General features: G+C 44.4%; 1 protein-coding gene across 3 annotated transcripts; it reads right to left on the reverse strand.

Moving 5' to 3' along the window:
- Positions 1 to 2,333: 2,333 nt before the first annotated feature.
- Positions 2,334 to 59,335, reverse strand: ADAMTS13 (ADAM metallopeptidase with thrombospondin type 1 motif 13). 3 transcript variants are annotated; one of them, XM_030207708.1, is made up of 33 exons: positions 59,041 to 59,335; positions 57,452 to 57,518; positions 54,938 to 55,203; positions 54,483 to 54,621; positions 52,265 to 52,413; positions 49,654 to 49,737; positions 49,401 to 49,525; positions 46,431 to 46,577; positions 46,042 to 46,176; positions 45,467 to 45,617; positions 43,457 to 43,561; positions 42,103 to 42,254; positions 40,845 to 40,908; positions 40,493 to 40,619; positions 39,591 to 39,739; positions 39,225 to 39,345; positions 39,024 to 39,104; positions 38,275 to 38,456; positions 37,750 to 37,885; positions 36,636 to 36,765; positions 36,373 to 36,555; positions 33,843 to 34,022; positions 30,701 to 30,890; positions 23,601 to 23,727; positions 22,433 to 22,562; positions 20,367 to 20,546; positions 14,769 to 14,954; positions 13,969 to 14,173; positions 11,764 to 12,088; positions 11,397 to 11,543; positions 9,794 to 9,970; positions 6,044 to 6,228; positions 2,334 to 4,668 (listed from the first exon to the last, which is right to left on the reverse strand). In XM_030207708.1, exons 1-33 carry the CDS (start codon positions 59,116 to 59,118, stop codon positions 4,492 to 4,494), a joined length of 4,980 nt encoding a protein of 1,659 aa, XP_030063568.1. In that variant the 5' UTR covers positions 59,119 to 59,335; the 3' UTR covers positions 2,334 to 4,491. The 3 variants fall into 3 exon arrangements, with proteins under 3 accessions (XP_030063568.1, XP_030063567.1, XP_030063569.1); XM_030207707.1 differs by having other exon boundaries at positions 11,749 to 12,088; XM_030207709.1 differs by lacking the exon at positions 33,843 to 34,022 and having other exon boundaries at positions 11,749 to 12,088.
- Positions 59,336 to 60,948: the final 1,613 nt, after the last annotated feature.

The following is a 60,948-nucleotide window of genomic DNA, read 5'->3' on the forward strand; positions in this document are numbered from 1 at the left end:
GCCCTGCCCCCTCTACCCGCTCTCCCCTGCCCCCCTCCAGGCACCCATGTCCAGCGACCCTCCTCTCTCCCCTGCCCCCCCTCCAGCCACCCATGTCCAGCGACCCTCCTTTCCCCCTGCCCCCTCCAGCCACCCATGTCCAGCGACCCTCCTCTCTCCCCTGCCCTCCTCCAGCCACCCATGTCCAGCGACTCTCCTCTCTACCCTGCCCCCCTCCAGCCACCCATGTCCAGCGACCCTCCTCTCTCCCCTGCCCCCCTCCAGCCACCCATGTCCAGCGACCCTCCTCTCCCCCTGCCCCCTCCTGCCACCCATGTCCAGCGACCCTCCTCTCTCCACTGCCCCCTCCAGCCACCCATGTCCAGCGATTCTCCTCTCTCCCCTGCCCTCCTCCAGCCACCCATGTCCAGCGATTCTCCTCTCTCCCCTGCCCTCCTCCAGCTACCCATGTCCAGTGACCCTCCTCTCCCCCTGCCCCCCCAGCCACCCATGTCCAGCAACTCTCTCCCCTGCCCCCCCTCTAGCCACTCATGTCCAGCGACACTCCTCTCTCCCCTCCTGCCACCCAGGGTTTCCAGCAAATGCTTCGGGGCAGGCAGGAAAGATCCCCAGTGTTGCCTGCCTGCCCACTGCCAGCGCTGACCCTCCCTCGTTGCCAGATCGCTCTTCAAAATGGCTGCCAAGACTACCAGTGGCGGCCTCTCGAGACTTCTGCTGAAGTCTCGGCAGCCATTTTGAAGAGCGATCTGGCAGCGGGGGAGGTTCAGCGCCGGCAGCGGGCAGGCAGGCAGGCAAGACTGGGGATCTTTCCTGCCTGCCCCGAAGAATTCGCTGGACAATCTGGGTGGCTGAAGGGGGGCAGGGGAGAGAGGCGGCCTTGGGGGGGGTGTGGAGCGATACATAGGCATTATGGTATTTTTGGTCTTATTCACCATCCCTTTCCTAATAATTCCCCATCTGTTTCCTGCTGGAAGCAGAAGAAGGTGCAGCTTAGTAGTGGGCTTTGGGTTCACCTCTGAAATTTCTGATCTGGACCCAGTCATGTCTAACACATACTCTGGAAGATGCATATTCCAAATCTGACATATTTTAATCACATAATAGAAGGTACAATTATTTTTTTCTACCTTTTGATGTCTGGTCATTTTATTTTTCTAATCATGTTGGTCCCAGTCTCTGGTTTCTGCTTTCCTCTTTCTTCTCTTAATTCTTTTGCATCAGGGTCCGTTTTTACTGTTTCAAATGGATCCAGGAAGACACATTTTGACCAGTATTGATAGAGTTGTTAGGTTTGCACCAACTGGTTCCTAATGCCCCTGACGCAGCCTGTACCCTTGGCAAAACATGGCCACATCAGGCATCTGTTTGTGAACCCTGGGAACATCAATACTATTCATTAAAGACTGTATTTTCTTCAACAAGGTCTGCTTCTTTTCTTTGTTCCATGGTGGATATTGTAGACCGATTGTCTTCTTGATTCATTACCTAAATACAACAGTTACATGTGCAGGTAACACTACTCTGTATGTTGCCCAAGCTCCTCCCCTGTGAACGCACCTCAAACAGTTGTGTGCCATGCCATTTGAGTGTGTAATTACAGAATACCGATCAGTTTTGATTTACACGTAAAAGTGTACATTACCTGCATGGATGGCAAAATTCTATACATTTGCACACACAATCAGTGTGTAAATGTAAGCAACCTATAAGGAATGAGGAAGTATACCTATAGATTATACATATAAGCACTGAATAGTGGGAGAAAGCCAGGCCCGGCGCAAAAAATGTTAAGGGCCCTGCTGCCCCAGCTCCTCCCCCCCTGGTCCTCTACTTGCCTAGAGTCCTTGGCAGGCAACAGCAATCAAGAGAGACTACTCTGACAGTGACGGGTCCTTCTTCCTGTCGCATCCCACCTCCTGTGAAGTAACTTCCTGTTACAGCAGAGGTGGGATGCAGTGGAAAGAAGGATCCATGGCTGGCAGAGAAGTCTCTGTTGATCGCTGCTGCCTGCCTTTCAATGACTCCAGGCAAGTAGAGGATGGTGGGTGGGGGGGAGGTTGGAAGGATGGGAAAGACGCTGGATCTCACCTGGGATGCTGGTGCTAGGCCCCCTTGGAGGCTAGGCATGGGGGAATCTTGCCCCCTATCCCCCCTCTCAGTGGCCCTGCATTGCAATAGTCTAGTCAGGATGTGAAAAGCAAAAGAATGAGGGAATGGAAGGTATCATGACTGACACATCACCTAGCTGAGCATAGCTGCATTTCTCTAACAACTCACCAAAAACAGGTTCCATTTATTTTAAACATATTTCTAATTGTTGACTTTTGTAATGGTCATGGTTTTTATATACATTTTGTTGGTCTTTCAATAATTTCAGTGACTACACAGTTACAGCTACACAATTGTCACATTTTTATTAGATAAATACATCTGGTGTGCTTCTCTGATTATGTTTGTATACAAACTGTGTCACTCTCTGTGAGCACTTGAAGTTGCCTATGGATTTGTATTTTATGAATGATTTTATGTATTCTACCTTGAGCCTATTGGCAAAATATGCAACAAATGGAATAAAGACACTTGCAATATTTAGGACTGTGCTGGTACTGTAAAATTATTCAGTATTTGTATTTGTTGAAAAGACTTTTTGAGTGGTACAAAACAGACTAATAGAGGAAAACATGGAAAGAATTTTAAGAAAATATCACTACAGCTCATTATAAATGCCAGGACTGATTATGTGTTCTTGCAAATTCTGTCTGTGCCAAAATCCATGAGCAGAAAGCCAGCATCTTGGATAGCTGATTTCATGTTATCTTAGATCCAGAAAGCTGGGAGGTTTCTTACAATAAAGTCAGCTGCTTCTATGGGTTGTTCAGGAACTCAGCCCCCACCTTCGCCACACAGTAAGACAGTAATAGAGTAGACAAGGGAAGATACAGACCAATTCACCCATTTACAATGCCCAGTTATTCCTGTCTACACTAGGAGGATATAGAAGCTTGACCACTTATAGGACTCACTTTTCATCCAAGTCAGTTTTTGTGGTCTTCCTCTTTGGTTTCTCTACCATCCCATTCCTGAACCATCATCCAGCTTCCTACCTCCAGGGCCAGTGATAGAGGGGATCAATTTTGATGTGTCCCTATGTGATAATTCCTAAGCCTTCCTAACACTGAAGGAGATAGAACTTGCTGGTGGGCTTTGGGCAGCCTCTCCTAAATTTCTGCCCTGGCCCTAGCATATCTAACACTGGTCCCTTGTACCTCCACCCTTCCATAAACCTTTACATTAATGCAAGTAGTGATCAAATCTTGCGAGGCTGTTCCTTGAACTGCTGGCCATCTAGGTCTTGTAATTTTGTAGGAGTTATAGCCCGCTGCTTCCAACCAGTTACCCTGTGGCCTGTAATTTCACTATGTCATAGTCTCAAGGGACTGAGTGAAGGTAGATTGCTTACATTATGCAAAGCTTCATACCTTCTACCACTGTCCTCTATGCCTGTCACAGAACCGGTTTGCACTACCTGTTCTGTTAGATTATTCCTGGCATCCAGCACTTTCTCAGCCCTGCACAGATGCCAATGAAGAAGAAGAACATTTAAACAATGGATTCACTCTTTCTAGAGATGATCCATCTCACCAAAACTAAGAGTTTCTAACAATACAGCTACAATCTGTTGTAACAGAGGTGATGCACAGGACTTTGAGGGGAGGGAATATATGTGACCAGAAAAGGGTGTTACCCCTACCCCCACAGCCCATAGTAGACTTTTTTTCAAATCCAAAATTCTCAAATGGGTGTTCTAGAGATTACGGTAATAGTGTGGGGACCAGTGGACCTAAGTTCAGATCCTAGGCTTACCGCTAACACTTGCTGTGATCTTGAAAAGTCACTCTATCTCACACTGCTTTTGGTACACACTTAGGGGTCTGCTTACTAAGCTGCGCTAGCAGCTTCCGCGCGGCATTGCCGACACAGTCCGTTCAAAGTGAACGGGCTGTGTCGGCACTAGCGCACAGTCAGCAGCGCTAGCAGCTTAGTAAACCCTAGCGTTAGATTGTAAGCAGCTTTCTGGGCTACGAACTGTGATTTGTTGTAAAGGGCCTTGCTTTAGACACTGTGTAAATATCATATAATAACAGTCCTAACAGTTGTAATGGCAATATTGCTCCTGCTCTCTCCCATTTGTCCATGCGCAGAAATATGTTGTACTCCCTTTCATTCTAGAGGTGGCTGTGCCTCTGTTTCTGAAAAATTATTATATTACTCAGCAGGCTCTTCGTAACGTTCAGTCTCAGGCCCAAGTGGATGGCTACAGTTGGCCTTACAAGCTGCACAGAGTAGGAATGGCCACATGGTGTCACCAATGGATTATGTGTAACTTCTGCTTGGTGAGCTGGCAGTGAAAGGACTGTGAGTGGAATACTCTTTCACCAGGCAGCGTGAACTGTGTCACATAGAACTTTCCACAGTTGAGCCTAAGGAACATCACCCCAGCTGAGCATTGTTCCTGGGCTTGGTGACCCAGTACTGAGCCCTGAAACTAATGCGATCTTGCGAGAAATCTCCATGAAACTCCAGCTCTGCCCGGCTTCCTGTTGCTTCCCAGTAGAATAAATTGTTCCCATGAAAGGCAGTGGTTTTTAAGGTACGCATGTCACGTATCTGATGGGAAAAGAACACAATGAGGTGGAATGAGAGGGTGCATGTCATAGTGTGAGTGGTCTGTCCATGCCATCATCCCCTCCATCACCAGACATCTTCTCACTTCACTATCACCCCCATCACCAGGCATTTTCCCACATCACAACCCCAACTTTGGAAAATGCATTGTATATTTCTTGTCCAGGTTGCAAACATCACAGACATAAAACTAATTACAAATGATGAAGAAGAAATGAGGGAAAGAACGATCCTGTAAGAGAAATCCACTCTTTAAGCATTTTAGTTAAAATAAATAATTTGGAATTTTAGCTCACTTTTACAAACAATGTGTAAGACCATTTACAGCACTTTTATCAATGTTATGAGCGAGTAGGAGCCACAGGAACCTCATACCTACAGTCACTGGAGTGGAGGAATGGCCTAATGCTTAGTGTAGTGGGCTGAGATCCTGGCAAACCAAGTTCAAGCCCTACTGCAGCTCCTTGTGACTCTGGGCAAGTCATTTAACCCTCTATTGCCCCAGGTACAAAACTTAGATTGTGAGCCCACTAGGGACAGAGAAAGTACCTGCATATAATGTTGTTATGTGGGTGAATCTCTTCATAAAGGTAGTTAATAAATCCCAATAAATAAATTATGTGTGCACAGCACTACATGCACCTATTTTAGTGCTATAGAAATGATAAGTGTTAGTAGTTATTTTCCTTCAAGAGCCCACAAGGGCCCCACCCTTACAGTCACTTTCCTGTAGGAGCCACTAGGGATCCCACACCTGCAGAAACCAACAGGGGCCTGTAGGAGCCACCAGGGATCTTACACCTGCAGGAAGGGGCCTGTAGAAGCTAACAGTGACCCCAGACCTGCAGGAACCAACAGGGGCCTGTAGAAGCTACCAGGGACCCCATACCTGCAGGAACCAACAGGGGCCTCATGTCTGCAGTCGCTTTCCTGCAGGAGCTCATAAGAGTTGCATTCCTGTAGCCACTGAAAGGTCTTAGAAGCCTAATTTATACAACTCTAGCAGAAGTTCAAGTGGCATTTAAATGCCATTTTTTAGTGTTTGTGACTAGAAAGGTGGGTACAAAACTAAATAGAAAGAGAGTTCAAAATCTAAGAAAAAGTATGAAACAGATAGGAAGAATGATGGAAACAACAGGTTGAATGACTGAAAGCTGAAAGATGACAGAGGCAGGCAGACTCTGTACTCATCATTCTGAGTGCATGCCCTCTGGTTGCTTACACTTAAAATTTCCCCTTGAAGCCCTCCAGCTCAGGCTGTACTGCACACATTAAATTCCCTCTCTGAGCATAGCATTTAGCTTTCAGCCTCCCACATATCAGAGCATTCCTTGGATCCCACTTTCCACCCACTCACCAGAATATAATTGGGTTGAGTTTGGTTGACCTCTGTTTGCAGATCCATGTACAGGGCATGGATGTTGATATGATACTTAGGAGCCACGTCAATAAAGATTCGGCAAGTCAAGGAGCTGTCTGAATCCTGAGACCAGATAGGGTTCACTATCATCCCATGGAGTCTGAACAGCTGCACATCACAATCTACACACAAAGCAAAGCACCAGGAAATGTGCAAGAAAACCTCAAACCCCACTTCCCCTATCTCTCTCTCTCTCTCTCCCTCTCTATCTCAATGCACAGACACTGAAACACACTCCACCACTCATCTATACATATAGAGAGGCGCGCACTCACACACACACACACACACACACACACACAAAGAAACATGCTCCACTACCCCCACATACTGATATACACACACAGAGGCACACACTCTCTCACACACACACACATAGAAACACACTCCACTACTTCCAAATACTCATATACACACACATACAGAGGCACACTCACCCCCTCACACTCACACACATACACACACAGAAACAAACTCTACTATCCCCACATATAGACACACACACAGAGGAACACTCTCCCACCCCTGTACATATGCACATTAGGGTTACCATATTTTGTCCCCCAAAAAGGAGGACACATGCCCTGCCCCCACCACACACCCCGCCCTGGCCCATTTCACACCCACCCCGCCCCTTTCACGCCATCGCTCCGCCCCCTGTCACATTTCCCCTCCCCCTGTCACATACCCCGTCACCCCCTCTCCCCGTCACCCCCCTCCCCTTACCTTATTACTGCCCTGGTGGTCTAGTGACCTCTTCGGGGCAGGAAAGAGCCCCCTCTTTCTTCCCGCCTGGATTGCTGCCCTGCATGCATCCTTCCTGTTGATTTCAGCGCTGATTCAAAATTGCCACCGAGAGTTGAAGTCTCGCAAGGTCACTTCAACTCTCGTTGGCCATTCTGAATCGGCGCCGAGATCAGCAACAGGAAGGATGCATGCAGGGCAGCCCTCCGGGCAGGAAAGAGGGGGTTCTTTCATGCCCCAAAGGCGGAAGAGCAGGGGCGTAGCTACGGGTGGGCCCAGGCCCATCTAATCTTGGCTCAGGCCTGCCCACCCAAGCGCACCCACTGCAGCAGCCTTTTTCCACTGTGTGAGTCATCGCGGCAGACGGCACCCACTCAGCTGATCTCCAGAGTCCAGCCCAACTACCTTTCGGGCTTGCAGAGAGGCAGATTCGGGTCGGCACAGCACGCAGTGGCAGCGGCAGCGGCACTGAAATGCAGGTTGTGTCGCGATGCTCATTGTTCCATCCTACATGGTATGACGTGGCTGTGCATGGCGGCGTGCTCAGCCTCAGCTCAGTCTCGCTCTTGCTCCGCTCGCTCTTGGCATCAGGACAGGCTAAACAATAGCTGCACACAGTGCTCGATGTCGCTTACAGGGTTGAGCACTGAGCTAGTGTGAGCCTGGCCCTGGAAACGTGGGAAAAGTTCTTCGAGACGAGTTCCAAGCAGCTGCCAGCCCAGCCCAGCACTGCAGGTAATACATTTTTAAATGCTTTTGTTTTACATCATAATTTTAACATAGTGTAATTTTTTAAAAATTAAACTAGCTGGGGCCTGGGCACCATTAAAATTTATTGTTGTGGAATTTCTGGGTGGGGTAAGCACTTCAATATATATATATACATACATATATATATATATATATATATATATATATACAGTGGTGGAAATAAGTATTTGATCCCTTGCTGATTCTGTAAGTTTGCCCACTGACAAAGACATGAGCAGCCCATAATTGAAGGGTAGGTTATTGGTAACAGTGAGAGATAGCACATCACAAATTAAATCCGGAAAATCACATTGTGGAAAGTATATGAATTTATTTGCATTCTGCAGAGGGAAATAAGTATTTAATCCCTCTGGCAAACAAGACCTAATACTTGGTGGCAAAACCCTTGTTGGCAAGCACAGCGGTCAGACGTCTTCTGTAGTTGATGATGAGGTTTGCACACATGTCAGGAGGAATTTTGGTCCACTCCTCTTTGCAGATCATCTCTAAATCATTAAGAGTTCTGGGCTGTCGCTTGGCAACTCGCAGCTTCAGCTCCCTCCATAAGTTTTCAATGGGATTAAGGTCTGGTGACTGGCTAGGCCACTCCATGACCCTAATGTGCTTCTTCCTGAGCCACTCCTTTGTTGCCTTGGCTGTATGTTTTGGGTCATTGTCGTGCTGGAAGACCCAGCCACGACCCATTTTTAAGGCCCTGGCGGAGGGAAGGAGGTTGTCACTCAGAATTGTACGGTACATGGCCCCATCCATTCTCCCATTGATGCGGTGAAGTAGTCCTGTGCCCTTAGCAGAGAAACACCCCCAAAACATAACATTTCCACCTCCATGCTTGACAGTGGGGACGGTGTTCTTTGGGTCATAGGCAGCATTTCTCTTCCTCCAAACACGGCGAGTTGAGTTCATGCCAAAGAGCTCAATTTTTGTCTCATCTGACCACAGCACCTTCTCCCAATCACTCTCGGCATCATCCAGGTGTTCACTGGCAAACTTCAGACGGGCCGTCACATGTGCCTTCCGGAGCAGGGGGACCTTGCGGGCACTGCAGGATTGCAATCCGTTATGTCGTAATGTGTTACCAATGGTTTTCGTGGTGACAGTGGTCCCAGCTGCCTTGAGATCATTGACAAGTTCCCCCCTTGTAGTTGTAGGCTGATTTCTAACCTTCCTCATGATCAAGGATACCCCACGAGGTGAGATTTTGCGTGGAGCCCCAGATCTTTGTCGATTGACAGTCATTTTGTACTTCTTCCATTTTCTTACTATGGCACCAACAGTTGTCTCCTTCTCGCCCAGCGTCTTACTGATGGTTTTGTAGCCCATTCCAGCCTTGTGCAGGTGTATGATCTTGTCCCTGACATCCTTAGACAGCTCCTTGCTCTTGGCCATTTTGTAGAGGTTAGAGTCTGACTGATTCACTGAGTCTGTGGACAGGTGTCTTTCATACAGGTGACCATTGCCGACAGCTGTCTGTCATGCAGGTAACGAGTTGATTTGGAGCATCTACCTGGTCTGTAGGGGCCAGATCTCTTACTGGTTGGTGGGGGATCAAATACTTATTTCCCTCTGCAGAATGCAAATAAATTCATATACTTTCCACAATGTGATTTTCCGGATTTAATTTGTGATGTGCTATCTCTCACTGTTACCAATAACCTACCCTTCAATTATGGGCTGCTCATGTCTTTGTCAGTGGGCAAACTTACAAAATCAGCAAGGGATCAAATACTTATTTCCACCACTGTATATAGTGCACCACTGCGGAAGAGGTCACTAGACCATCAGGACAGTAGTAAGTAAGGGGAGGGGAGGCTAGCAATCTGCTCGTTTGTCCAGAAATCCAGACAAACGGGCAGATTGGCAAAACCCGCCCAGTTGCCCGGACATGTCCTCAAAAAGAGGACATGTCCTGGTAAATCCGGACATATGGTAACCCTAATGCACATACACAAACACACACACGCATATAAACACTCTCCCATGTCTGTACAAACACACACAAAATTACAATCCTCATCTGCCCTGCATTCACACACATTACTCCGCTATCTGTCTATGCAGCAGTGTCGTTCCTCTCTAGTTTGTCTGCTTTTGCCCCACAACCCCAATGCGATTCAGAATTACTGCTCCTCCCCTCTTACAGTATCCAAGTAATACCAGGCTCTGAGGACATACCTTGGTGATACTTGTCTATAGCTGCTTTGCTCCAGTACTGCAGTACCAGCCCATTCCCTGGCAGCAACTGCCGCTGTCTCACCATCAAAATGTTTTTCCTGGAGCTCAGGGTCTCCCCAGAAAGCTTTGTACATTTCTTTCGCCACATGGTCCGCCCATAAAATAGCACCAGCTCACCTAGAAAGGTGAAGGAAGATTAGTGAGACAGAAAACGCCAAGCTCTGGACAGCAGTGACAAATGGCAGTCCCCATTATCACCTGTGGCAATGTTCAGAGATGGTGTGGAGCAATTTCTACAGAAGGCAGAAATCATCTTTTACATGTCATGTGAAAAAATGTAGAACATAATGTTAAATAAAGATCATACAACCTATCCAATCCACCCGTCCACATCAACTGCTCAGCTCCGTACTTAGGAGCCAGCTCTTGGGTGCCAGTGGGTGCTGAGCAAGCTCCTTCACTGTCTCCAGGGAGAGGTACTTTGTGTTGTGTTTGGCACCCTCAGTCATTTTGAAATGTTGGTGCCTATGACTCTACAATCCCTTCCTTTCCTTCAGATATCTTCTGCATTGTCTTATGTTTTCTTGAATTCAGATACTGTTCTCATCTCCACTACCTCCACTGGGAGACTGCTCCATGCACCACCACCCTTTCTGTAAAGGAGCATTTCCTTAACTATTCCTGAGTCTGCCTCCTTTCACCCTCATTTTGTAACAGAATTTCTTTCAATTGAAAGAGTCCCTCTTCCTGTGTATTTATAACTTGCAGGTGTTTAAATGTCTCTGTCTTATCGCCCCTATCCCTCCTCTCATCCAGGGTATACATGTTTAGATATTTAAGACTGTCCCCATGTGTCTTATGGTGAAGACAGTTGAATATTTTAGTAGCTGCTCATTGAACCAGTTCCAATTAGTCTATATCCTTTCAAAGAAGTGACCAGAAGCTCCTGCACATCATCCACTGTTCATATGGCTTGGACCCTGCAATGAATTCCATTTTTTTCAGGACCAACATAATTACAAGAATCTAGTGCTAATGACAAGAAGGTACAAGAGGCCCCATTTGGAGTACTGCGTGCAGTTCTGGAGACCGCACCTACGGGAAGAAATAAGCAGGATGGAGTCAGTCCAGAGGGCGGCTACAAAATTAGTAAGCAGTCTTGAACTCAAAAATTATAGGGACAGGCTTATGAACCTCAACATGTATACGCTGAAAGAGAGGAGGGAGAGAGGAGACATGATAGAGACGTTTAAATATCTCAAGGGCATTTATGTTCAGGAAGAGAGCCTTTTTCAAATGAAGGAGAGCTCTGGAATGAGGGGGGCATATGACATAGTTAAGAGGGAATAGGCTTAGGAGTAACCTAAGGAAGTACTATTTCACAGAAAGGGTGGTGGAGGCGTGGAATGGCCTCCCAGTGGAGGTTGTAGAGTCGAGGACTGTTCCAGAATTTAAAAAGGCGTGGGATAAGCATGTGGGATCGCTTAGGAACAGGAAGAATTAGGGGTTACAGAGGATGGGCAGACTTGATGGGTCACATGGCCTTTATCTGCCCTCATGTTTCTATGTGAGCTCAAAGGTTCCTTCATTCACTAGAGCTCACCTGCGCTGCAGTTGAGTGAGCTGGACAACACTTTAACTGTGATGACCTCTCCCAGGGGACGCCCTATAGAAAAGGTACAGTCTTTGACCAGCAGGTCCATTGTGCTGATCACCCCAGTCGCATTAACCAAGAGCCTTCCACAGACACCTGTAAGGCAGAACCAAAAATAAGAACAAGTTGTGTTGGCGCAGGATGGTGTGGATAGAGAAGGAAGATGGGGGAGAGGAGCTTGAATTAAAATGAGCATTGAACCATGAGATGATTGAGCCACATGTATTCAGAATTACAGCCAATCCAGCAAGTTGTAGAGCTCATTATTTAATAAAAATAAATTATTTAATCAACTCGTAACTGCTATCTACGTTGCCTTCTTCATCATCAAGGGACGTGTCATGGCGCTGGTTTGCAGAAACAGGATCTGGATTCAGCAGAGGTCTATAGTGGGGTGTTTTGGGATGACTGCTTGTTGGTGAAGCTGTCCAGCTTGTGAAGGGAGTTGGCAGCTGTGGTGCTTGCAAGACAGACGTTCCATTCAGTGCTGTGTCTTGTTCGCAAGGGCCTGTGAAGCAACCACGCACTGTGAAAGGCTTTGGGGAGTGCATGCAGAAGATGGGGCTCACTGGCTGCCGTGTCCTGAGATTTATACAGAGATCTTGTCTGCTCTGAACCCCATGTCCACAGGACACTGAACACTGTAATGAAGAAGAAACCCAACATCTCAGATAAGGGTGATTTGACATATTAACATTGGAACACAAAATGTGTTAGCTGTTGGCACATATGAACCTCTCTACTTGCCAGTCACCTCAGTTTTCCCTGTCGACTGTGTCATCGCAGACCCTGTGCAATTTCCAAGCATCCTTACAGGTTTTTAAATACAAGGATTCTATGCACTAAGCAGTTTGCCCATAGATTTTAGTGCCTGATGCCCATAATCTCCAGGTTGAACAACAAATCGATACTCTCATGGTTTTGGAAATCACAACAATACCACTACAGTTTTTAATATAAAATACATTTTGGAAGCCAATTTCATTGCCCCTTCATTAATGTTAATATTACTAAAATACATCTATCCCCCTAAAATATACTAGATGGAGGAGGTGTTTTAGGTTGCCCCTTGCAGTTTATGGGGGCAATTTTGAAATGCCCACCTTGGTTCAATGTCTGCAACTACTTTCCAGGGATGTGCACAGGGAAAAAATTGGTTTCATTTTCAGTTTGTCTTTTTTTTTTTTTACCTGATTTTCAGACTCTTCAGTTTGAGTCACACTGAGTTTGAGCGTGACCATAAATTCAGCTTTTTTCAATGATTTCATTTTCTGGCCATGCACTCTTAGCATTAGCACATAGCCACTGAAAAGAAATGAACACAGGAGCCCTTACTGCTTCATATTTAGGAGGTGCTAAAGGCTCCCATGTTAAGTCAACGGTTTTCAGTCAGCATGTGCTAAAGCACATCCACGTCCATTTTCTGCCCCAACACACCCTCTCCCACAAAATTTTAAAAAATAAATACCGTGCGATTAACGTATGCAAATGGCAAAACTAACGCAAAATGCTTTGCTGCGTCCTGCATTAGGCCATTCTTCTCGCTTTAAGCGCACATTAGCATTTAAAGCAGTCTAGTAAAAGAGCCCCAAAATGTTTTAATGTGCTCAAATAAATTTTTGCGCACCAGTTCTTAGGCTAATACACATTAAATTGCTCTTGAAGGCACCAAGGGGTCCTTTTAGGAAGCTGCACTAAAAAGTGGCCTGTGTGGGTTTCCCCATTCGCTGAGGCCACTTTTAGCGCAGCTGTAAAATAGATGCATTTTCCATTTCTTCAATTAATGGCCACGTGCTAATTTCCCAATTAGCACGTGGCCATTAGCACAGGAGTCTTCACCGACACCTATTTACTAGGCGGTAAGGGCTCTTGTACTACCAATAAATGCTGGGCATGCCTACTCTCCACCTTCCAAACATGCGCACATCCCAAAACTATCGTGAGATGCCTGAGTGTGCCCCATAGTAATGCATTTTCCTGCATATTAAGCACGCATTTGTGCTTACCACAGCTTAGTAAAAGGGCCACAAAGGTACGTTAATGAATGCATACCCTTGGTGCCTGTATTTCTATGAGTATGAAGCACCCTGACATTTACACCTGCTTGTTGCGTGAGTGGATTTGTTCAGAAAAAAAACATTGAGCAGACTGGATGGACCTTACAGGTCTTTATCTGCCATCATCTAATATGTTAATCTAAATACAGCTAGAGTACATGTGTTGTTTCATGATGTATGTACTGTTAACCATATTGGGAATGGGACTTGATATACCAGCTTTCTGTTTGTAGCTGGGGCAATGGAGGGTTAAGTGACTTGCCCGGAGTCACAAGACACTGCAGTGGGAATTGAGCCCAGTTCCCAAGGCTCAAAGTCCACTGCACTAACCACTAAGCTACTCCTCCACTTCAGGAAAGCTCAGTTTCAGATGGCCAATTTACATGCACACATCATTGTTTACCCGCATAAATGCTTTGGAAATTGTTCTCTTCATGCATAGTACATACAGGTCTATGGGCTACCTCTGTCCATTTGCTGATGTCCCATCCATAGAAGCACCTGCTGACAATGCAGGGAATGGTGGACAGGGGCTTCTCTGCTGCTGGACAGAGCCCTATGTCCACTTCAGTTTCCACACCGCTTCGGAACTGTACACAAGCGATCTGCTGCTTGGCAATGCCATAACCACAAGCTAAGGAGCACTCACCAGTCTCTGTAACTGTCCACCTGGTCCCAGGACAGGAAAGGAGGAAATCAGTCAAGGGTACTCAAGATCTAAATCCACCCCCCCCCCCCCCCCCCCCCCCCCGCCCAACACACACACACACACCTCTCACACAGAATGACGTCTGAGTCTGCATCATGAAGCATATCGGAATGCTATTAAATTAGGAGGAATCAAACTTCTGATTTCCTATGGAAATTTTCCATTAAATGAATGTAATGTAATAGTATTCCGGAATGCCAATGTATTTCTTCTTGAGATACTCTGTGGATTGAAGACTGGCTAATTTTGCAGTGCACCCAGTCCTCGAGACTACTCAGCCAGTCTAACTTTCAGAATATCCACAATGAATATGCAGGAGAAAGATTTGCATGTACTGCCTCCATTGTATATAAATGTATCTCATACATATTAATGATAGATATCCTAAACTCCCAATTGATTGGGTGTGTCCTGAGGACTGGGTTGAGAACCACTGCACTAAAGGAATATTTTCTAATCTAAGTTGCACTATTGATTTTTTTCTTTTTCTTTTTTTGGTATAACATTCATAAGGTACCACAGCTGTCAGCAAATGGTCTGCCCCATCATTCTGACCTGGGAGGGCAGGGTTGCGCATTGCAAGATTCTTGTCCCTCAGGGGAAGGAAGGTCTTGGCACTCAGCGTCTGGTAAAATCTCCTCCTTCTTCTCCTGGTTCCCAGTGTTCCTGGCACAATACAAGATTCTCCGCATCACCCCGCCACCACAGCTCATGCTGCATGAGTCCGTCTTATAATGCCACCTATACTAAAGAACAAGATCCATCTCAGCCCAAGTACAACAGTTTGGCCCTTCCCAAACCAGGTACAGCACCCTGCCCTCTCCAGCTTCAGAACGCACCTATTCTAGTTCCATTTTGTTTTTTAATTATTTGCGTTTTATTCATCTTTGCAACCGCAATACAACATTGGTTCAAGGTCTTGTACAAGAACAAAGTCAATACAATTAATCCATTTTAAAGTACGTTAAACAGTTTGAAACCTATACTGCCCCCCCCCCCCCCCCCCCCCCAGGAAACAGAGATAGAGACAGATACCTACTAAAGACAAGCATGAAAAGGGGCAGGCTATCATCTTAGAGTATGGTCAAGCAGCAAAATTATTAAATAACATCAATCACTACAATACATCCATCCATCAGTTTCACCATACAATATTAGCTCATTTGTTTTCAAATTGCTGCTTGTGACCCTTCAGTGCCACAGCAATGTTTTCATATTTTCTCAGTTCTGCACATATCTAAAGCTATTGATTGATTGAAAGCCCTCCAGGATCCCTTCATACTCTTGCAAAGGCTATTTTTGTGGCTAGTTATAAGGATAACATCACTGAGAGAGAATGAAGATGCCATACCACCCCACTCTATAGTTGGATCTGACTCCATTTAGCCTTCCAAAAGGCTCTTTTGACATTTCCACCACAAATGTTCCTAACTACTCACTTTTTCATAGTTCCTCCAATAAAATCAAACTCTAGTATTGGGTCTGGGTTGAGCTTTGTTGGGGTGCTAGTACAACCTCAACATATATTGCAGCTGCTGATAATCGGGCACCATTGAGCAATGGCTGGAATAGCTATATATTTTTAATCAAAGGTCTGAACCAAGAGCTTTATGCAATCTTCCCAAGTCTTTTCATGTGTTTTTTCTTGTGGGGCTGCCATTACCAAAATAGCTTTATAAATTCAAGATACCAGTTTCTTATTGGAAGTGGATTTGAACAATATAACTTCCAATTCTTTTGGTTTCCTATCTAAATTAGAACAGACTCCCTTTCTGTGAAGAAGGCTTTGCAGATGAAATTTAATGTGGACAAATGCAAGGTGATGCATATTGGAAAGAATAATCTGAATCATATTTACCTGACGCTAGGTAAATATGATTCAGGTAAGCACTGGTGTTACAAAAATATAAAATATTTTTGTCGCACCGGAAATGGTGTGCACTGGGGGTGGGAAATACCACCGGGCTCCTGTGGTAGCCTGGTGGTAGTTCCAGACTGGCATGCACCAACTCTTTAGTAAAAGGACCCCTATGTGTTAGCCGGCTCTGAAAAAACAGATATTTATTTATTTATCTATTAGGATTTATTTACTGCCTTTTTGAAGGAATTCACTCAAAGCGGTGTATAGTAAGAATAAATCAAACATGAGCAATAGACAATTACAGCATTAAAAATATTCAAATAACAATATGAAGTATGGAATAGTATACTACTTACAATGTCAACACAATATGTAATAGAACATTTTAATTGACAGTGTAGGGTATAAGCAAAGATGGAACATATAGATAGGTAACAGCGTAAGTGGAGTTAGAAAATAAGGTGACTAATTTAAAGAAAGTTGCACATGAGGTCAGAGAGATGGTTAAATATTATCTCAGCTAGGTAGGAGTAGATAAGCATGTCCTACTGCAGTATGTGCAGCCCGTGTCACTCCTTGTGTATGTGAGTGAGACTAACAAGTTAGTTACTTTTTCCATTAAAGGCCTGGTTGAAGAGCCAAGCTTTAACCTGCTTCCTGAAGTACAGATAGTCTTGTGTTAAGCGGAGCCTTTCAAGGAGTACATTTCAGAGTGTGGGGGCTACTCCGGAAAAGGCTCGCTTGTCGGTATCACATTGTGTAATGTATTTTGGAGAGGGTGTGGTAGTGATAGTCCTTGAGAGGACCTTAGTGTCCTTGAAGGTGTGTAGAGGATTCTTCAGGTACTCGGGGCCAAGGCCTTGAAGATCAGACATAGAGATTTAAATTTAGCCCTGTATTGTACTGGTAGCCAATGAAGTTTTTGCAAAAATGGTGTGATGTGGTCACGTCGCTTGCAACCATCTTGCTGCAGCATTCTGAATCAATTGGAGCTGGTGCAGGCCCTTTGTAGAATGCCCACTGAAGTGGAGAAACCAAATCTGCTACAGAAGACCAATGTAGAAGCAAAGAATTAGCGTGATCAACAGGACTCTTCCAAAAAACTAAGGAGATGTGATGAGGAAGTAGTATCTTTATTCAATATTGAAAATGGACTCGACACAGCACTGTGTTTTGGCAAAGGACCTGCATCAGGAGTCTGTATATTGTATGGGGAAACTGTGATGATATTTAAATGAAGGTTGAACAGGAAACGAATCTCTGTGAGAATGGAGTTGTCCGAAGACGCCGAGCGCAAGTGGCAAAAAAAATACCATCACAGTTTTCTCATACAATATACAGACTTCCGATGCAGGCACTTTGCCAAAACACGGTGCCGTGTCGAGTCCATTTTCAATATTGAACAAAGATACTACTTCCTCATCATGTCTCCTTGGTTTTTTGGAAGAGTCCTGTTGATCACGCTACTTTTCTGCTTCTACGCTGGCCCTTTGTAGTCAGAACATTGTAGAGTGCATTACAATAATCCACTCTTGATGTTATCATGGCATGTACAACTGGGATAAGATTTACCTTCTCAATGTAAGCAGCGTAGATGTTGCAAATAGTAAACGCAGCTCTTGAAGGTTGCTTGGATTTGAGGAGTCAGAGTAACTGTTGATTCTAACTGTATTTGTGATTTGAGGGGGAGTTCGTACTTCCCAAAAGAGATTTTGAAGTCAGGTATGTATCCACTTGTGTTAGGGACCCAGAGAAACTCGGTTTTACTTGGGTTCAGGCAAAGTTTGTTTGGTTTAGCCCATTCTTGAATTGATGTTAAACAGGTAATCAGTTTATTCGGGGCTCAATGAGTCAGGTTCAATGAGTATGAGTAGCTGCACATCATCTGTGTAGATGTAGAACTGAGTATCCATTGACCAAATTAGCTCAACTAGTGGCTTGAGGTAGATATTGAACAGAATAGGTGACAGTATCGATCCTTGTGGTAGCTCGCAGGTCAGTGCCCATGGTGGCAATGAGTTGCTGCCAAACATTATGGATTGTTGCCTGTCTGATAGATAGCATTTAACTAGGCAAGTACTGTTCCATTGATACCTGTTTCTGTCAGTCGTGCTAGCATGATATCATGATCCAAAGTGTTAAAAACTGCTGAGAAATCTAGCAGTACTAACAACAAGGCGAATCCCCTGTCTTGGTTTCTGTGAAGATTAGCTAGTAGGGGTATGAGGACCGTTTCTGTTCCATAACTGGGTCTGAATCCAGATTGACATGAATCTAGCCAGTTTCTCTCTTCTAGCCAATCACTGAGTTGAACACAGACTGTTTGTTCTATAAGTTTCCCTAGAAATGAGATGTTGGATACTGGCTGGTAACTTTCAAGTTTGTCCTGGTCAAGGTTTTTCTTTAGCAAAGGGCGAACCACTGCCCTTTTTAATGCTGTTGGTAGTTGTTCATTAGAAAGAGAGGAGTTCACAGTTTTTGTGGCGTCTTCTATGAGGCCCATACTTGCCTGCTACATTATCTTTAATGGACAGGGGTCGAGGGAGCAGGTAGCTGGTCAAAGGTCTCTTAGGATTTTGTCAAGGTTCTCCTCTGTCATTGGGTTAAAAGTGTCCCATCTGTCTCTGTCAGAAGGGGGTGGGATTGCCTGTATATCCTGGCAGATATTCAATGCCAAAGCCTGGACAAGGCCCGGCATTGAGTACATGGGAATAATGCTGGTCAGTAAAATGCTGAGCACCACTGGCTGAATATTGACCTTCAGGTCTTTAGTTACTGTCGAAACCTTAAATAATTTATTTTGCGTTTCAGCTCTAAAGATAAAGAATTCCACATAGCAGGAAATGTGGCGTCAAAAGGCTTCTTTCACATCAAAACAAGCTTAGTAAATGTTGCAGATGGAAATTCAAACTTATTTCTATGAATAGTTCTTCTTGACCTTCCTGAAGAGGATCATATAGGGCAGGCTATGAACAAACAGTAATTTAAAAGCAAAGCATAAAATCTTAGGAGTAGAATGATATTCAGCTGGCAGAAATCAGAGGTTTTTGGCTGCCGCCAGCATTATCCCCTGATTCTGTAAAGGTCGCCAAAAATTGTGTGTACAAATTTAGGCATGATCCTGATTTGCTCATGCAATTTAATTGAATAACAAGCCAATTAGTGCCAACAATTAGCTTTTTAACAAACAATTATTGGCACCAATTAGATTTAATTGGAACCAATGTGCATAAAGTTAGATGCAGGATCTATGCCTAAACGTTCCCAAAAAGCGGGTGCAGAAATGTTAAGAGTCATGTGCACTTTAGGGCAGAACGGAGGCATGGCTTCAAGTTACATGCGTAATTACAGAATGTTGGTGCTCCGCAAGTAAATTTCAGGGTGGGCATTTGCACCACATTTTCGTTGGTACAAATGGCTGCACTTACATTTACGTGTGATTCTCCACTTAAGTGTGTATTCTATAAACCATGCCAAACTTTAGGTGCGGCTTATAGAATACTTCTTAAGTGTTTTTTCTTCTGCACCGATTTTTTAGGCGTCATTTATAGAATTTACCCCATGCCCAGATATTCCATGCCAGGCCATGTCCAGGCACAAGCATTGAATATCTAGGTGTATGCGGCCGACTATCTCTTATGTGATTGAGTGCGATACGCGTCACTTAACTGCCTAAGCAACACCGCATAAAGATATGACTGTGCTTTATGCGGTCCGATGCCTCTTAACTCGGATGGTTAAGTGTTGAATATCGGCACTTAACTGCATAAGTGCCAACTTCGTCCCTGGGAGCACCCACAAAATAGCCAGCTTTCACTTTACCGGTCTATGGTGATATTAGCGATACTAACCAGTTAAGTGCCACTGAATATCAGCTGATTGCCTCACACAGGTGATTTAAGCAGCCAGGAGCCTCTCCTGGTACTTAAATCACTTTGAATATTGACCCCTTAAATTCCACTCGCACTTCTACAAGCAACCAGTGCAGAGTCTTCAAAAGTGGTGTTGTACTATCAACGTTAGATTTCCTTAAAATTATCCTTGCTATTGTATTTTGAAGAAGTTGCAGTCTGGCTGTGAGGGTTTTTGAATTACCCAAATAAAAAGAGTTCCAATAGTCCAAGCCCATTAAAATAAAAGCAGACAGCTAAGAGAGTGCATACTGACAGGAAGCTCCAACACTGACCTGATTCTTGGTTATTAACAGGACAATGAAAAAGAAAAGGAGTTTGTAGGACGGGAAACCTCCGGCATTTCTTTACTCAAGTCACTCCTTCCAAAATGGACATTACCTTGCAGGGCAGGGTTCAGCACCACAGGTCTTACTGGATTCTGGCCTGGGGATCTGGTTGCATTTTGACTGGGGGAGAGGAAGGGTCAATCCCCTGTCCTTCCTCACACAGTGGACAGCTAGCGGGATCACCCCTCCTCCGCAGGTCACAGTACAAGGAGTCAGCTCCTTAACCTCCCAACTGCAGAAACAAAAGCATTAAACAGAAGGCACCTCACAACAAGATGAAGGAGTCACAAACTAAAATTTCACTGCAGTACAAAGACAAAACCAGCACTAAATCCCAGCCTCTGCTACCACAATACCTTGTGTCTGTGCAGGGCAATGATGATATGCACATGTACAATGCAGTCAACAATGGCTTTGGGTGTGTCAACGCAAAGCACTCTGCTATGCCCTGCCCTCCATTGGCTGCTTAAGGTTTTTCTATCACCTTGAAATTAATGTACAATTAACTATTCTCTAAAAATAACTGACTACAGATTTGCAGTCTGTGTCCTGCAAATGGAAAAAAACAGATAATGATTTGGCAACTCCAGTAGCTGGGAACTAAGGCCAGTGCTGGGCAGACTCTATGGTCTGTGTCCCACAAATGACAAAAGACAGATGAAGATCAAGTCTGCGTACTGTATATCTCTTTATCATGTGCTATGAGAGAGGGTGCTTTACATCTCAAGGGGGAGGAGATGATATCTTAATGTTGAAATTAGCAAGTTAATACCATTAGCAAAACTTTTGGTTTTATCATATATTATTTCAAGACCGCTTCATATTTAACCATCTCTATGTGGATGGCATGATGGCAAACTGCCAACCAGTGTTTAAACATGAATGACTATGACCTACACCGAGTGGTGGGTGTGGCTCTGGCCACCTTGTTAGGCAGACTGGATGGACCATGCAGCTCTTTATCTGTCTTCATTTAGGGCCAGATTCTGTAAATGGTGTATAAAAAATAGCGCTTAGTGCTATTCTATAAACTGCGCCTAAAGCTAGGTACAGTTTATAGAATAACACATAGGGCCGGGGATTTAGGTGCAGGCATTTACGCCACTGAAAACCTGGTGTAAATACCCGCACCTAAATTTGGCACGGTTCCCCCTAATTCTATAATCATGCATGTAAATTTGAAGAACGCCCTGACAAGCCCACACCTCTCCCATGGCCATGCCCCTTTTTCAGCTATGCACGTTAGAATTTATGCGCACGTAAATTCCAATTAGTGCTGATAATTGGTTATTAGCCAATTATCACTGCTGATGGGCTCGTTACTCAATTAAGTTGCACACATAAATTGGGCGGGCGCCCAATTTAACACACGCAACTCACTGCGCCTTATATAGAATCCAGGGCTTTCTGGGTTTCTCTGTTACTATTACATGTTATTAGACCATCCAAACCAATGACTGGCAATCAAGACTGCTGTCATTTTCTCTAAAGGAAGAAGGTGAATATTCAGAGTTGGTTCTTCAGAGGACCGTGTCATGAAGGCCCAGTGAGGAAAACGACATGAGAAAGTGTTCTCCCCTCCCTCCCCCCCCCCCCCCCCCCTCCATCACTACCATCACCAAAAAAATATCTAAGCTGGCAGGAAAACGCTTCTTTCCACCTTGGCAGTCTGCAAAGGCATTCGCTGAAAACTGAGCATGTGCAGGTTCCGGTATCGTTGAGAGTAGCGTTTTTGTTACCATTAGGCGGAAGTCTTCAGCTGGCGGAGCTTGGGATCTCCACCAGCTACCGCTAAACTTGTGCTACTGTTGGGTGGGCCTAAGCCCTAAGTAGGCGGGCCCTGGCCCACCCAGGCCCACCTGTGGCTACGCCACTGATTTAAGGTCAGATCACCATTCCTCTTCCCCTCCTTTCCAAATGAGCAACTTAGAATTCTCCACTGAATTGGGGAGTGCTATGTTGTGTTTTCTTCTGTTAATATCCTGCCTTATCATTCGCAGTGGATTACCCAAGCAATTTACAACAAATTCATGAGCTAATGCATAAACAATATAAAATTCAATAAACTAGAAACAAATCAGTCAATATAGTCAAACACTGTGTCTTGACTTCCTTTACCTGGGGGGACAGGGCTCTGTATTACAGTCTTCAGGTCTTGTGTCTGGCTTGGGCACCTGATCGCAATGCTCCTCCAGAGTCTCTGCCCTGCTGTCAAAATCCACACACACATAGTGTACCTCTGCTGCCCCTGGAAATGAAGAAAATGTGAGATAGCTTAGAGGAGAAAGGTATATGTGTGTAAACCCCAGCTTTCCTGATATAATAACTCTATTCTTCTTTCATGCCTTCCCATAAAACACACCTTGAGTCCCAGGGAAGATGGTTAATAAATTGAACATAATTAATTAAATAGTGTTCAAGGTTGTAGAATAATACACTCCAATAAACAAAAATATAACATATTGAAATAATATTCAATAAAATAATGCAATCAAGTCAATCAATACAATTATATAACAATAACATCAGTACATATCAACAAAAATCATGCATAGCTCATGAAATGATAAATAATAATCAGATATCCTCATATATAGGACCTCACTCATAAGCGTAATGACCCATGTTCAAACATACTCAGTGATAACATACATAATATGGAACCCTTTGTACTAGTTAATACTAAGTCAGACTCTCTGCAATATCTTTCTTCTCACACCCATATCAATTAACCCAAAGTTGACCTTTTCTTTGAACAAACATATCAGAATTCAATCAAGACTACAAGGTTTATATCTACAACCAAGTCCTGAGGGCTCAGCAGAAAGCAACATCACCTGAAAGCAACCTCAGCTCTTTCAGCAATGTATTCCAAATAACAACACCATCAGCTCCTCCCAATGTGTTCAACATAACATTAACTCCATCAACCCACAGAACAAAAGGGTATCCCTGAAAATCCAAGAGTTAACAGCAGAAAAGTACATTCACAGCAAAAGTCAGGAAGTGAGGAAGAGCGGGACTAAGCAGATGGGCAAGAAAGAGAAAGACATGGGCAGGACAAGGACAGTGAAGGAAGGCTAGAAGAAAGCAGAGCGAGATGTGGCATGCTTAGCCTCACATTGGAGTGGGAACTAGTGACATCGTCTGTACAAGGAGGACTGTGGGAAGAAATGCATAAGCTTTGTATCAGCTAGAAGAAAGTACACGTAGTCGAGAAAAGACTAGCTAGAAACTGCTTTCTCTGCAGAAGATCTGAATCGAACTTATAGCTTTTGTGACTCACCTGTGCCACAGGTAACCGAGCACTCTCCTATCAAAGGGCTCCACACATACAAACGCGTTTTCTTCCATGCATCATTACGGAGGACATCACGGTCTTTTGGATACTCTAGTGCAGATGTGTCATTCAGCTATCGTTGAATAAAGCACTCAGTCATTTGGTGGGTAATTTTATAAACCATTCTGACGTATAAATGGGTGATTATAAAGTTAGTGACATCATGCCTAAAAGTACACATGCTGCAAGCTGATGCACATCTATACAGTAACTCTCAGATTCTGTAAATGGCATGCAAATGTACACGCCCTATTAAATTGGCTAATAAGTCAACTATTTATTTTTATTTTATTTGTACCCCGCACTTTCCCACTCATGGCAGGCTCAATGCGGCTTAGGTACTTATTTGTACCTGGGGCAATGGAGGGTTAAGTGACTTGCCCAGAGTCACAAGGAGCTGCCTGTGCCTGCAGTGGGAATTGAACCCAGTTCCCCAGGACCAAAGTCCACCACTCTAACCACTAGGCCACTCCTCCTACTTAATTGGGTGTTAACAATCAATTATTGGCATTAATTGGCAACAATTTGGATTTGCATGAGCATCTTGCTAAGCGCTATTCTATAAAGACCCATGCAGAAATCTTATAGCTCATAACTAAAAAAGGGCGCCATGGGAGGGGCCTTTATTAAAGATGAACACACAGTATTAGTGAATACTGGGGATTCACAAGTAACTTATGCACCAGGTTTCAGTTGGTGTAAATCCTTGTGCCCAAAGTTTAGTGTGGAAATCGGCTCTAAGCACTATTCTATAAATGGCATGCAACTCAGAGCACCGTTTACAGAACAGCACTCCAAGCAGATTTTTTTGGCACTGCTTTTTCAGCACCATTTACTGAATCTAGTCCTAAGTGTGCAAAGGTAGAGTTTATACTATACTATACTACAGGAATTTTCTATACCACTATTGTTCCTAATGGATTTAAAGCAGTTTACATTCTTTTAGAGAATACTCCAATAATGGAGAATAAGAATAACAAACATAAGAACATTTAAACAATAAGCCAAAACAAATTTAAAATCCAAACAGATCTATAAAATGAAAACAAAATTATTGTTCAAATAGATAAGTTTTCAACATTTTCCTAAACGAAAAGGGAAGTTTATTCCATATTCTAGTCCCTGCTAATGGAAGACGCCTCAAAGACAGATTTGAACAGGATATCCTTTAGAGAAAAAAAAACCCAGCTTCAAAGTTCTTGAAAAACCCAAAGTTCTCACTGCTCATAAAGTATGTGTTACTATTGTCATCAGGGTCGCCAAGAGACACAGACAGACCCGGGGCAGAATCAGACCGCCGCGCACCATCCTGCCCCATTCGCATCGCTGCTCACTCCCACCCGCCCCCTTAACTTTCTGTCTCTGCCTCCAAGGGAGAGCTCGGGCCTGGCACTGGCAAGCCTCTTCCTGCCTGCCTGCTCCCACGGTCTTTCCTTTCCTGCTCCTGTATCCGTGCTGGAAGTCAGGACCTGGATGATTGCATTAACATGATATTGTGCTAATGCAATCATCTGGTTTCTGGGTGGCACATGGGATCAGGAGAGGACAGACCCATAAGCAGACAAGCAAGAAGAAGGTTGGTGGCACCAGGCCGGCCCCCCCCCCCCCCCCTGGAGGCTGGGGAATTTTGCTCCCCCCTCTCGGTGGCCCTGATTGTCGTCTTCAATCTAGGTGCAAGTTCTGCTGGATTTGTACTAATCTAATATAATAAAACGCACCGTGAACGTTCTAATGAGGACAACGTTCTGAAGCCATCTGACGTCACTCCCTGAGTCCCTGGCTGTAGGGTTCGTGGCGTTCGTGGTGTGAAGCCACCCAGCCGTCTCTGCCCCGCCCTCGCGTCTAAACAAACAAATCCGGAAGCGAAGCGTCAGGGAAGGAGGCGGCGCTCCCGACGTCTAGCCTTCCCTTCGCTGTGTTCCGCCTTCAAAAAAAGGCGGAACACAGCGAAGGGAAAGCTAGACGTCGGGAGCGCCGCCTCCTTCCCTGACGCTTCGCTGCCGGAAACGCCACGGAGGTAAAGTTAAAAAGAATAAAAAAAACAAAAAAGGGATGCATGGATGCGAAGGGGGGGGGAGAAGAGGGCGGGCCAGGCTGGGACATGGGAGAGAGAGGAGCATGGATGCGAGGGGGGGCCATGGAAGGGAGAGAGGGGACTTGCTGGAAAAGGATGAATGGAGGCAGCAGGGGACAGAGGAGCATGGATTGGGAGGGCAGGGCTCAGGGAAAGAGGGAAATTGCTGAAAAGGGATGAATGGAGGGGGCAAGGGACAGAGGAGCATGGATGGGCATGGATTGGGAGGGCAGGACTCAGGGAGAGAGGGAAATTACTACTACTACTACTACTACTATTTAGCATTTCTATAGCGCTACAAGGCATACGCAGCGCTGCACAAACATAGAAGAAAGACAGTCCCTGCTCAAAGAGCTTACAATCTAATAGACAAAAAATAAATAAAGTAAGCAAATCAAATCAATTAATGTGAACGGGAAGGAAGAGAGGAGGGTAGGTGGAGGCGAGTGGTTACAAGTGGTTACGAGTCAAAGGCAATGTTAAAGAGGTGGGCTTTCAGTCTAGATTTAAAGGTGGCCAAGGATGGGGCAAGACGTAGGGGCTCAGGAAGTTTATTCCAGGCGTAGGGTGCAGCGAGACAGAAGGCGCGAAGTCTGGAGTTGGCAGTAGTGGAGAAGGGAACAGATAAGAAGGATTTATCCATGGAGCGGAGTGCACGGGAAGGGGTGTAGGGAAGGACGAGTGTGGAGAGATACTGGGGAGCAGCAGAGTGAATACATTTATAGGTTAGTAGAAGAAGTTTGAACAGGATGCGAAAACGGATAGGGAGCCAGTGAAGGTTCTTGAGGAGAGGGGTAGTATGAGTAAAGCGACCCTGGCGGAAGATGAGATGGGCAGCAGAGTTTTGAACCGACTGGAGAGGGGAGAGGTGACTAAGTGGGAGGCCAGCAAGAAGCAGATTGCAGTAGTCTAAACGAGAGGTGACAAGGGTGTGGATGAGGGTTTTGGTAGAGTGCTCGGAAAGAAAGGGGCGGATTTTACGGATGTTGTAAAGAAAGAAACGACAGGTCTTGGCGGTCTGCTGGATATGAGCAGAGAAGGAGAGAGAAGAGTCAAAGATGACCCCAAGGTTTCGAGCTGAGGAGACAGGGAGAATGAGAGAGCCATCAACAGAAATAGAAAACGGGGGGAGCGAGGAGGTGGGTTTGGGGGGGAAAATGAGAAGCTCGGTTTTTGGTCATATTTAATTTCAGGTGGCGTTGAGACATCCAGGCAGCAATGTCAGACAAGCACGCTGAAACTTTGGTTTGGATGCAAGGTGAGATATCAGGGGTAGAAAGGTAGATTTGGGAGTCATCAGCATAGAGATGGTAGGAAAAGCCATGGGATGAGATTAATGAACCAAGGGAAGAAGTGTAGATAGAAAAGAGGAGGGGACCAAGAACAGAACCCTGAGGTACGCCGACAGGCAGAGGGATAGAAGTAGAAGAGGATCCACCAGAGTGAACACTAAAGGTGCGGAGGGAGAGGTAGGAAGAGAACCAGGAAAGGACAGAGCCCTGGAATCCAAGTGAGGACAGGGTATCGAGAAGTATGCTGTGATCGACAGTGTCAAAAGCAGCGGAAAGATCAAGAAGAATGAGGATGGAATATTGACCTCTGGATTTAGCCAGTAATAGGTCATTGGAGACTTTAGTAAGCGCAGTTTCGGTTGAGTGGAGAGGGCGAAAACCAGATTGTAATGGGTCAAGAATAGCATGTGAGGAGAGAAAATCAAGGCAGCGGCGGTGAACAGCACGCTCAAGTAATTTGGAGAGAAAAGGAAGGAGGGAGATGGGTCGGTAATTAGAGGGACAAGTAGGGTCAAGTGAAGGCTTCTTAAGGAGAGGTGTGACCACAGCTCTGAATAGGGATGAATAGAGGGGACAGATGGGCATGGATGGATATGGATTGCAGGGCAGGCCTCAGGCAGAGAGGGCAATTGCTGGATAGGGATGAATGGAGGGGCCAGGTGACAGAGGAGCATGGATGGGCATGGATTGGAAGGGCAGGACTCAGGGAGAGGGGACTTGCTGGATAGGGATGAATGGAGGGGACAGATGGGCATGGATGGATATGGATTGCAGGGCAGGCCTCAGGCAGAGAGGGGAAATGCTGGATAGGGATGAATGGAGGGGGCAGTGCCCATGGAGAGAGGGGAATTGCTGGAAATGGATGAATGGAGGGGGCAGGGGACAGAGGAGCATGGATGGGCATGGATTGGGAGGGCAGGACTCAGGGAGAGAGGGAAATTGCTGGATAGGGATGAATAAAGGGGACAGATGGGCATGGATGGATATGGATTGCAGGGCAGGCCTCAGGCAGAGAGGGGAAATGCTGGATAGGGATGAATGGAGGGGGCAGTGCCCATGGAGAGAGGGGAATTGCTGGAAATGGATGAATGGAGGGGGCAGGGGACAGAGGAGCATGGATGGGCATGGATTGGGAGGGCAGGACTCAGGGAGAGAGGGAAATTGCTGGATAGGGATGAATAGAGGGGACAGATGGGCATGGATGGATATGAATTGTAGGGCAGGCCTAAGGGAGAGAGGGCAATTGCTGGATAGTGATGAATGGAGGGGCCAGGTGACAGAGGAGCATGGATGGGCATGGATTGGAAGGGCAGGACTCAGGGAGAGGGGAATTGCTGGATAGGGATGAATAGAGGGGACAGATGGGCATGGATGGATATGGATTGCAGGGCAGGCCTCAGGCAGAGAGGGGAAATGCAGGATAGGGATGAATGGAGGGGGCAGGTGACAGAGAAACATGGATGGCCATGGATTGGGAGGGCAGGGCTCAGGGAGAGACTCACTCTCTCTCTCACACACTCACACTTTCACTCTGACTCTCAAACAGTCACTCTCACATACACTCTCCCAAACATACACACTCCGAGGAAAACCTTGCTAGCGCCCGTTTCATTTGTGTCAGAAACGGGCCTTTTTTACTAGTATTTTATAAAGATCATGTGTGACTCTGTATCTTTATACAATAACATTTCCTGCCCTCTTATGAAATCATCCTATTGGTGTACTGCTGGGCTATAATCTTTTGCATGCATCAAATATTGGGGCACCAATAAAACCAAAGACTGCCTAGAAATTCCTGCCAGCTTAATACTGACCAGTAAATATCCTATTTCTTCTAAGAACAGAAAATGCAATGAGTCCGATATTCAACCAGCAGCAATCAACATTTTGCTGACCGCTGCCGGCATTATACCCAGAATTTCAATACCAGGCCATGTCTGGACTCCGGCATTGAATTTCTGGATATATGGAGCTGGCAAAAACATAGGATGGGAAACAAAGCAGATCAGTATATGAAAAAAAACAAGATTTAATAGAAAATTGCTGAATAAAATTATCAATAGAAATCAAACAAAATAAAACGTGGAAAAGAAAATAAGATGATACCTTTTTTATTGGACATAACTTAATACATTTCTTGATTAGCTTTTGAAGGTTGCCCTTCTTCATCAGAAAATTAGAAAGCCCGACACAGGTTGTGTTTCACCCAACTGGGCTGCATCAGGGGCTACAAAACAAACAATTGTATAACAAAAACAATTAGAAAAACAAATTAAATATGTAATAATATTTTTAAAAAAACAATTAAAAGACAATCATAATTTAAAACATATAATCATGATCAAAGGCTAGGCTGATATCACGAAACACCATGGTAATATAATCCAACATAGAAATAAAACATCATAATAATAAAACATCATAATGAAAAAATTATAAACATATGAATTGAATATTAAAATATTAAAATATAACCATACAGGCTGATAACGTAGCACACCAAAAACAGGAATGTGACAGTATGTATATCATAAATATAAATGTCTAACGTTCATATAAAATACATATTACAATCCAAAATAATAATAATAATAATAAATATTGAGTAAACGAAGTATATGCTGCAATATGACCAAACATATAACCCTAAGATAGAAAATGAAAATTGATTTACATATATTTATAATAAAGTGGACACATACCTACATGTTTGGTCATATTGCAGCATGTACTTCATTTATTCAATATTATTATTATTATTTTGGATTTTAATATGTATTTTATATGTACGTTATACATTTATATTTATATTTATGATATACATACTATCACATTCCTGTTTTTGGTGAGCTACGTTATCAGCCTGTATGGTTATATTTTAATATTTTAATACTCAATTCATATGTTTATAATTTTTTCATTATGATGTTTTATTTCTATATTGGATTATATTACCATGGTGTTTTGTGATATCAGCCTAGCCTTTGATCATGATTATATGTTTTAAATTATGATTGTCTTTTAATTGTTTTTTTTATTATTATTACATATTTAATTTGTTTTTCTAATTGTTATACAATTGTTTGTTTTGTAGCTCCTGATGCAGCCCAGTTGGGCGAAACACAGTCTGTGTCGACCTTTCTAATTTTATTCAACAATTTTCTACTAAACCTTGTTTTTTTCATATACTGATCTGCTTTGTTTGTTTCCTATCTTGGAGTTTGTGGATTGGTTACCCTGTTGTTTTCTTGGCTGGCAAAAACATAGCAATGAAGAACTGTATAATGATAGGATTGAGTTTTATGCGGTACTATTTATATGGTTATCTTAGCCAGTTAAGTGCTAAAAATTGGCACTTAACCAGCTAAGTGCTGACTCTGCCCCGAAATGCCCCCAAAGTAGCTGGTTTCAACTTGAGTGCTAACCGAGCATTTTTAACTATCTGTTTAAGTGCTGCTAAAAATGACTGGTTAGCCCCGTACAGGGAATTTAAATGGCCAGGAGCCTCTCCTGGCCATTTGAATCATTTTGAATATCAGGTGCATTTTGAATATCAGTTCACTAATGTCTGTGGGACATATTCTAAAAGATGTCCAGTGATGTTACCACCCAAGTGCCCCTGAAAGAAGAGCAGGCCAGATCACTGTGAGAAGAGAAAATAAACAAGACAGGTCACTTACCACATGCCACCCCAAGGGGCAGATGTTCACTAGACACTGTATCAGGCTTGGTGGCTTTTCTTCCTCTGTGCACAGCTCATCCCCCAGCACAGTCTCCAGCCCAGCATGACTCTCAACACAAATTACAGTCCGCTGAGCAACCCCAAATCCACACACAGCAGAGCAAGCTCCTGGATCAGAGAGCTTCCACCTACACAAGGCATAGGGCACATTTATCAGCAGCTCACAAAGGCATACAAAACAGCCTCTCAATGTGTAGACAGAGGCAAAACCCACATCTACTTTAAGAAAGTATGGAACAAGCACAGAGGAGCCCTGGTGGAAGAGAAGAGGGGATAAGGCCAGATCCCAAGCAAGATATGTGGCAGAAATGACACAGGCCACCCATCCCACTCAGAAACATGTGACCAACCTCTACAAGACCAACCTCATCCACCAGATAATACAAACATTCATCATTGTAATTCTAGGATTTTATTTTTGATTATGCATGCTTTAGTTGTACATTTTTGTAAACCACTTTGCATCCCTCAGGAAGAAGAGGATCATAAATTGGATAGATAGATAAATAAATATGACAATGAACACCTGAGGTGATTCTGCAGTAGCAAAGGAAAAATGAGCAGATGGTGCTCAGCACACAACCAGCACCGCTCATTACTGGGGTTTCTCAGCACATGCATCATTTGCTGTCACGATTGTGCCCATGTTTCATGCTCTCATTCATTTTGCCACCTGGTGGTCAGACCTGGTGGCTGTGATGGACTGTCTGCTTGCTGTTTCCCATGTTCCAGAAATCATTCCGGTCTGGTCCGGATCTTCCAGCCTTCCAGACTGTCTTAGGATTTTTGGAATTAAGCAGCACCCTAACCTGGTGACCTCCCTGGTATTTTGCCTTTATTAACCACCTGGAACCTTTCTAGTTTGCCTTTGCAACAGAGGTCCTCAGAAAAGTTTTCATCTGTGAGAGTTTGTTGCAGTGCTAACCTTGCTACTTTCAGTTTCAGCTAGACCCGGCTTGTTTCCTGGTTTATTCTACCGTCTGCTGCCAGTTATCGGTAGTGGCCCAAGGGCTCACTTTTCCTGACCAGTGTGACAGAGTGTGACATTTGCTTGTTTAGTGCATATTTAGGGGTCCTTTTACTAAGGTGCACTAACAAATTTAACGTGCGCTAACAATTAATTGCATTTTATCATTTAGCACATGCTAACAATTAGCACGCACTAAGGGGTTCTTTTACAAAGATGTGTTAGCATTTTTAGTGTGCACTAATGATTAGTGCGCACTAAACACTAGAGATGGGTGGCAGAGCCAGTGGGGGGGAGGCAGGGCTAGTGCTGGGCAGACTTCTACAATCTGTGCCCTGAAAATGGCAGATACAAATCAAGGTAAGGTATATACAAAAAGTAGCACATATGAGTTTATCTTGTTGGGCAGGCTGGATGGTCTTTTTCTGCCGTCATCTACTATGTTATGCTATGTTAGCTGCCCATAGAAATATATGGGTGTCTCTAACGTTTAGCGCGTGCTTATTTTTAGCACGCCTTTGTAAAAGGATCCCTAAATCTGTTAGCGCACCTTAGCAAAAGGAGTAGAGGAGTAGTCTAATGGTTAGTGCAGCAGGCGTTGATCGTGGTGACTTCGGTTCAATTCCCACTGCAGCTCCTTGTGATCTTGGGCAAGTCAATTAAACCTCCATTACCCCAGGTACAAAAAAAAAAATCTTAATTGTGAGCCCTCTAGGGACAGAGAAAGTACAGGCATATAATCTGCACTGCACACATCTAGTAGCACTATGGAAATGATTAGTAGTAGTAGTAGACCCCTTAGACATGGCTGCCCTTTGCAACAAAAAGTACATCTCAGATTCAGGACATCCAGATTTCACAGCCTACAATGAGTGTCTCCACAGAAAATACAAAGCTTCTACTTCATGCTTCCTCAACACAGACTCTCCTAGTTACTTTTTGAAAAGAGAGTAATAAAATGAAGGTGCTAAAATTATTTTTTAAGTTTAAAGATTTGTTATATTGTGGTCAAAAGATACAAGTTTTTCCTGATGTTGCAAGGGCCACCCAACCCAGATGAAAATCCTTTTGGGTTTTGAGAGAAAGAGGTTTGGCAAAATGTGGCATGTTTTACCTCAGATTTACATATAGTAACATAGTCTATGATGGCAGATAAATGTATGGTCCGCCAGTCTGCCCAACAAGATAAACTCATTTTACATGGTATTTATTTATTTATTTGTAACATTTGTACCCCGCACTTTCCCACTCAATGGCAGGCTCAATATGGCCATACGGTACGATACTTTATATGTATACCCAAGTTTGATTTGTCCTTGCCATTTTCAGGGCACAGACTGTAGAAGTCTTGGCCACCACGAGGCATTTCCAGGTTGTCTCAAATACGGGATGGCGAAGCCTCCTTTTGGAAGGCAGCACCATGCACTGGAAGGGCATATCAGACCCAGGAAGACAGTAGCAGGCATCACAGGACTAGTAGAGTTAGTACCCTCATTTTATCATCCCCACCTTAGTAATTCCCTTATCTCTTATTTGTCCTGTTTGTTCTAATTAGATTCTAATTAGATTGTAAGCTCTGTCTAGCAGGGAACGTCTCTTCATGTTCAAGTGTACAGCGCTGCATACGTCTAGTAGCGCTATAGAAATGATAAGTAGTAGTAGTAGAAGTCTGCCCAGCACTGTACTAAAATTTCTGAAGCTAACATCAAAGCCCCTTAAATTACATTTCTATGTAAATGCCTTATTTCTTTGAATAGTATCAGTATGTGTTTTTGGAACCTACTCGGAGAATTTACTTAGATCTTAGAGATGGAGAAAGGAAGTAGGCATTAATTAGTCTATCCATGATATTATGTTTATATTTCATAAACTTAATTCTTGATACAATTGTCTTTTTTGTATATTTCTCTCCTCCCATAAAGTGGGTTACAGTATCATATCATAGATGGTAAAGATGTAGGAACCTTTCTTTTCTTGATGTTATATGTATAATTGGATACTTTTCCTATTCCTTGTGTTGGAATGTAATATTTATAAAATGTTCAAAAAAAAAAAAGCTTCTGCCTGACCAGGACATCCTCACCATCCTCCCCCCAGCTGTGTGCAGCCTTACCTTGGAGGACAAGGCTGCTGATTGCACTTTATCAAACTTTCAGGTCTCAGGAGCTCACCACACGCCTGGTCTGGTAGGATTTCCTCCTCCTTCAGATGCTCCCGAATGCAATGGACAGTTCTGAGAAGGACTCCTTCTCCACAGGATGTGGTGCAGGGGGTGCTCACACTGGCTTTCCATCTGCCATTGGTAAAGGGAGAACTGTCTGACCTAGGGTTGCCAAGTAGCTGATTCTGAGCTAGCCTGGCTGGTTTTTCAATGGCCAGGCCGACTACCAGCAGACCCCCAAAAAACAGCACTACAAAAGCCATTTTTTAAAATCACTGACCTCTCTCTCCTTCCCAGGTCCAGTCATTTTATATCCTTCTCTCTACCCCTATGTTCCCAAGTTCAGTGTTTCTATCTCTTTATCCTTCTCTCTCCCCATATGCTCTCAAGTTCAGCATTTCTATCTGTACAACCCCCCACTAGTGTTTCTATCCCTCCTCTTGCATGTATCAGCAGCAGTGACTAAGGCACTCTGCCCCCAATGTCCTGCCTCCTCTGATACAATTTCCTGTTTCCACAAGGGCAGGACATTGGAGAGGAATGGGCCTGAGCCTGGCCGGAGGCAGAGTGCCTTAATGGCTGCAGCTGATGCATGCAAATTTGGAGGACCCAGGTGGGAAGTGAAGTAGAAACGATGGATCCGTGGGAGGTGGGGGAGGGAGAGGAAGCTGGAGATGTGCTGACCTAGGTGGGGGCAGGGGGAGAGAGGGAGAGGCAAATATACTGGATGGGAAGGGGGAGGGAAGTTGAAACTTGGATGATGATGTGCTGGGCCCAGTTTTTTTTTTTGGGGGGGGGAGTGGAGGAGATGGTGGAGTGAAGGTGTAGCCTAGTGGTTAGTGCAATGGCCTGAGAACCTGGGGAACTGGGTTTGATTCCCTCTGCAGCTCCTTGTGACTCTGGGCAAGTCACTTAACCCTCCATTGCCCCAGGTACAAAAACAGGTTGTGAGCCCTCTAGGACAGAAAAAGTACCTGCATATAGAGTGCACAGTGCTGCATACATCTAGTAGTGCTATAGAAATATTTACTAGTAGTAGAAGAAGAGGAGGAGATGGAAATATGCTGGACCTGGGATTGGTGGGAAGGGAGGTATACTGGACTTGGGCTTATGGGAGGGAATGGAGATATGCTGGACTTGGGATGGGGGGGGGGGGATAATGGAGATATGCTGGACCTGGGATGGAGGGAGGGAGATGGAGATATGCAGGACCTGAGATTGGGAGGGATGGAGATAGTGGGGGTTGGGGGGGGGAGATGGAGATATGCTAGACTAGTTTGCGGGGTTGGGAGGGAAGAGATGGAGATATGTAGGATCTGGGAATGGGAGGGATGGAGATATGCTGGACCCAGTTTGGGGGGGGAGATGGACCCGGTTTGGGGAAGGAGATATGCTGGACCAGGTTTTGGGAGAGGAAAATGAAGATATGCAGGACCTAGGAGGGGGGGAATGGAGATATGCTGGTCCTGGGATTGGGGGGGGGGGGGGGGGCTGGAGTTATGCAGAACCTGGAATGAGGGAGGAGTAATGAAGTTATTCTGAATCTGGACTGGGGGGAAATGGGTTACATTAACATAGAGATAGGGACACAGAGGGGAGAACTTAATATAAGGGGAGGACTGGAACAGGGACACAGAGGAGAGATGCTGGATAGGACAAATAAGAATGCAGACAGAAGATGGGAAATGTGCATCTCTGATATCTTCCACTTCAGTTTCTCTGTCTTTAGTATTGCTGTATAGCAAGTCTAACTTCTTGAGGGTTCCAGGTCAGTTTTTTGCCTTATCTCTATTACTGATGTGTGGTCTCTTGTTTCATATTTGCTGAGTGTCTGTCTGTGTTTTGCATGTGTGATCAAGGTGTGGTATTCTGAATGTACTGGTGTTTTAGAGCTGCCTTTCATGGATAAAGTTGTTGCTTTTTGAGTCCTGGAGGTTAGTGCTATTACAGTATGGTAAGTTGTCTCTACATAGTGTTTTTCAGTGGAGGAATTGTGTGTTGGCCTTACTGAAGGGACATCAAAACTTTAATATAACTGTAGTTTGTCGTAACATCAGAGTTTGCGAAATAATATGTATCATTTTTTCTTCTGAGATGGCAACCCTAGTACGGACGGTTGGGTGTAAAGGGGGGAGAACAGGATAAGGTGCAACAGTAGGTGAGGCAAGGGACTTGGGATGGGGCATGAGGTGGGACAAGGGAGGGGCATGAATCAAGACAGGTGTCAGGCTTTTCCTCTATCAAAGGTTGGCAACCCTAGTCTGATCATGTCAACATGTCCCAAAACTGCTGAAGAAGGTATTTAGTTCCTTGATAAAAGTTTTATAATAGACACAAAGACAAAGAGAAGGAGAAAGACAAGGAAGGAGATAGAGGTAGAAGCACAGAGAAAAGGAAGAAAGATGAAAAGGTTTACAGAAAGAATTAGTTAGAAGAGAAGATAAAGGAAGGCTGGCCCTGATCTCAGCATCTCTCTCAGTACCTCGCAGGGCAGGGACCGGGACTGCACTTCTCTGTGAATGCAGGTTTTAGGGCAGAGTCTCCACAGTGTGAGTCAGGGAGAGTCAGAAGGGAACCTCGTTCTTCCTTCACACAACGTACAATGCGTTCCTTTGTGCCGCTCCCACATGTGACGCTGCATGGGCCAAAGTCTCCCATCTTCCAGCTGAGGAGAATTATAGGAAAGTGAATTACCCAAGAAACTGACCATCTGTACTGGGCATAAACAGGCTTAGCAGTACTCACATGGGAGGGCAGGGTGCCATGACACAAGGCTCTATCCTCGTGGGAGGCTGCACAGAATCAGAGCAGAATTCACTGTCTGTTGGACCATTCATAACTTGGTCCAGACAGGTGTAATCTACCACCCGTACTCCTGATACAAAGAACAGAAAGAGAGAGGGAGAAAACAGGAAAGATGTGTCATTCTTTGCATCCTGCAATCAGCTTCTTTCCCTGTGAATAAAATGGGTCTCCTCCCCCTCCCCTTCTTTGGATAATCACATTCAGTTTTCCAAGGCTCCATCATGCTAAGAGGTAGGAGAGAAACTTCTTGTGAACTGAATGCTCAAGCAATACTATGACTGCTTTGGGGTGACCCAGCAATATGCTGTGGTCCAAAAAGGTACCACAGTGGTAATAATAGATTTACAGGTTTCCACATAGAATTATGGCTTCAGTTAAAAGCAAATTGTACAAGTCTGGGCATGACAAAATGTATCCTGACCAAAGGAAGGTCATTTGAGCTCCCAAAAGCTGGTCAAAAATGTATTAAATATTGCTTTATTTCTATACATTCAAATGGACTAACAGGGTAATCACTCTATTTTAAACCAAGGTCAAAATTCTCTGAATGCGCGTTTGATAAACTTTGCAATTCAGCAGAAGAAACTCAAAATGCCTAGACACAGATTCCAAGATGTTGGTGGATACTATGGATGCACAAGACCTCCTGGTAAAATCTTGTCATTCTATGTTTATTTTAATAACACATTCAGCATGCTTTTTACAACTTGAAGCTGACAGCTCAGCTTGCACATGTAGGTTTATCCAGCTATGTCCTTTATTTATCTAATTATTAGGATTTATTTCCTTGCTTTATGTAGAAATTCACCCAAGCTGGTGTACAGCAAGACTAAGCTGAACATAGGCAATGATGATTATAACAGTAAACATAGTCCAATGACAATACACATTATGGTATAGTATGCTAATTACAATGTTAACACAATACACATTAAAATATCTTAATAGACAGCATAGGTGTAAGTGGAGATGGAAGTAGTCAGAAAATATAGAGTAACAGATGTTAGACAGAAATAAGGCCAATCAATATTCAGCTGGCGGTGGTCATTCTCACCTTCTCCACAGCTCACAGAGCAGGTCCTGGGTAGAGGTGCCCAGATGTAAGTCTGTCTTTCCTCTGGGGTGAAAAGGCTGAAGGTGATGTCAGGATTGGTGATATCCCCATATTCTCTTCCATACTTCCTGTAGACCTTGGAGGAAGGAGAGGGGAAGTGAGAAGCAGGAAGATTCTGGTATGGTTAAAGTATCAGAGGAACGACCTCAAGACCAACAGGTATGTTTTGTTCAATTGTCTATGATCTCATAACAACTTGAGGCATGGAGTAAGATGCAGATAACAAGCAGTGCATAAAAGCAAGCAATACCCACAAATTCTAGCCAGAGGGATTTCAAAACATGTCAATTTAACACTCAGGTGTAGAAAGACACTGTTCTGTATATCATCTGAGCACTTAGCTTAGCCACACCAATTCTATCCTTTCATGTCATTGACATCTTTTTGATCTCTTAACCATTCTGTCCTCTAAATCTAGCGTGTTTTCAATCTCTTCACCATACCCATTCAGTCTCCCTACCTTACCTGTATCTCTGTCTCCTCTAAAGTTGGCCCATTGATGTGAATCTCCTCCATCTCAGGCAAGTTATCCTTGGTTAGAAAGACTCTGTACTCAATCCGCATATCCTCCAAGATGGAGGGATGTGTGGTGTTCAAGGAAATGCTTCCCTTCCCAGCTACCACATACAGGCCTTGTTCCTTCACCGCTGGGAGAAGTCAGGAAAGGATGGAGAGAGAGAGGTTAATCATGTGACTTTTACTACTGACTGCCAGGTGTCTCAGCACAATGAGAAGTACTCTGGTCTCTTTCTCCTGTCGATACTGCCACTCTCACTCTCAGTTCCACATACAACTGCTGCTCTTCCCTGACATGCCCCCTGTGTGTAGTGAAGGCTGAAGGATCAGGTAGCAATGACTGAACCCACAGATGATTTGTAATCTCTCAGAACTAGAATGTCCATGAATTATGACTCCTAGATGATGTGATATCACTTAGAGAACTTATTTTAAATCCAGACCCCTTGGCTTCCAGTAATTTATTTATTTCACAACTTTTGATACCATCAATCGCCTTAGTTTCTAAGAGGTTTATTTCCCCCATCTCTGGACGCAACATGAGCCCAACCTGCCAGCAAGCTACTAAGCCCTGCTGGGTATTTGAATGTCCTTGCCCAATTCTTGCAAACCTTAGTATACCACCTATGTAAGGTGAGTGACCACTCACTGAGAAAGGTCTTGTGGGAAATACACTGGTGAAGTTCCCTAACACTCACCCAGGTGTGTGAAGAGAGGTTTCCGGTTGGTGACATAAACAGTGGTGGCACCAGGAGGGATAGTTAGGAAAGTCTCATACTCTGGAAGAAGAAGAAGACAGAAATTAGGTTCAGTGAGGGTCTTGTAAGGCATAATGAGGTTACCTCATGCTAGAACCAGTCTGAAGGAGAGAACACAGCAGGCAGAAGTTTGGAACTTACCTCTGGCAGTTCCCTCTGTGAAAGAACCAGTTTTCAGGGCACAAGTTTTGTTGTCTCCCCCACAGACCATGCACTGGTCCATTACCTTTTCAGAATGCATCCTGCCATCACATCCAAACTCCTATAAGAGAGAACACTAAAGCTGAACAGTAGGGATAGCACTGTATGCAGATGTTGACAGTACAGGTGATGCCCTGTCCCTTCCCATACCAGTTCCACTAGTGGCATGAAGCACAATGTAGGCTGCTTAGTGCCAGGGTAAGAGATGCCCTTTCCTCTTTCAACCTAGTCCCACTATCAATGTAGACCCCAGCATAGGATACACTGACCCAAATGCCAGGCTGCCTTGTGACATGCCAGGCTCACCTGGCATCTTCCGGCAATGCAGAGACTGAAAGTAGTATCTTTGCCTTCCTGGTCCTGCTGGCACCTTGTACCATCCATAAAGCTGTCTCCTCGGCTCACCATGAAGTTCTTGCCCTTAGCTCGACACAAGTATCTACACATGGCATCCCCTGGAGCAGAAAAAGGAGGACACAGAAGATAGTGATTACTCTTCCAAGACCATGACCTTATCCCAGAAGCGAGCACACCGTAACACTAATGACCTTTCAGGATATCTGCAGTACAAACATATACAGGCACAGCTGAAGGTTATTTCTATTTTATTTTTTAATTTATTTAACAAATTTCTACCCTGCATTATCTATAAAATCTAAGTGGGTTACAGCAAGCATTCATAAGCTTCAACCAACAAAAATCAACCTTAACCAACAAAAATCTCAAAACCATATAAAACAAAGGTAAACTTGAAGCACAAAATTTAACAAATCAACTCAAAAGTATAGCTACGAATTTTGTGATAGCTGCCTCTGGGTTCCATAGATATTCTGAGCCATCCACTTGCATCCCAAAGGCAATTAGTTAAACATACTCACTGCCTCAAGCACTATCACCACTAGTTTAAATATTTCAACATTGTTTAGAAAGCACTGCATGCATGGGAAGAATTAATGGCCTTTTACTGTTACTTAATGCCTGCTGTCCCCAGATGCTGACCTTCCACTTTCTAAATAAATGCAACACAAAGCACACATACAAAATGCCACTGCAACAATGACACATTATGGCAGATTACTGTCCCACATCTTCCATCCCTGGTCAGAATTATGTTGACAGTTAGTGGCTGGTACTGCCCAAGGGAAGGTGACAGGAGTGTCCCAGGAAGGTGGATCTGCTACTAAATGTCTCTTATGCTGTCTGCTTACCACTGGTGTACATGGCAGCAGAGGTCCACTGATAGAAGGACAGTACACCTGTGCCTAAGGACAGTGGCTGGCTGTCAGTAGCTGCACATTGCTCCGTCATGAAATCTGCCTGTGTTGTTGAACAAGCCTTAAGGAAAGACAGACGAACAGATAGGAATGGAGACATTTATGTATTGTATTACAGTCACTGTAAGATCAGTATTGCAAGAGTCACTCTCAAAGAGTCCTCAATTCCTCCAAATATTATGTACTCTTTTGTCCATTTGATGTCTAAAAATCATGAGGTTATGAATCCCCACACTGCAAAGAAAAAAGGCAGTGAAAAAAGGGACAATGGAAGACAGAAGCCTACCTGAGTGTTACACATTTCTGCTTGCAGACCTGGCCCATCACACCCATGGCCTCCAAAAGCAGGTCTAGAAACAACAGAGGAAAATAGTCCAGGAATCAGAGAATATGGGGAGTCAGGATTTGGGATACCACCAAAGGGAAGAAGAAATTTTGCTGGACAGCTCGTTTATATCGTACCCAAATAAAGAATAAGGGATGACAACTTATAAGTAGAAATATGAAGACAAAAATTGAACTGGGATTCCCAAGAAGTCAAACTCGGCATGTACTGCAACACTGGAGAAATAAAAACAGAAATGCATTTCTTCTTGTACTTAACACAATACAAAAACATCTACAATGCACATTTCCCAATGCTAACATATTCCAGTTAATAAATTCAAATTAAAACATTTTTTTCTACTTTTGATGTCTGGACATTTTACTTTTCCATCATGCTGGTGCCAGTTTCTCTTTTCCATTTTCATGTCTGTCTTCTGCTAACTCTCTTTCAAGAGCCATTCATATACACTGCCTGCGCTGGCCCTGCAGACTTCCCTCTGCTGCAACCCACCAATGCAAAAACAGGAAGTGACATCAGCAAGAGTGGAACATGGCAGAGGGAAATCTGTGGTACCAGGACAGGCAATGTATGTGAACTGCTGCCACATTGACAACCTCTAGAGTACTGTACGGGTTCTAAGGTAAACCCGGGAGGAGAGATGCCGGGCCACGGGCAGGGGAGGGGTAGATACTTGATCTGAGGGCAGAGGAGAGGGAGAGAGAGATGCACAACAGTGGGAGGGAGTGAAAAGAGATGCAGAGAGTTGAACCAGGGGGCAGAGGAGAGGGAGTGAGGTAGCCACCACTAAGGTGTTTTGAGGGCACTTGCTGTGGCCTCTAAAACTTTGCCACCTGAAGTGGCCGCCTCACCCTGCCTAATGACACATCCATCACTACTAGAGGGGAGGGAGTGAGGTTGCCACCACTGAGGTGTTTTGAGGGCACTTGCTGTGGCCTCTAAAAATTTGCCACCTGAAGTGGCCGCCTCACCCTGCCTAATGACACATCCATCACTACTAGAGGGGAGGGAGTGAGGTTGCCACCACTGAGGTGTTTTGAGGGCACTTGCTGTGGCCTCCTCACCACTGCCTAATGACAGAGCCATCACTACTAGAGGGGAGGGAGTGAGGTTGCCACCACTGAGGTGTTTTGAGGGCACTTGCTGTGGCCTCCTCACCACTGCCTAATGACAGAGCCATCACCAGATGTTTGATTACCTGGGGTTGTTGCACTGTCTGCTTCTCCTTATGATCCCCCCTCCACAGGTGCGTGAACAAGAGGAAAAGGAACTCCAGCTGGACCAGGCTCCATGCACCACTGCCACAGGATTCAATTCTTCCAGGGATCTGCACCGGCCCTTCAGACACCACTGGGAAGAAGAGGAACACAGTGAGAAAACCAGCACAGGTCACATAGCACTAATATTCTGTTACTATTTTAGTATTAGAAAAGGCTGTTATATGAAAGTGACTTTAGAAAAGTAAAACAGCTTCAGTTTCATCTTAACTGCAACACTCCCTCTATTCCCGTACTGAGACCCCAATACATAGCTCTGCCAGTGCATCTCAGTCTTGCCCTGCAATATCTCTTGCTATTCCAGACTAAGACGTTCAACACATAGCCTCTATCAAATCTTATTGGCCTCTTCTATGCAGACGACTGTCTGTGTGTTGGCATCTTGGCAGGGATAAAATTCTTACAAAAAGGGGGGAAGAAAAACCAATTCAGTCGGAGTATATAAACAACATTACACCACACTAAACTCCAACTTATATATGCAAATTTCTCTTTATTATAAATACTTATGCCTTATATTAGCTATTAACTTTAAACATTAAACCACTCATTCATCACCTTTCAACCACCACTCACCCTATATACTAGTTACCTAAAATGTCTTTAGAAATTTAAATATCAAACCATTATACATGAAAAAAATCCTGATTCATCACATTAATGAGGCAGACAGTTCATAGTACTCAATAATATCCACTGCTGTAATGTGCTGTAAAACCGTCACAACAACATCCACTGTGTGACCTTTTGTTAGTCAATTTTCAGCAGCTGATTACGTCGCTCCTCCTTGGCATATAGGAACTATTGCACACAGAAATTGTCAGCACTGCTGTTTACAAACCACCACATTGTCCTGTGGCTTTCATTGTATAGGTTTCACAAGCATCTGGTGAATGGGCAAGCCCTCCACAGGGTAGTTACAAACAACTTGATTCCCTCACTGTGTCCCGCCCTCATCGCTTCCTGTTTCCGCAAGGCCCAAAGGGAGGCGATCTGCCGCCTTCACATGGAGGTGAGGCGCTGCCGATTTGAATGCAGAGGGCCCGGTCATGGTGGCGGATGGAGGGGGGCTATCAACGGAGCTGAGGGCAGGCAGGTGAGACAGGGTACTGCCGGCTGGGAGCAGGAGAAGGAGAGAGACCCCGGCGCCGGGCCCCCCTTGGAGGCCCCGGGCCCAGGGAATTTTGTCCCCCCTGCCCTCCCCCCCTCAGCGGCCCTGAGGGGAATCACAGATCTTCCCAACCAGGTCCCTGTTGACAACCTGCCAATATTTACCTTATTGATTCCACATTCTGTCCCATCCAGGAGAGGAACGAGAAGACGGGCACAGCTGGTAAGGTCAGATTGACTGGTGTGGCAGGACAGGACACTGCATATGTCCTAAGGGCACAAGACAAAAATTTTAATATCTGATTAGAAGCAGCTTCTAGGCCCCAATCCATTTGGGTTTTCTTTTGTTATAGAAGATACCAGTTGTAATAGTGTTTAGAGAATTACAATGGATTTGAAATCTACCACAGACAATAACTCTAACCATCTTTGTAGGAGCAGGTGCAGTGATTATATCAGCAGTGAACATGGATGGACAGAGTTTCACTTGCCCACAGGATAGCTTTTTTCTCTTATATGCTTTCACATACTTTTTCACACAGAATCAGCCACAGAGTTCTTTGTTGAGTTCAACCTTCCCATCAGCTGACAAATTCATTTTTTACACAGTGATCCAGGAGAAAGCCCAAAGCCACCCTCTAGCCATAGCAATGACCCAACATCCACCATCTTTAGCCTCTGGGGCCATAAGAACTTAAGAATAGCTATACTGGGTCAGAACAATGGTCTATCTAGCCCAGTATCCTGCTTCCAACAGTGGCCAATCCAGGTCACAAGTATCTGGCAGAAACCCAAATAGTAGCAACATTCCATGCTACCAACCCAGGGCAAGCAGTGACTTCCCCTATATCCATCTCAATAGAAGACTATGGACCTTTCCTCCAGGAACTTATCCAAACCTCTTTTTAAACCTAAATATGCTAACCACTGTTACCACATCCTCTGGCAACGAGTTCCAGAGCTTAACTATTCATTTAGTGAAAAACAACTTTCCTCCTATTTGTTTTAAAAGTATGTCCATGTAACTTCATTGAGTGTCCCCTAGTCTTTGTACATTTTGAAACAGTAAAAAATTGATTCGCTTTTACCTGTTCTACACCACTCAGGATTTTGTAGACCTCAATCATATCTCCTCTCAGTCATCTCTTTTCCAAGCTGAAGAGCGCTAACCTCTTTAGCCTTTCCTCATATGAGAGGAGTTCCATCCCCTTTATCATTTTGGTCTCTCTTTTTTGAACCATTTCTAATTCCGCTATATCTTTTCTGAGATATGGCAACTAGAACTGCAAGCAATACTCAAGTTGAGATCAAACCATAAGCGATACAGAGGCATTATAATTTTCTTCATCTTATTTTCCATCCCTTTCCTAACAATTCCTAGCATTCTGTTTGCTTTTTTGGTCACCACCACATACTAGGCAGAAGATTTAAGCATATTGTCTACAATGACACCTAGATCTTTTTCTTGGGTGCTGACTCCTAAGGTTGACCCTAGCCTCAGGTAATTACGATTTATTTAGATTATTCTTCCCAATGTGCATCGCTTTGCATTTTTCCACATTAAATTTCATCCAGTACTTTCCTCCACAGACTACTAACATCATTACAACCGACAGTAGCTTTTTTCCTCCAAAAATTCATCTAGTTTTCAGGTTCACATTTTTTAGGGTTGTAGCCATACTATTGCAATAACAGGATATAGTCACACAGAGTAAGTGCTGTGCCATTCTGAATGCACACAGAACTCTCTCCATTCTGACATACACTGGAGGAGAAGGGTATCTGGGTAATACCTTTTAAGACATGCTGCTAGTTTATATTTCTATTGCCTGTGTGGTTGCAGCAGAGACTTGACCCTTTCTAAACTGCGATACCACTTAGTGGATCAGCATAAATTAACCAGGCATGACATTGTCCATGAAGGTTTCAGATAGTATGGGCCCCTTCTTTATATGGGTAGGGACCTATATAGTCATGTGAAAGAAGAACATTGGGACACTTCTTCCATTGGTCCACTCTGAGCATCGCGGCCTGCCATGTAACCTAACTGTTAGACCATTCTGATAAGGCTTAACAGAGAACAGAAGTAGAAATCTGCCTCTACCTGTCTAAACCACATGTTCCCATCAGACAAGCCCACAGGTCCTAGCTGGTCCATCCTGCTGCCCTTCTCACCAGATCATTTCTGGAGAAAGTACAGGCCATCGCTGTACTCCCAAAGGCAATCCTGCACTGGTCATCAGCTCCATAGTAAAGGCCAGGCTTCCAACCTGGGATCCCACTTTCCAGGTCCGGCAGGTCATTCACACAGCTTGCATGCTCACTGCTGTTAGCAAGAGATGTAGAATTAATGCTCTCATGTGTCCAGCACACATTACGTTTCACCACTCCCCACATGGGCCTCTGAAATCATGGACTGACTACGCTGGCATGTGTAAGATATGTTTGCAAGGAACATGGGATCTAGCTGAGGAATGAGGCAACATAAATGGTTTCAACTTGTTCAGAGGCTTCCAAGCCTGCCACTGCCATATGGAATATACTGCAACAGAGACCCTGGGGGGGAGGGGCTATGAAACAAATCAGAAAAGTGTACACATTCAGTTCAAGAGTATATAGTGCGTAGGTTACAGCTACATTTATACCGATATGCATGTGTGTGTTCTGTCTATGTATCTCTGCACTGTTGAATTAGAACTGGTGACAGATGTGGTCGGAAAGACATCTCACAGCTGAGACCCAGGTATTACCTGATAAAGTGCCAGAACTGCTCCCTGCTGCACTCAGACCAAGTGAGGTCCACACTGTTGTAGCTTCCTTCCGAGGCCATGATACTTCTGCTGCTGCTACACCTGTTTCCCTCACCATCATGATTTATTCCAAAACTGTGACATTCAGAAATAAAGAGATGACTATAGCACAATGGCCTAACATTGAGAATAAGGTTGAGATCTGTAATGTATTTCCCTCGTAACCCAGGGGTAGCAAACCTAATGATTCTGTGCCTGCAGATCACCTCCAGGACCTGATCTCTTGAGAGCTCTGCTCCTGATTAGAGAGCTCAGTTCAGCTAGTCCCTTCCTGATGTTCAAACCGAGTGTCTGAACAGTGGTTTTGGGAATGAGATTTTCCCACTGACCTGTGCCCAATCTCATGAGCCATAGTAATGCCAAGATCGAAACCAGTGTCCTCTGTAATCAAGCAGCTCCAAGAAGTGGAACAGGCACCTCCCAGATGTGTGACCCCTCGCAACTGTCGGTCTCCGTCAGGTAGTTCTAGATCAAACCTACAGAGAGGGGACAGAGGACATTCCAGGGAAGGGAAAAGACAACAGAAGAGAAAACTATCACAAAAACACAACAAGGGAAAAAAAGGAGAATACACTGACAGAAACTGATATAATCACAGAAGAGGAAACATCTGCTTTTTCCTCTGTCTAAACTGCAGATAACCCCCTTGAGTACACTGGACTCATGCTAGTATAAACTGGACAGCAGCTGGGTCCTGTCAAGTCCCATATGAAATCAGAGTGATATAAGATCCTGAAATGTGAAAACTGCAAATATCAAAAGTACTTCCCTTTTATTCAAAACAAGTGTGGAAATCCGTGGTGTTTTAAGTCTTTAGAATTGTTGGTGTGGTTTTTCTTCAAACAGGCACCAGTGGGTTTCATTTAGGCCTTGCCATTCCCCCTTCTTTTCTCACCGCATTCACTCCCCCTCCTATCGCCTTACTCCACACTTGCAGAAATATCTTCCAATCAAGTTTCTTGTGTGTCTTATACTTCTGCATCCTACCTTCCCAGAGCTGTGTTCGAAAGTGCATTGGGGTATGAAAGGGATGTGTTTGAGAAAAGGGGGCAAGGGAGGAATAAAAAGAAATTACAAAATTATGGATAAGGAAGGAGGAACTATTGCTGTGGATGAAAGAGCTATAGATCTTGGTTAAAATTGTTGCTGAAGTAACTGGGTTATTTTAGTAAATGTTAGTAATACCTTTGAGATAGGATATGTTAGAGGTATTCATAATTGGGCTATGCCACAGACATCTTGTGTACCATCCATTTGAAAAAATAAAGAAAATAAAAAAAGAATTGTTATGTTTTAATTGAAAGTTCAGGCCAAGTGGGGGACTAGGAGGAGAACATTTGAAGACAGAGGGGATTTATCAGTTTTGCCAGTTTTATCCCCCTCTGGACCATTCATAACCTCTTTTACCTTCTGCAGCTTTTTTCTGCATTGCCCCAAAACTATGGAATGAGCTTCCTCCTTTCTTGAGATTAGAGTTTTCTTTTCCCTGATTTCTTTACTAAAAACTCATTTCATTTCTTTTCTCTTGCTTTTAGGACCTTGTCTCAGGGGTCGCAGTGGTGAGGGCTGTACGCCCATGGCTGGCAGTAACTGAGATTGTCTAGTTTTAATTGTGTGCCTAATGCTCTTGGATGAATGCCCCTTTCCTGTCTTATTTTGGAGTTTCTTTCAAGTAATTTTTTAATTGGCTTTTATTTATAAACTGCTGTGTAAACTGTTGTGATCTACATTAAGCAGTGGTGGTACATCAAGCTTTTTAATAAGCATAAACATAATTTGCAAGACCAGGCATCACAGCTCCTGCTCCAAGACCGGGAGTCAGCTCCACATTTTGGTGTTTGCTCGCAGTCATGGTGCTAGTTTAGTGATACTGATTGACGTGGAATGAAGAGACGCTAAGGGCTTGGTGGAAATGGTCAATGCCTATGTCTATGAACTGCTTTCTCCCTGCCTAGAGCATTAATTGCAACTTGTGTAATTTATAACAATAAACCTCCCTCTGAAAATTTTGAATAATCTAACCAAATAACTATTATTAAACCATTGGTGGCCTTTGTGTATATTTTGGCACACTGCATAATAAACAGAGAAACTGCTTGCCTACTTGCCCAGTACTCTGCTCTCCAGACACCAGGGACTGAATTTAGGGTAAGGCAAAGAGGATGGGGTGCCATGTGACACAAGGCAGGGGCAAGAGTCCCATGCCAGTGGCACCAGGAAAGGAGGAATTTGAGGGTGAGAGTACCCCATGACAATCTCTTACCTGCTGTCAACATGAGGTAAATGCTCACCTCAAATTAGCTCTCAGCTTCTCCTGACTAGCCATTGTTGCTCATGACCCTTTTGGGCCACGACTGCTGCCTTCATTAAAAACAAAAAAGTAGAGAATGAGGTTGCAAGAAGGGTACATATCCACGGGCAGGGACCAGCAGGGGGAAGGGTTTGCCATCATCAACATTCCCACATGGAATTATAGATCTTAGAACCTTCCTGCCCGGGGCACCAACTGCACCAAAGCCAACTCTGCTGACATCCCACCAGCTTTTACCTTATCCACCATCTGCTTATGACAACTTTTAACTGTAAATCTAGTGAATCCTGAGGAAAAGCCACAAATGGCCTTTCCTAGAATGAGATCTAATAGGATTATGCAGTGTGTGGGTGACATCCAGAAAGTGTGAGGTCTCAGGTATCACTCCAACTAACATGGCTGTGCCCAGGGGTACTAAGAAAACAGTGTAAATTATAAAACAAAAAGACTTGGAAATATAAACTGTTAGCTGATAAAAGATTAAAATTCCTGCTTGTCACATGTGCTTTTGGAATTCTGAACAGTTTTTCTCTGAATTTCAAACCTGTCCTGCGGTTTCTTACCAGGTGGTAATTGAGCACTAAACCAAACAGATTACAGGGGCACTGGTAGGTCATTCACATAGTCTGCATACTCATTGCAGTTAGCAAGAGATGGGGTCATGCTGCACACTGTCATGTGAAAAGTCTCTAATTTGGTCCCCCCCTCCCCCCATCCTGCCTCCTACTCTCTGGATCAGCTGTGGCTCCTAACCCTGTTTTTTGGCTTATGGAACCAAAATCTCAGCACTGGTTCCAAGAGCTGAAGGCCCAAGGGAGCAGAAGGAAGCTGCCACAATAAAAAAGAAAGAAAGAAAGAAAGAAAGAAAGAAAGAAAGAAAGAAAGAAAGAAAGAAAGAAAGAAAGAAAGAAAGAAAGAAAGAAAGAAAGAAAGAAAGAAAGAAAGAGTCACAGTTCTCTCTGCCCCTCCTATGTGGTCTATATAGTACCTGGTGATGTACAGGACCAGATCAGCATGATTGGGATTTGAGTCATTCTCAGGGTTCACCTTCTTACTCCACTCACAAACACTTATCAGGGAAGAGCTGAGGTTTGCACTGATCTGTATATCTGGCTAAATACAAGAAGAGAGTTAAATAAAACCATAAAATCATTGCTCTTTTCTGTCCTTTCAGATGTGGGTGCAGGAGCGTTTACACAGCATGACATGGTACAGCGCATGTCACGGTGTGAGTTTGATACCTCTGGCTCACTCAGGATAATCATTTTCACCAGGTGCACCCGGAACGGCATTCCCAGAGAGGCATCTCTCAACAGCTCTGCCCCCTGACAGGAGAAAGAAGGACCCAGTTACTACTTTTGCTCATATCTTTGTACCACCAAGCAGAAGGATCTGCTCTCCCCAACCCACCTCTGGATCCCCTCCCTCACAGCTTAACCTATCCGAGAATCCTACAACGTGGCCAGCTGCAGCACTGTCCTTCTCATTTTCCTGAATCTCACTTAGAATTTCTGTCTTACTTTAAATACATATGTAAGATTTGTTTTTTGTTTGTTTGCTTAATCTGTAAAATGGCGGAAATCTCGGTGTTTCCTGTGATTCAAAAAAATCATTGGCAACCCTTTAAACAGTTATTAGCCTTTTTCTGTTACTGTTACAAATATTTTAAGCACTAATTATTACAGTTCATAATGGGTGAGTGACCTAATGGTTTGAGCAGTGGGCTGAAAACCAGGGAAGCTCAGTTCAAATCCCACTGTGGCTCTTTGTAATCATGGTGAAGTCACTTAGAAACCTTTTTACAAAGGTGTGTTAAGCTGTATGAGCTTGCAGCACACGCCAAAATGAGACTACCGCCAAGCTACCAAGCCCCCTGGCAGTAATTTCAGATTTGCAGCATGCCCTTAATGCCTGGATGATTTATTTAATTACTAGCCATTAAGCCCATTAAAACGGGTGAGTATTGGTATGTTTTGTTCCCAAGGACCTCTTCCCCTTGCAGCTGCAAGGCCTCCTGCCCTCCCTCCCTCCCTCCCTGCCAGCTCCAAGGCCCTCTCCATCCCTCTCTCCCAGCTCCAAGGCCCCAGTCCCTCCCTCCCAGCTCCAAGCCCCCCTCCCCCCTTCCCAGCTCCAAGGCCTCCAGCCCTCCCTCCCAGTTCCAAGGCCCCATTCCCTCCCAGCTGCAAGGGGCCCCCGGCCCTCCCTCCCCGCCAGCTCGAAGGCCCCCTTCTGTCCACCCCTCCCAGCTGCAAGGCCACCCTCCTTCTGACCTCCCATGTCCAGCATCCTCCCTCCTTCCCTGCCAGCTGCAAGGCCCTCTGTCCCTCCCAGCTGCAAGGCCCCCTCCCCTCCCCTCCCAGTTCCATGGCCCCCTGCACTCCCTCCCTCCCAGCCAGCTGCAAGGCCCTCCGCCTTCTGAGACCTCCCATGTCTCCTGCCCTCCCCCGAGGTCGCTGCTACCACTCTCGCTCCCCCCCAGAATCGCCACTGCCCCCCCTCCACCGGGCCCTCTGTTCGCTATTCAACTTACAGCGCCAAAACTGCAGCAGGCAGATCAGCTTCAGCTCCTGTCGGCCTTCCTTCACTGCCCTTGCCGACGTTATGTCACACGAGGGCGGGACACGGGCAGTGAAGGAAGGCCGACGGGAGCTGAAGCTGATCTGCCTGCTGCGGTTTCGGCGCTGTGAGTTGAATAGCGAACAGGGGGCCTGGGCCAGGTGGAGGGGGGCGGTGGCGACTCCGGGGGGGAGCGGTAGCGGCGACCTCGGGGGGGGAGCGGTAGCGACCTCAGCGGTTCCCTCCCCTTCGCGCAGTTTCCCTCTCTTCCTCCCTCCCCTTCACGCAGTTTCCCTCTCTGTCCCGCTGCCGTCATCACGTATTGACGCGGGGGTGGGACAGAGAGGGAAGTCTCTACTGCGCATTTGCGGGTGAGTATGGTCACTCATAATTTATATGTTTGATTTCCTCCCATGCACAGCCTTTCTGGTGGTAATCAGCAGTTGGCGCGTGCCGACCAGTCACCCCGCATGTAGCACGTGAGCCCTTACCTCTAGATCAATGGGTGGCATTAAGGGCTCAGGTCAGTTTTAGGCATGTGCAAGTTTCAGTTTTACCGCATGCCCTTTTCCTGTCCCACTAAAAAAACGACGTGGTAAAAACTGGCCTGGCGCATGCCCAAAACACACACCTACACTGCCGCAGGCCACTTTTTGCCACGGCTTAGTAAAAGGGCCCCTTAACCCCCCATTGTCTCAGGCACAAATTTGGGGGGTCTTTTACTTAGGCACGCTCACATTTTTAGCGCGTGCTAAAAATAGGTGTGCGCTAAACGTTAAAGACGCCCATAGGAATACATTGGCATCTGTAACATTTAGCATGTGCCTATTTTTAGCGCACACTAAAAACGTGAGCGCGCTTTAGTAAAAGACCCCCTTAAATTGTAAGTCCTCTGGGGACAAGAAAATACCTACTATACCTGAATGTAAGTAGCCTTTAAATACTAATATTCCATAATTTCCAAGTTACAATCAGTCCCACATTTAGTCTTCTTCAGAAAGAAGAATTGCTGAGACACCTGTAAACCCAGGGGCCTCTGGCTAAAATAATAGGAATAACCATGCATCCTTCCTTACATAAGTACATAAGCATCGCCATGCTGGGACAGACCAAGGATCCATCGAGCCCAGCACCCTGTCTCCTACAGCGGCCAAAAGAACAAACAATTTGTCCCGCCCATCCCAGAAATAGTGGATTATTCTGCTCTCAGAACCTGTGGGTCTAATTGACTGACAGAAACACAGTAAGATTGCTGTGCCTTGAGTGCCCCCACCACAACCACCACCACAGGCTTACTATGTTCAGGTTAGTGAGGATGTATCTCTCTGTGTCCTCCTGGTGGAAGCGGTAAACATCAGGTCCCACAATGATCAATAACTCCAGATGTTTCACACTCCCCACAGCCTGTCTCTGAAGACGTGGAAGAATCTGAGGTAGGTTCCTGCCTGTGGAAGCCAATAAAACAAATGTTTCAGTACTTCTTTACCAGTTCAGATATTGAGCAGCTTCTTAAAAATAATTTCACCAGTGTCTCATACTGGCTTCTTAACGGCTTCAAACTGGTGGCAGTTCTTACTGTTATACTGCAGAAAGTGGCCTACAGGTCCAGCACTTAATCACCAAGATTAAATCTTGGCTCACATTTATATCATAACCTGGACTAGCAAAGACTTTGGGTGCTGGTGGAGTAGCACTCACAGCCACAATGATACAGAGAATCCACTACTGTATTTTCCCGCATATATGTCGCAGCTGAGACTCATGTTTACATTTTGACTAGAGGGGTCGCGGTTAATACACACTCCTATTTACATAAATATGCAGTGGACAAGGCAATGTGTATTAAATTTTATGCATGGTTAAATCGCATTATTAAACCAAAAGTGGGAGGAGGAGCATGCCTGGCACATGCACACAACGGTTTTGCAGACAAAAACAGAAGCATCAGCACACATCGGCACCTGTTCTTCTGTGCCTAAATATTGGACTCATTTTCGAAAGAGAAGGACGCCCATCTTTCGACATAAATCAGAAGATAGACGTCCTTCTCCCAGGGACATCCAAATCGGTAAAATCAAAACCCAATTTTGGACGTCCCCAACTGCTTTCCATTGCAGGGACAGCCAAAGTTCAAGGGGGCATGTCGGAGGAGTAGTGAAGGCGGGACTTGGGCGTGCCTAACACTTGGATGTCCTTGACCCATAATCGAAAGAAACAAGGATGTCCCTGACAAACACTTGGAAGACTTTACCTGGTTGTGTTTTTCTTACGACCAAGGCACAAAAAGATGCCTGAAATGACCAGATGACCACCGGAGAGAATCGGGGATGACCTCCCGTTACTCCCCCAGTCGTCACTAACCCCCTCCCACTCTCAAAAAATATCTTTCAAAATATTGATTGCCAGCCTCTATGCCAGCCTCAGATGTCATACTCAGGTCCATGACAGCAGTATGCAGGTCCCTGGAGCAGTTTTAGTGGGTGCAGTGCAATTCAGGCAGGCGGACTCAGCCCCATCCCCCCTACCTGTTACCTTTGTGGAGGAAACAGCGAGCCCTCGAAAACCCACCACAAACCCACTGTACCCACATCTAGGTGCCCCCCTTCACCCGTAAGGGCTATGGTAGTGGTGTACAGTTGTGAGTAGTGGGTTTTGGGGGGGCTCAGCACACAAGGTAAGGGAGCTATGTACCTGGGAGCAATTTCTGAAGTCCACTGCAGTGCCCCCTAGGGTGCCCAGTTGGTGTCCTGGCATGTCAGGGGGACCAGTGCACTACAAATGCTGGCTCCTCCCATGACCAAATTTGGTTGTTTCTGAGATGGATGTCCTTGGTTTCGAAAATCGCTGAAAATCAGAAACGTCCATGTCTAGGGATGACCATCTCTAAGGACGACCAAATTTCAGGATTTGGATGTCTTTGACCATATTATCGAAATGAAAGATGGGCGACCATCTTGTTTTGAAAATACGGGTTTCCCCGCCTCTGGATCGGGTCATTTTGCGAGGACGACCAAATTGAAATGTGGACATCCCTTTCGAAAATGCCCCTCTACGTGTCCCTTTATTTTCAGTTTTGATTGGATACGTTCACATTTCTGCTGCTTACAATCTGCATTTAAAACTTATCTTTTTCAGCCACCTGTACTGTGCACATTAACACCCACATGCAAGCATTCAGTGCACAATAATGTGCATGCACATCCGAGCGGCAGCTAATGCATAGGTGCAGCTTTTGCAGAGGCACATTTACATGAAAGTAGAAAATGTGCGGCTTATACTAGGGTGTATCTTATAGTTGTGTCCGGTTTATATGCACAATAATACGGTACTGCTCTCTCATTGACATCCTATGAATTGCCACAGCAGCAAATGAAGTAGCTTTATAGGGAGGAACAGCTCTTTAGGAAGCTGCAGCAGGCACAGGACACAGAGCATCTGCCGCTCAGGAAACCACTCTGGTGTTGTCACATTTGCAGTGTGCTAAAGCTCCTGTCATATTAAGCTGTATACGTACCTTCAACTGTGCCATTCATCTTCCGTGTGCTAAAGATGATATGGGGCCATAAGACAGTGTCATTCTCAAAGAGGTACAAGTATTTACTCTTCAGGGGCTGCAGGTAAACCTTTCTCCCATCCATCATGATGACACCTTGCTAAAGGGATACATTAAGAAAATAAAGTTATTTGAACCCAGATCTCACCAATCCTTAATGAATGATACTGCAGAAAGCTTATTCAGGTAATTTATAGTCTATTAGGCCAGGGAAGATCGGTTCTGTTGATTGTGTGTTCTGCATGGTCCTGAGAATCCCTTTAATACATATCTCTACAAGTCACATCTTCAAAGGGCTTACAATAGAAGTCTGAACACAGGGAGTTTAAGTGATTTACTGAAAGTCATGTATGTGAAGGATAGAAGAGCAGGTTCTGCAGGTTCACAGTAAATTCATCATTCTGAGGGATACTCACTAGACGTCCCTGGCAGTAAGAGACTAAAGACCGAGCCCCTGGGGGCTGCACAGATCTGCCCCCTGTGAAACAGTTCTCAGGAACCTGCTTCAGCAGATGTAGGGAGGAGTTGATAAGTTGTTCTGTTGTAAGCCAGGGAAGAAGGAGATCATCTTTGTGCTGGAACTCAAACAGATAATGCTCCTCTAGGGCCTCCATGGAGCACAAGGTTTGTCTGTCCACATCCTCAGAGGAGCAGGACAGGCTGACAAGAGCAAACTCTGGCACTGAAAGAAGCAAGGAGATCCATAAAATGTATGTTGTCATCTTCCAGGCACTGGCAAGCAGGGAGATTTGGAGAAGATGATTTTTAAATCAAGGCATCATAAGCAGCACAGCCATAACCATCTGACCAAGTGGACCCTTGTCCGTGTAAGCGTCTATCTTAATAAACCCGTTAGTGTATAAGATGCCACTGCCCTCTGACATTTTCACCATCTCCACTATATACACATAACCAGGCCAAAAGGAGTTATATTTGTTTAATGGTGGCCAGTAAACATATAACTCTTCTGACTACCCATATTCACATGGATAGCGCCATGTGAAAATTACTTTAATCACTCCAGCACTATCTATATAGGGGCAATTCTACAACTGGATACCTCCACTTAGTCACACAAAGGCCTGTGGTAAGAGCCTAGTCTAGAGAGAAACAAAAGGAGTGGGAAATAGACCAGGAGGCGTATTTTCAAAGCACTTAGACTATGGAACTTTATAAGTCTAAATGCTTTGAAAATAAGCCCCCAGGTTGACCAGGAACAAACGAGGAGACTTGATACAACCAGATATAGAAATATGGTCTTGAAAAAGACCTTTGTTTAAATACTGGAAATCAGGTGCCAGTTTAGCTGTCTCTGCTCCGAGTGACATTTGGTTTTATCAACATCATTTACCTTTTGATGGTTTTACATATGTTACATGAAGACTCCTGAAGCAGGCTCAGTGCCGAAACACGGTGCTGTGTCGAGTCTTTACTAATAAACGTTTCACCATCATTTGAAGTCTCCTCGTTTGCCCCTGGTCAGCCTGGTCTATTTCCCACTCCTTTAACCAGTTATCCCCTTGCTGAATATCGGCAGATAGCCGATTAAGCACAATTTAACTGGTCAGCAGCTGTTCTGACTGGTTAAATAGCACTGAATATTGGGGGAGAGTGAGTGAGCAGAGTTCATACACTGAGAGCAGGAGCAAAAAAACTATACATTTACCCCCAACTAGGTTGTCCAAATTTGGGCACCCACGGCAGACGTGCGTGCAAGTTAATTAGTCCATGAGGTATCAACAATCAATAATTGGAGTTAATTGGCACAATTTGCATTTGTGCATGCATCCGCCCTTGTCACTAGTTTATAACATCCACGTCTACATTTTATAGTGCGCAACTCAAAAGGGACATGGCTATGAGAGGATTATGGGTGGATCGGGGCGTTCCCACAAGTTAGGTGCAATATAATAGAATAATGTCATTTCCACACCTAAGTTGGGCGCTGGCTTTACACCAAGTTTCAGAAGACGTAAATCCAGCACCCAACATTAGCCACGAGATCTGTACTAAGTTATTATCTGCAAAGGGTGAATACTAGTTTAGTGCAGATCTTTTCAGTGTCTAGCTTTGGGCACTGTATACAGAATCTGAGGGATTCAGCAGCTATAAATATACCTATAGTATGTAGTTACTTTAGTCACGTATAATTGCCAGCACATATATTTTGTGATACTGACTATATGAGAAGTGGCACTGAACATAAATATATATTTTTTAAATGTTGCAGCCAGTGTTTAAAAATATGCACTGACCACTGTGGCTAAATATTGACCCCTAAGTTCAGTGCAGAGATTGCCCAAGTTCCATTTGCTTAATCAATCAGTGCATTTTAGTCTGGGTGTACAACACAAGAGTTTCAGTTGCATGCAAAGAATCTACTGACCACAGCCTTTAACAAATATCGAATGCCAGAGGGCACCTCAGCGGCAAATCTGAGAACTTGTCTGTGGTAGCATGACTGGAAAGACTAATTACTATCCACGTATTGCTAAATATCACCTTTGTAGCCATTATAGGTTCGAAAGCAAAGCTGCAAGTAGACGATCCTTACTATCGATCATTGAACAAGAAATATACATGAAGATTTATAATAATTCAACATTTGGAAGTATACAGTTTTACCTCTATGCGTGTTTTTAAAGAGCTCCGAAAGGAGTCCACTGTAACAAGCTAAAAATAAATATGTTACTCAGGCCAAAGATCTGATTGTAAAAGATCAGAGCAGGAGATGTGATAAAAGGGGGTCAGCACACCACAGCTATGTCCTTCTCCTTTGCAGGTAATGGAAGAAATTGTCAAATTTTAGGATCAGTAAAATTTAATGTGTGGAAATTACTCAACTGCAAACTATTTCAAGAAAAAAAAAATCCAACAACATAAAATAAACATGGAAAGGAATCCTGTCCCAGCAAATGGTTTTTGTATACCTTCAGACAGCGACTTTGAGCCAAAGTAGAAAGAGAGATCTGCTGGTTCCAACGCCTTCAGCACTTTCTGGAAAACAACAGAATATCACAATCCATTTTCATAGAAATGTATGTACTCCTTTCCACAAGAAACATAAATGCAGTAACTTACCTCATTTGTAATGTCTATGATTACTTGAAAAAATATGTGAAAACTTTCAACAAAAAGAGGAACAAGGGAACTGATACTACCAAATGCATCAGGGGCTGGATTTATTAGACCCTCATCCCTCAACAATCACAACATGGGAAACAAGACAAACACTTAATTAAGAATCCACAAAATTACTTCCAAAGATCCCCTAACAGCACACTTTGACTTCCATTGATGAAAACCTGCTCTAGTGTAGAAATGCCTTATAATTAGTTAGTTTGGGATGTGCTAAGGACTGGTAAACACACTAGCTTGTACATATTCCCCAATCTCTACTCCTGTATCAGAAAGTGATTAAGAAAAGAGTACTGGCTACATACAAGGGGGTCATTTATTAAGCATTTTCTATGTGCAAAGCCTATTTTGCACACAGAAAAGGGCACGGGGAGGGGGGGGGGGGAGGTAATCCATATGTAAACAGTAGACACTTGGAAATACATAGGTATTCCAAAGGATATAGCTTGAGGGAACAGGGCAGAGAGGCCAAATATGACATATACGAATATATGTTATGTAAAATATGCAAGTACACACACAGAGAATACATACAAACTTACACTTTTTCACAGCAGGTGTGCATTTGTGTGTGAGGATTTATGTGTTACTTGAGTTGTGCTGGAAGCCTGTTTTATAAAGGCACATAAGTACCAATGTTGCCTTTATACAATCCCCCAAGTTCTATAAAAATTGTGTGCGCAAATGTGGGTGCAAGCCCAATTTGTGTATGCAATTTAATTGAATAACAATTGGCTTGTTAACAAGCACGTATTGGCACTAATTAGATTGAATTAAAATATAGGCACATAAATATAGATGTGGGATCCGCACTTATATTTTTATGTGTGAATTCACAAAGGGGGTGCAGAAATGGGAAGGTCATGGGTGGAATGGGGGTCTTCCTAAAATTTATTCAGGTAGTTACAGAATAAGAGGAGTATGCAAGTACATTGCATCACGTTTCAGTTTGTCGCGCCTAAAGTTAGATGCGATTCCTGGGTATAATTGCTATTCTATAAACTGCACCTAACTTTAAGCATGGCTTATAGAATAGCACTTTTTGCGCCAATTTTTTCAATACCATATATAGAATTCATCCCTAATTGCCATTCCAAAACATGAAACACATGTATTCCACTCAAACGATGCCTTATTTAAATTTGTGTACCACAGCATACATACAAGTACAATATATAGATATAGATATTGATATAGATATATACCATTTTTCACTTGTAGAAATGACATTTATTGTTTCTAAAATTATCTCTAAGGTATCATATGTGATACAATGAAATATGCTCAATTTTATATTTGTTGTTTACTACTGGAACATTTTTTTTTCCAGAAAAGTGCTTTCAAAAGTCAAAGAAATAAAATCAAATAATATGAAACTTACCTCTGGCGAAGTCAATGAACAGCCAACCCTTAAAGGGAAAATTGCACAACCCAAAGATAGTAGATATGGGAGGAACATGACTGAGAGCTGGAGATTCAGACACTGGTGAAAGCCTCTACACACGGTGTGGATCACACAGTCCTCAATCACCTGAAGACATGCCAGGGATTGAGAAAGGAAATACTGGAGGAAGTGAGGAATGGTAAAGTGAATCAACTGTAGAGACAGGGAGCAAGAGGGAAAACAAGGAGGTGTGAGAGAAGAGACAGCTGTAGAGAAACTGTGCTGCTGAAAGAGGATTAAGGGAACATCTGGACAGGATAAAGGAAATTTATGCAATGTTTACAGCTTTGGTCCTCAGCCAATTAACAAAATAAATCAATGGGGGGGAGGGGGATCTGGTGTTTGGTAAATTTAAAGTCACAAGCTAATAAACAGCATCACTAAAACTAGAAGGGGCTCCATGAAGGGAAAAAGATCACCCCTCAACACCTAAGGATATAAAGCACCCCAGGGAAGAAAAGGGCAGTGGACACTGGTCAGCTGACCTTTGACATAAGACATTAAATTCACTGGACCTTGACTCTGTATTCAGGATAATGTGATACTTCCTTTAAAACTTGCTCATTTTTGCCCTTTGGCTGCCTATACTGGAATCTTTGGCCCTGAATGTCCAGGAAGTTGATTTGTAATAGGGTTTGACAACAGCAACATTTCTAGAGCCTGGTGTTGCACATTACTTAAGAGTGGTGGAGGTTGTATACTAGCAAACAAACATAGAATACAACACAAGACAGGCAGGTTGTGCCAACACTGCAGTGAAATTCCACAATTCTCTTTGTCTTTCTCTCCATACTGGCCATATATATGAAGCAGGCTTCTATAGATGCAAAATGGGAGAGACATATTTAATACCTCTGGTAAAGCCTGGGACAGTACAAAGGATCCTAGATGTAGGGAGTAAGGGGTAAAACCTGAGTTAAGCACAGACCCTTAGCTGTGGTGAGTGAGGGGTAAAGCCTGAGATAAGGGCACAGACAACAGAGGCTTAGATTCATTTGTGGACAATCCTCAAACCAACAGAGCAGACCAAAGATAAAAGAGCAAACACAGCTTTATTAAAATCAAATGCCTGACTTGGCCACGTTTTGCTTCCCAGAGGCTGTGTCAGGGGCTTAACCTTCCACTATCAGGGTCCCTAAAGGCATATACACCTGATAGCATCTAGAAGCAGAATTATATAGCAGCAAAGTCAAAGTTCCAGTGACAACAACAGCTGAAACACATGGACAATCTCCTCCTCCTATACCTAACTGCTATCACTTTTTAGGGACTATTTAGGGACCCTGATAGTGGAAGGTTAAGCCCCTGATGCAGCCTCTAGGAAGCAAAACATGGCCATTTTTGAGGGGGTACTTGGGGGTACTGAGTACCGGCACCTTTTCCATTGTCTGCTAAAATTGACCCGTGGACCCCAAGTTTTAATGATAGAGCTCAAGCTCTACACACCAATTCTGTCCTGTCATAGATTCCATGACTGGTTGCAGGGGGCCTGGCTATTATGGGGTGGGTCCCTCAGTGATCACCCCACTCCTGAAGGGTGGCCTAGCATTTGAGTACCGGCACCTTTTTTGCTAGAAAAAACACGCTGATTAGACGGCAAAGCAGTATTCAGTGCAGGGGATGCAGACACAGACAGATGAGACCATGGGTGTATCTGGACTTCGCCGGTAGGGGGGTCCAGAGCCGAGGTGAGGGGGCACATTTTAGCCCCCCCCCCCCCGGTGACCCCCGCCACCATTGCCGCCACCCCCTGCCGCCATCCCCCTCACTCCGCCGCCAGAACCACCTCCAACTGTCGCCTGCCCGACGACCCTCTCGACCCCTATCGCTTACCTGTGCTGGCGG

This window comes from Microcaecilia unicolor, chromosome 6 (genome assembly GCF_901765095.1).
Source record: "Microcaecilia unicolor chromosome 6, aMicUni1.1, whole genome shotgun sequence".
NCBI classification, from domain to species: Eukaryota; Metazoa; Chordata; class Amphibia; order Gymnophiona; family Siphonopidae; genus Microcaecilia; species Microcaecilia unicolor.

What these genes read in the sequence shown, in the direction of transcription:
- ADAMTS13 (XM_030207707.1), bottom strand. Translation starts at nt 59,118, where the DNA reads ATGTTCCTCCCATATCTACTATCTTTGGGTTGTGCAATTTTCCCTTTA. An exon ending in TAGAGGAGACAGAGATACAG is followed by an intron (nt 37,886 to 38,274) that starts GTAAGGTAGGGA and finishes CCTTCCTCCAAG; the next exon opens with GTCTACAGGAAGTATGGAAG. An exon ending in CCCGGTCCCTGCCCTGCGAG is followed by an intron (nt 34,023 to 36,372) that starts GTACTGAGAGAG and finishes TACCAATGGCAG; the next exon opens with ATGGAAAGCCAGTGTGAGCA.